General features: G+C 40.7%; 8 protein-coding genes across 11 annotated transcripts in view; 3 read left to right on the top strand and 5 right to left on the bottom strand.

The window, feature by feature from the left end:
• Nucleotides 1–8904: 8904 nt before the first annotated feature.
• On the top strand, nt 8905–20318 carry stra6 (signaling receptor and transporter of retinol STRA6). Its single transcript, XM_076089912.1, has 17 exons — nt 8905–9156; nt 10456–10522; nt 11364–11446; nt 12104–12237; nt 12819–12985; nt 13866–13991; nt 14776–14846; nt 15077–15156; nt 15253–15314; nt 15451–15613; nt 15812–15887; nt 16318–16451; nt 16895–17012; nt 17282–17383; nt 17500–17663; nt 18355–18492; nt 19474–20318. Exons 1-17 carry the CDS (start codon nt 9086–9088, stop codon nt 19710–19712), a joined length of 1995 nt encoding a protein of 664 aa, XP_075946027.1. The 5' UTR covers nt 8905–9085; the 3' UTR covers nt 19713–20318.
• Nucleotides 20319–20969: 651 nt separating this feature from the next.
• islr2 (immunoglobulin superfamily containing leucine-rich repeat 2) lies at nt 20970–25157 on the bottom strand. Its single transcript, XM_076089157.1, has 2 exons — nt 24956–25157; nt 20970–24257 (listed from the first exon to the last, which is right to left on the bottom strand). Exon 2 carries the CDS (start codon nt 24246–24248, stop codon nt 22113–22115), a length of 2136 nt encoding a protein of 711 aa, XP_075945272.1. The 5' UTR covers nt 24249–24257; nt 24956–25157; the 3' UTR covers nt 20970–22112.
• A 2610-nt stretch (nt 25158–27767) lies between these two features.
• Nucleotides 27768–30749, bottom strand: LOC142948031 (immunoglobulin superfamily containing leucine-rich repeat protein 2-like). The gene is made up of 2 exons (XM_076089911.1): nt 30356–30749; nt 27768–29468 (listed from the first exon to the last, which is right to left on the bottom strand). Exon 2 carries the CDS (start codon nt 29457–29459, stop codon nt 28512–28514), a length of 948 nt encoding a protein of 315 aa, XP_075946026.1. The 5' UTR covers nt 29460–29468; nt 30356–30749; the 3' UTR covers nt 27768–28511.
• Nucleotides 30750–33075: 2326 nt separating this feature from the next.
• On the bottom strand, nt 33076–41289 carry sema7a (semaphorin 7A (JohnMiltonHagen blood group)). The gene is made up of 14 exons (XM_076089910.1): nt 41156–41289; nt 40671–40810; nt 39886–39927; nt 39661–39756; nt 39283–39385; nt 38961–39071; nt 38546–38688; nt 37262–37449; nt 36662–36770; nt 35886–36081; nt 35572–35684; nt 35104–35258; nt 34803–34861; nt 33076–34708 (listed from the first exon to the last, which is right to left on the bottom strand). The coding sequence occupies exons 1-14, from the start codon at nt 41259–41261 to the stop codon at nt 34284–34286; spliced, it is 1986 nt and encodes a 661-aa protein (XP_075946025.1). The 5' UTR covers nt 41262–41289; the 3' UTR covers nt 33076–34283.
• Nucleotides 41290–42203: 914 nt separating this feature from the next.
• On the top strand, nt 42204–44938 carry commd4 (COMM domain containing 4). 2 transcript variants are annotated; one of them, XM_076089156.1, is made up of 8 exons: nt 42204–42290; nt 42596–42667; nt 42768–42833; nt 42926–42965; nt 43447–43566; nt 44135–44215; nt 44344–44408; nt 44638–44938. In XM_076089156.1, exons 1-8 carry the CDS (start codon nt 42288–42290, stop codon nt 44662–44664), a joined length of 474 nt encoding a protein of 157 aa, XP_075945271.1. In that variant the 5' UTR covers nt 42204–42287; the 3' UTR covers nt 44665–44938. The 2 variants fall into 2 exon arrangements, with proteins under 2 accessions (XP_075945271.1, XP_075945270.1); XM_076089155.1 differs by having other exon boundaries at nt 42206–42290; nt 44344–44520.
• Nucleotides 44939–45068: 130 nt separating this feature from the next.
• Nucleotides 45069–48732, top strand: neil1 (nei-like DNA glycosylase 1). Of its 3 annotated transcripts, none has more exons than XM_076089154.1 (9): nt 45069–45454; nt 45838–46316; nt 46399–46518; nt 47416–47524; nt 47631–47724; nt 47830–47951; nt 48039–48066; nt 48161–48231; nt 48311–48732. In XM_076089154.1, the coding sequence occupies exons 2-9, from the start codon at nt 45862–45864 to the stop codon at nt 48581–48583; spliced, it is 1272 nt and encodes a 423-aa protein (XP_075945269.1). In that variant the 5' UTR covers nt 45069–45454; nt 45838–45861; the 3' UTR covers nt 48584–48732. The 3 variants fall into 3 exon arrangements, with proteins under 3 accessions (XP_075945269.1, XP_075945268.1, XP_075945267.1); XM_076089153.1 differs by having other exon boundaries at nt 45085–46316; nt 48311–48512; nt 48607–48732; XM_076089152.1 differs by having other exon boundaries at nt 45085–46316.
• On the bottom strand, nt 48233–55320 carry man2c1 (mannosidase, alpha, class 2C, member 1). Its single transcript, XM_076089151.1, has 26 exons — nt 55166–55320; nt 54866–54991; nt 54650–54773; nt 54500–54570; nt 54244–54421; nt 53974–54163; nt 53503–53609; nt 53294–53404; nt 53059–53151; nt 52845–52961; nt 52665–52760; nt 52430–52575; nt 51970–52093; nt 51393–51514; nt 51220–51305; nt 50991–51137; nt 50823–50902; nt 50637–50731; nt 50446–50550; nt 50188–50344; nt 49948–50091; nt 49737–49846; nt 49572–49651; nt 49351–49493; nt 49159–49262; nt 48233–49054 (listed from the first exon to the last, which is right to left on the bottom strand). Exons 1-26 carry the CDS (start codon nt 55264–55266, stop codon nt 48943–48945), a joined length of 3069 nt encoding a protein of 1022 aa, XP_075945266.1. The 5' UTR covers nt 55267–55320; the 3' UTR covers nt 48233–48942.
• Nucleotides 55321–60962: 5642 nt separating this feature from the next.
• Nucleotides 60963–69313, bottom strand: part of ca12 (carbonic anhydrase XII) — an 8839-nt gene continuing 488 nt past the window's right edge. The window contains exons 3-9 of the mRNA XM_076089761.1: nt 66528–66707; nt 65280–65422; nt 62977–63072; nt 62835–62898; nt 62481–62638; nt 62263–62389; nt 60963–61609 (exon numbers count right to left, since the gene is read on the bottom strand). Of these exons, the coding sequence (XP_075945876.1) occupies nt 60963–61609; nt 62263–62389; nt 62481–62638; nt 62835–62898; nt 62977–63072; nt 65280–65422; nt 66528–66707 (1415 nt within the window). The remainder of the gene's footprint in view (nt 61610–62262; nt 62390–62480; nt 62639–62834; nt 62899–62976; nt 63073–65279; nt 65423–66527; nt 66708–69313) is intronic.

Genomic DNA, 69313 nt, shown 5'->3' with positions numbered 1-69313 from the left:
ACCGAAACCTTATTTATGGCTGCAAGCATTCCTGCTTTAATGTTGGATGAATACGTGTGTCTTTGTTCAAGTGGTGACATGTGGAGGGCAGCCTTTTGCTAATGGAGTCTGGCGTGAGTGATCTTTGCAGGAGACGTATGCGGTGTGACAGCTCCACGGTCTCTATGGGATTTACCGTCGGCTTCAGAGAACACCCAGAATGTCTGGCCATTTGTGCTGAACTGACTTTTACAAATCATCCCGCTGACCACTTCCCTGTCTTCAAAGAAATCACTTCAATCTATTAACGCCGACGAGAGTGATGGAATTAGTTTTTAAAAAAATCCAAACACAGCTCTTAACTGAAATCAATGTATAATGAACATACTGCATGTATAAAAACGATGTGCTCTTACATCAAACTGTAATAAAGATCCTTACATCAACAAGTGTAACATTTCCTTATCTCATTTCTGTCAGAATTTGTCAGACTTCTTCAGGATAACCGGGGTGTTCGTCTCTGTTCTCACAAAACAACCACTTCAGTAACACACCTCAAGACAGGAACGGTTTATGACTGCGGGTCAAAATCCCTACGCTGACAGGAGACCAGGTAGAAACCACCATTCCTACGCTACAAGCATTTCTGTTATGAAAGGAAAACAAGTCGGATTTATTTTGTGCCCAATGGAAGCAATTTCATTCTTAATATTGATCCAGTTCAGCTATAAACCACAAGTCTCAGACTCTATAATCATTTCTGTTGCAGGTATAAGACTCTCCCCTGATGAGCATATAGTATTAACATTTCACATCTCATAATTTCAGAATGGGCACACAAAAATATGCAAATCTAGCTATCAGCCGCAGTTCCACCAGTGTGGCCAAAGAGTGGGTGTTACAGTCACCATTATAAAGCCTCCTGGTGTAGCCTTAGAAAGATCATAACATACATTTTCTCTCTCCGTCTTTTGTACATAGCAGGATATTCCCCACAGCTGTTCATATCCCAGACAAGCTCTCGATTCAGCCTCATTCCAGCAGAGACGTGTGAAAGTCAAGCATCTCTGAACACACAGTGAGATGGGTCTGCAGCTTCAGACTATGAATACATTATTCATCAGAAAAATCGGACTCTCGCAGACTGGGGGGGGGGGGGGGGGGCATGCTCTCTTATGAAAACTGGTCAAATTCAGGCCCTGTGGCACAAATGATGTTCAGCCAGAGATTGGATTTACAAACAGCATGGAAGAGTCACTTAAGGATGGTTTGTTTCTATGGACAATACACAAAACCTTTAATACTTTGCATTTTTTTATCCAACGTTACCTCAATTAGCTCTTTTGGGACATTTTGGCAAATTTCTCAGTGTTGAGAGCAATTAGGTTAGGCATTCTGGGGTGAAATTTAATTTCATAATTTAAAAACTCTCAGATGTGAGAAATGCAAATCCTGCATCAGACTGACACAGGATATGTTGCTTTGACGGGGAAATTCATATTCATAGCATGTTTTCTGGGATAAATTTACATTCTTCCTGGTGCAAATTCACTGCAGCGCACGCACTGTTGTCTTTGTGTTGTTTTGTCATGTTTGACTTGTGTAGCAAATGGGCTACAACTGCATTTCGTTGTGCAACTCTGTGTTGCATAATGTAGATACATTATTCTTGAGTCCTTGAATTTGAGCGTAAACTGATGACAGTGCCCTTCTTTTTTCCTTTTTCCTATATTAAAAGCTACTGGCCTTTCCCCAACACCTACATAATGAAACACCATTCTTAAAGAGCAAAGTACAAAATAAACAAACAAAGCAAATCGTGCTCCTGATTCCAGGAAATAAAATAAAGGAAAACATATCAATGTGATTTAACTTTTAAACTCCTGTTTATAGGTGATGAGATAAAACTGCAACATCCGAAATTCAACAGCAAGCTAATAATTCACTGCACACATGACCCACATCTCCAAAGCCTTTAAATGTATGCTCACACAGACCACCCAAACAACACACACACACACACGCACACACAGAATGACAAAATAGAGGCCACGGCAAGGACATCATCTATCACGCTGACACGCACAACTAAAACAGATATCACACACACACACACACACACACACACGCACACACACACACGTATAACGTCTAAAAGAGCAATAAATACTTATCAATATCAATAACATCCTTTCTCTCATTTACAAACTGCTTCATCCTCTTTATCTCACTACAACACATAACACAGTTTTGGCCACACTGTGTTAGGAAAGTACTGATTCATTTGTAATTTCCTTGCATTATATTATAAGGAAATATTTAGAACAGCTCCATTTACACACAATAGAAACATTAAAGTTGTCAGCGTAAATATACACAACTATGATATCTAGAAATGTATTTCGACAGTAAAAACATTGAATGTTAACTGTCATTTAACATAAATAGATCATAAAAATCCAATCTAATTCTTGAGTGTGTGCGGCGTGTTTGCCAAGGCGTTTAACGGTTATATAAAGAGGATTATTACATAGCAACTCAGACACGACCCTGCCTCCACGCTATAAATTCAAGCCGCTTGTCAGGCAGTCGCAGCAGGAACGCGACAGACTGAGCGCTGCACACCGGCGTGTCTGCAGCAACGTGATCATGACCACTTTAATAACTATCAGGAAGATTTGTACTTGTCACAGGCTCCTTATATATAACATCCCATCCTCAGCACTCATAAGCTGGGAAATAAATCTTTCCCTCCCTGGCCTACCACAATAACAGCAATATATCACAACAGAAACGACCTGGAAGAGATTTTTTTTTTTTTCTTCGAGTTGTCGTTTAGGTTCAATCAACCTTACATGTCAAAATGCAATATGGAAGCTCATCTACCACAGATTATTAACATTATAGGGCCAGAAAATGCTCTGGATAAGTGTTCTAGATTTAATCACACTGATTGCTTTTGTCAAACTGAAATGAAGATAGCTCAGCTAAAAAAATCATCAGTATATAGTGTATATCCTTCGTGTTTATTTGGACTCGTTGTGTACTAATATAGCCAAAATTGTAATTATACCAAAAAGAAGAAACTTAAAAACGTAAAAATGTAGTAGATGCAGTATTGATGTATTTCCCCACACAAAAATTTAAAGGAATTAAAATTTCTATTCACCTTTAAAACAACAGCTTTTTGTAAATGTAAATATCATACTATGCCACATCAACCACACTGTATACAACAATGTGTATGGTACACAAGGACTCATTGTATTTTGGCAATGGGCCCAAGTGTAAATGATTAATTAAACATTATAATGTAAATCCAAGCTGTTTTTAACTAAGACAAATTTGAGGCATCTGGGTGGAGAGGAGTGACTGAATTATTATGAAATGTACAACTGGCCGGCCCAATTCAACTTCATTACAGCTGTCAACAGAGATAAGCACTTCTTTCATGTTCGCTCAAACGTACATGTTTTTCAGCCTCAAACACACACAAATCCAATTATGTTCTAATTGAGTGTTACAAGGCTCATTGATTATGACAGAGGCAGTGCAGCCGACTGAGCCGCAGAAAAATATCCCCAGTAATTAGCCCTCTGCACCCAGGAGGCCTTCAGGAGGCATGATTTAATATTGAGGCAATATTTCTCAATATTACTCAATTTGGATCGACTTTGCCAACAATGAAATGCTGGAATTTCAAGGCAGATACAACTGGATTTGTTTTATTCATTCGAGGCATCTTAAATCAAAAGTATAACTAAATAAAGTCGATCATAGAATCTAATTCATTCTCTTTATTAGGACAGCTGTGATGGCAGATTGCTAATTCAGTTGCGAAGTCAGCGAGTTAATAATTATGATGCTGTGCTTTTCCTCGTGGTGTGATTACTTTGCTTCCTCGAGAGTCATTTTGAGTCTGTGGACCGAATTACTGGGAAGCAGTCAGGGGAGGATGTACTCACTGGCTTTCACGTGACGGTCAAAGGAAGGTCATCTTTGGCTGGTGTGTAAGGGAACAAGTCAGGACTCTCAGGACGCATAAAGAACTTGCACTTGAGATTCCCACTTCAGTGCCGGAGGCAGGAAGCTAAGCAAGAGAAGAATAACAAACAGTTCTTGAATTCAAACTAATGGACACACATTCACTAGCTGTGTGAGCCCTGAAGGTAAAATCCTAAAATACAAATGATGTTGATCATATGAACATGAACAGAATATTGTTTCTGAGGTCAATAAAGACAATATCTCTTTCCCTGCACTGTTGTCACTAATGAGGCAGTGAAAAGACAGTGGAGCCCTGTGGCTAAAAATGCATTTGTGAATGGCATCTTTGTGCACAAAATCCTGATACAATGATGCCAAAACCACAAGAAGCTTATATTAGTAGTGACATTTTTTTTTATGTAACTGCTCCAGTTATATGCGGGGATGGATTTGGATGAAGTTCTGGTGTTTGCTGTAACCCCAAAACTGGTCTAGGATCCTGGATAGAGCCCCTAACCCATCAGGGTGTGACTACAGGAACACAGTGAACACCAGCTGCTCTCAGTGCATCAAGATAAAGTCGCAAAGAGGCCACAATGGGACTGTTGGGAGAAATTGATAAGTGGGGCAAAGAATCTCTTACTTCGACGTCAACCATTTGATCTAAGCCCCTCACAAGCGGAGCCTCTGCGTTCAGGTGAACGTCATGGTTCTGATTAAATGAATCTTGAAATAATAAATGGTGACAAAGGTAAAGACAAATCAGATTGTTGTGACGGTGTAAACCTTACCCATGCTGGTCTGCACAATAGTATTCATCAAGAATTGGTCTGAAGGAAGTCTCCAGCACCAGGTTGTCGGTGTGTACCAGAAATGAATGTCTTGGTTAAACTTCACAGTCACCGCCTCAGCTTCCTTCCCTGCATCGTTTTCACAGAACTTCTGGGAAATCAGAAATATGTGTCGGAATATACAGTAACCTTTTGTTATGCTGATGCAACTATGGCAGGAACCATCTCCTCTTTGGCCTGAAATGTCCACAGAGCAAACAGCTGTCACAAAGGTCATTGAGTACACTTAACATGGAGACACAGCTAAAACACAAATGCAAACTTATACTTTGGTTTATAAAGGCTAAAATATGATTTTCATTCAAAAAGGCACACCCAAATGACAAAGACTATAGCATTGTTCAATACATATGTTGCGAGATGTCTGCATTCTCATTCTTATCAAGAACTTGACCTTACTTGTCACCTTATTTGTCTCGTTTATGATGTTCTTACCACAACAAGATAAAAGGCCGGTCAAAGTCCCAACCACACATGGCATGTGAGGTGTCCAGAGAAAAGAAAAGTTGCTGTCTAGCTTGTTGTTTTGTTTATGTAATTATTAAACTTCTCCGAGGTGGATGCATGGGGGAAAGGGATGAAAACTCAAGTCATTTAAAGTCCCCCAAGCCAAGGGAGCGCAAGGTTAACACGAGGTAAGATCCTGATTTCAAACTGTGGAGCATTTTGTTGGCTATACGCCACAGTGTGGACATGTTTGAAGAAATTTAACTGTCAACTATGGCACAAAACGCAGCTTTTAAAAAAAATAAAAATAAAAATAAAAAAGTATACTTCTTTGGCGCTTGATAAAATGACCCGCTGGTACCAACACTGCTGCTTTGATATGAATCCACCTTCCACGCCCACCTGGTGCTGCAGCACACCTGCACGCGGTCGGTAAGTAACGTTAGCCTAAAAGTGATTAGCATGTTTGGGTCATAAAAAAAAAAAAACACCGACACTGAAACAGCAAGTCAGTATAACGCCGGTGGAATCATATATGCATAAAAAAAAAACATTTACTTCCTCATGTAAGTCGCAGATAAGTTAGTCCAGTGCACGTGAAACAGATGGCACAGGTGATTAAGTTACCTGTGGTGGCTCTCTGGATGAACGTCTCTTTGTTGTCGGAAGATCAGGCTCAACTTCAAAGGCATGAAATTTGTCCATGATTTTCTGTGTGAAACAAAATCCAGAGCACCGCCGGGCTGCAGCTGCCTTTCACCGAAAGCAGGGACACGCATGCTCTGCTGTGGGAAGTAGGACAACAATCTGTCAATAGTCCGCTTCATTGTGTGGTTAAATAAAATAAAGTCTCATTTAAATACATGCAAGTTTAACAAAGTTTGGGTGCATAAAAGTACCCAAATGATGAAATTGTGGATATGAAAGTCAGTATGAAAAGTTATGGAGAGCATCTTTACTAAGACAGGGCTTTGGCAGCAGTAATGGTCATGGAAGGGTGGGCAAATAACTTTTAAAGGTACCGTCAACCTTTTCTATATTCATGCATTATTATTTTGATTTAGTATCTTTTTTTAAGCACTGTAACCATTTGTTAACTGAGTCTCCCACATTTAATTCGTTTGTGGATGCCTGACTTATTGTCACAGTTGATGATGATGCTGTTTTGATTGTTAGAAATAGATTAGTAAATTTGTAATTCAATTATGATTATTTTGTGCTTAATATATTGCCAACCAAAGGGCTTTCGAGCCGACTTCCCTAAACCTGATACAACTGAACTGTCCTGCTCAATCAAACTGTGCCTCTCTGTGATGTAATTATAACTGTTCAAAGCATTCTTTGTTCAGTGACCCCTTTATTTGCTGGGCTGCTTATTCTTCTGGAGCACATTTGATTTAGTGCTTTACTATGCTTGAGAAACCGCGTTTTCTCAGGAGTGTTAGGAGGGACGTTTTGTTGCTTTTTAAAGTTGTGTGACTGTAATCCCGGCATAATGAGTGTATGCTGACATGGAGGCAGTGTTGCAAAACTGACTTAGTCTCAGTCGGCGGCAGCTGAATGCAGGATTGATCTCTGCAGACATATTGCAAAATATATATATTTAACCTTTTATGTATGTAACAAACTCCAGAAATGAATGTGAGTGAGTGTGAGTGAGTGAGTGCAACTTGTTGCAGGAAGAAAATCATTTGAGCTAGGGTGTTGCCATGACCGTTGACCTCGGCCTGTCTTTGTAGCACTCGCATGCTTGTGCTTTACTTACTTGGAGGGTCTGTGTGATCATTTTGCCTCTCTTTATACTGTCGCTGCTGTCATTCATTCTTTTGAATTCAATAGAAAACACCTGCGGTCCAAATCACCTTTTCTGCCACCTAAGACACAACTCGTATTCCTGTTTTGAGAAGAACAGGAAAGACAGCACAGGAAAAGAACATGTATATTTGGATGTCATTTGCAATGGGCTCGTTTTGAATCCTTTGTTTGGTTCCTTTTTTTTCTTAAAATCTATTTATTTGTTTTTGTGGGTATATTATGTGCTTTTGTACATTCCTGTTCTCTTTGACTCTCGTGGTGCTGTCGCCTAAATATAATCATATACTGGTACTATTGTAATGCAAGCTAAGACACAGTTATTATTATTACTATCTTTGTGTATACTCTCTTATCTTTTTATATAAAAACAACCAGCAGGGGATGGGGTGGGGAGGGGAGGGCCGGTGGATTGTAATAAAGTGTATTTTGAAATTTAAAATCTAATAAAACAACTTGGAAAGAAGAAACATGTGCAAATCATCACATTTGAGCAGCTGGGTTCATAGAACATTTGGCATTTTTGCTTTGCAGATGACCGAATGATAAATTAATGATCAAAACAGTTTGTGATCAATTTTCTGTTGCTCACCCTATCAATTAATAACTAACCTTTTTAGCACTAATGTTTGTTAACAGGAAAGTAGGAGAAACACAAGTGGTATGTAACTATCAACAGTGCCATAGATTTTGCTAGTGATTTTTTTTTTTTATATATTTTGATTGAGATGACTGATGATTTAAAAAAAAAAAAAAAAAAAAAGAAAGTGCATTGGTAAGTTGAATTTGTTCCCGAAGGCTGATATTATAAAGTCTACTCTCCTGTGTAAGTCCATACAATGGAGAGTTGTCCATGTTTATTGTTGGACATTATTTGTGCCTTATGAGCTGACAAAAGACATCACATGACAAAAAAAGCTTCCATGAGTTTCCTTTCCTCGGGCAGTGTGACTGTCCCTATTGTTCAATCCATTTCAGCATATCATGTACTCGTATCATGTTGAAAACGTAGATTCACCCCTCCCTCATTCTCATCTTTATCAGTTGTTTACAGGATGACCTTCGTTACTGTTTGGAAATCACCAGTTGTCACAGTTTTGGGAAAACCATGTTTTTCTTTTAAACAACATAACTGGATACCAGTTGGGAAAATTAAAGATGCAGGTATCTGGTTTAGAAAACTGTTTCCACATGAATATGCCCATGGAAATCTTTATTTGCATTCATCTGCAGAAGACAAAGTACTGGGTTAAATGAACCATTCCTTGATCCTTATCAAGCTGAAGGTGCAGAGTTATAATGTTTTGATCTGACTGGCCGTCCTGAAAACATGCAGTTCATCCATCCGGCTTTATTTGGTTCCACTAGGTAACATTTCACAAATGTAATTGATCCATGACTTAGGGGAACAACACTTGAATTTCCCTTTTATCAATGTGATACTCGGCTCTGATGGGAAAGACACATCGCTCCCAGCTACCCACACACTCCTACAGTAGCTGGAGTTTGCATATCTGACCTCTTCAACTATCGGCCACAGGTCCAATAACACAAGCCCAAAAGTAGATGTAATCCCTGTAAATCGCAGGTGGCCTTCCAGATTGGCTGCCCAGATCTCCACTTTTTCCCTCCTTTCACACACTGCCCCCCCCCCCCCCCTCTCTCTCACTCTCTCCCCAGGATCCCAGTGTGGTGGTAACCCTCAGCTGAAATAGGGCCTTTGCAGGGTGGAGGCAGCACGCTGCAGCCAGGACCTGTCACATTACTCTCAGCTCCACAGTGGGACGAGGGCACCTGAATACAGGCTGTGAGGGAGAGTAACGTGAGTGAGGGCTAGACCGAACACAGGGAAGCAAGGACGCCTCTGCAGCAGCAACTGAGTACAACTTGGAAGACACTTTTATCTCTTGAGTCAAGGCGATCGCAGCAGTGTGTCAGCACGGATTGTGGTTAAAAGTACTCCAGCCTTCTGTAAGACTTTGGACCTGTTGGAAAAAAGAGACAGCACAATGGATAAGGATGACATAGATGACTACGAGTACCCAGACCTGGATCCTTTGCCGTCCATAATTAAAGCAGAGTAAGTACATTCTAATCGTCTTATTGAAGATTTAAGACTAGTTATTTGAGGCTTAAATATCAACTTAGTTTAGTTTTGTATGTTTTATTTTTGTTTGTATAAAACTCAAAATGTCCAGTTTGTCCATTATTTAACTTGTGTTAATAGTTATTCAAACTTTTTAGTCTTAACAATTTTGCATTGAGATACAGCTCTCATTGAGATATTAGGTGACACTTGGCACATTTCCACGGTGTCGGTGTCAGTGTGTGGTCTTGTTTCTGTTCAGTGTTTCAGGAGAAGCTGGCTCATTTTCATGCATCGAGAACACAGGTTTTAAGTTTTGCCCCAGAAAAAGTACGACAGTTTTAGCAAAAGTGCATTCAACCCCAAAATAACTCTGTTTATACTGTAAATATTTTCAACCACAAAAAGAGATGTAGTGTACCATACAAAGTAGGATGTACGATTCAAAGCTGATACTGACGGTCTTATCGCATCATTCTTTGCTCCTGGCCCATCCCACAATGCAACAGGGCACATGCAATATTTCCAGTTCTTTTTGGGATGTTTCTTACACCTAAATTGCATTTTCATTTGTACATTGTCACCAACTGATTAATAGAATATGGGTATTTAATAATGGCGTCAGATGAACAGTAGGACAGCAATACGATGGAACAAGTGTCATTTATCACCATGTTAAGCTAATAAACTGTCTGGCTGTCGTGTAAACTGTGTTGAGTAGTGGTTGCCACTACTGTAGATCACTATATTTTAGCTAGCTGCTTTGTAAACACTAAAATGTCCTGCTGTGCCGCCTCCTCAGCCAGCTCTGAATGAGAATTTTGACATTGCCTTAAATTTACAAACGCTCTGCCATGTTACAAATTCACACATTGTTCGGACAGGTAAGAGACTGTTGTGGAAAAAAAGTCAAAACATTAATTCTGGAAGCTGCCATCTCTATGCTCACAGATCATACAGTGAGTGTAGCATTTTCCTAACCTAGAATATATGACGTATGAGGCTTTCTCTGAATATCAGAGTTGTAATAACTACCCCATGACCAGGCGTCCCTGCTCTTCTACTGTACAGGAACTTGAACATAGGCATTTGTTGTTTTCCTGCGTCACGCTGATACCAATCCGTTTAAATGCAAATCTCTGCTGTGGGATTTTAGCTACAAATGGTCCTGACAGTGACGTGTGAAAGGTTTATAGGTGTTGGTCTGCTCAGTGACTCAAATCCTTGAGTCTTAAGTTTGATTGTTTTGCTCATGTGTAGATGTTTTGTTCCTTTTTTTTTTTTTTTTTTTAGAGAAATCCTGCCATGTGACCCTACTGCTGATGACAGACTCTACCACATATGCATCACTGCAATATCTGTAAGTTCTTTTGGATTAATGTGACGCAACATTACGCTGTCATGATGTTCAAACTCACTGGGTGCCTGATATCACACCTTGTTTTCAGACATTTACCGTGTTTTATGGTGTGACATAGAGAGATGATGATTTTCTTTCCTGTGATAAAGTTATGCACGGTTTGGCTAAGTCAGCCCTGTCTAATGTTTTCATTCATTGTTTGGCAATTGGTTAACAGGATGTCTCAAAAAAGTTGGGAACAGGTTTTAATGCAATTTGGCACTAGTTCAAGGACCAGATGATCCGGATCCAGGTGTGGGCCACTCTGAATGCTTCACTAAATATGACTATATGCCTATCAATATGTTTTCTATGGAGATCCTGACCCCAAAATGGTGACTTAATATATATAATATATTTGCTCTCCAAGTGATTTCCATAGAATCAAATGAATCAAGTAATACAAATGAAAAATGAATCTAATATAATAATGAGTGCAGAAGATTCACCAATCTTGTCACTCAACTAATGTGAAATCCAGTAATGTTCACTAACATTAACATTTAGGTTGGTTTCTCTTCTTCTGATGTCTGCTTTAAAGACGCTACTTGGTCCAGACTGTCCCGAAGTAGAGCAAGGCCGTCATCCTCCTAAATGTGTCGCAGGTCATAACAGATCATTGAACTCTCTCTGGTCAGTGATCCTGACTGATGACAACTCTTTCAGACCACATCCATGGGGAGCACTAATGAGACACCGGGGTTTGGCAGGTTTGAAGCAGGGTCAGGCCTGAACCCTGGGGAATCCACAGCTGCATGCTACTGTGTAGATGAGGCTAACGGACGTTTCTCCTCCTCCATAGCTCGTTGTCATGCTGATCCTAGCAATCTTAGCCAGACGCACGAAGGTGGGCGACAGACAGAAAGGACTCTCAGGTTTACTCAGGTGAGGCTGAAGTTTATTTTCTATCTCTCCTTTCTTGAATGACGATAAACACCATGGTTAAATGTGAAATTAAAGACACTTGCTTTTATAGGACCATACTTGTAGCTTCGCTTGGTCTAGCCCAGTGAATTGCATGTAATTTACATTACTATTGATCTTTGTTCCAAGTTGTTTGTTGGATGTTGAGATAATAACCGTTAGTTTACCATTGTATAAAGGCAACTTTTAGCTAATTCTCAAGTTAAGGATGACTGGTGTTTCCCAAAACAAACACAAACGCGATTTTAAAGCAGTGTGTACTTGCAACTTAAATAAAATAATTAATAGTACAAATGTTCTCGGCACTAATTCAATCGTTTGACTTGCTGATGTCCCTTGAGCAATTAGCCCCGAATTCGGCTCCGTTGGAGTTGCACAGTGGCCAACAGATAAAGCTGTGGTCATACAGGGTAACTTCCAGGTGTAATTGTGGGGTTTGGTGCTGCTGAGAGCTTTCATGCTCAGTGAACCTTCCCTGGATGAATTGAGGTGGAAAACTGTGATGGACTTTTCAATCTCAACCCAGTTTTAAGGCTCAAAGTTGATTATACTACAGTGACATTCAAATGTGAGGCTGGTAACACGTGGGCTCTAAATACCTGCTGCTTGATTTCACAGTCCGGTCAACTTCCTGGATCATACGCAGCACAAGGGCCTTGCAGTGGCTGTGTTTGGAGTGCTGCTGTGCAAACTGTGGGGCCTGATCATATCACCAAACCCCCTCCCCTTCACAACAGACACAGAGAATAAACGTGAGAAAGTCATCTTGGTTCTTCCTGCACTAGCTTCAGCCTATTTGCATTCACGTTTTACACAGATTGTAATTCTTTTACGCTTTTTACTGTTTATATTGGTAGTTACGATGTGTCACTGCACCTCTATTGAACAAGTGGATGAAGGAAGATTAGGCAGCATCAAATGGACACACACACACATTATGTTTGTTAAATACCTGTGTTATGTAATTGGATTATTTTGTTTCCATGTGTCTTGTTATTTTCAACTAATCTTTACGAGAAGCTTTTTTTCTGAAATGAAATTACGTAAGAATTGACTCTAAGGAGTCGGTTCCCTGCTACTTTACACAATCCCCAAAAGTACAAGGTTCAGCAGAGTAGAAAATATAGTGGCTATGCAGCAGAATTGGACATTAGATCCCTCATAGTTTCCACACATTTTGAGAAAAGGTGTTTTAAGTGTAAAACTGAAGCAGAATTAGTTGTTTTTCAAAGTTTCAATTTTGTGTTGCTTCTCTAGTAAATCACAAAAAAAATCAGTGTTTATTGCTTTTGATGCTCTGCTTGGTCTTCACACAATTTAGTTGTATTTGCAGAGAACTGGGTGATTCTGGGACTCTTCTACTACCCCGCACTATACTACCCTCTCCTGGCATGTGGTACTTTACATAATAAAGTTGGCTATGTACTTGGTAGCCTCTTGTCTTGGACGCACTTTGGTGTTCTGGTCTGGCAGAAGATTGACTGTCCCAAAACACCTCTGGTAAGCAAAGACAGAAATAGATTCATGAGGATTAGAGTTATTTATATTGTCTAGATTGTCACTGGATTAACTTTCTTTGTAATGTGTCATTTGTCTAAATTTTAAGGATTATTTCAGAGAAAAAGCAGGTTTGTTCTGGTCTGGAAACCCATTAATTGCCAAACAAAGCTGGTCTGTAGTACATGTAAGAGATGTGATTTGAAAAGATGAATATCAGGCTTTTCAGATGGACACATGGTTGGAGTTTTCAACTTTACTTAATCCCAGATTTTGTCCACGTTGTTTTGGTTTTCTCTGAGATGAATGTTTAAGACTCAAAATAATTAGTTCCACTGTCTGTTAGTCTTAATCAAAAGCTTTGTCACAGTTAATCAGTTTAGTGTGTTTCAGTAAAGAGAGACACCCAGGCTTTGGTTGGTTTGCCTTTTTTTTTTCTTCTTTTTTTAATAGTGGTGATGATCCCACCATGAGCTGGCACACACCAAACGCTGCAGGGAACATTTGAGCTGATCTGCATGACCAAGCTTAACACGAAGACAACAGAATACATTTGACTAAATATTATATTTCGTATAGTATTTATTTCCAAACATGGCAAAAAGAAAAATCCCACACTATTATATGACGGCATTTGGTGTCAAAACTTAATGATAACAACTTTAAATATGTGAGCATTTTCTATGGCACTAAATCAATCTAATCTGGTTGATGAAGGTCTCAGTTGTTTGTGTTGTGGTGGGAATCCCATTTGGCCAAAATGCAGACTCCCACCACGTCACACAAAGCCATTTGTGTCCCCTTTTTGTGCCAAAATGATGTAGTTTTAACATGTATTTCTTTAGTTTTTAGGTGATATAAGTCTTTTTTTATTCTTTTGCAGATACACAAGCACTACTCCCTTTTCTCCAGCCTGCCCCAGATAGCTTGCTTGGCATTCCTTAGTTTCCAGTATCCCCTTTTTCTATTCAAGGGCTTTAATGGCACCGAACAGAACAATGCTTCAGAGGTAAGTCTTGATCTGAGTGCAGCTCCTTTGCATGTCTGCTCCAGGTTGCTTGCACAGTCCTCACAGCACTAATTGATTGGCCTGCTTACATAACAAACTGGATACAAGATTGGTTTTCTACGTTCACCTAAGCATGAACTATTAAAAAAATCTCTCTAAGACGCACATTTCTTCTGAATCTGTGCACGTGAGGAACCTTTATAAGCCACCTTCTAATCAAGGGGCTTATCAAGCTCATACAGTCTAGGCTGAGGGAAAATGTGAAGTCCAACGCAGCATGCCAGTCTAATCATTTTAAGTAGATTTGACGTTATTGGTTTACGTTATGTTCTTGAGCAGATTATGAAAAGGTTGCCTTGTTTTTTCACTGAGGAGACACAATGCTGTGTTTATGTGATGCTAATCTCAGTATGGGTGTGACAAAGCCGGGGCTGACGCGGTTGCCTGAAGTGTCACTCCCCCTCCCCCCTCCCCTCCCCTCCCCTCCCCTCCACCCCACGGGAACGTCCTGACACCATAAATCTGCACAGATACGGAAACTTATCTTAAGGAGGCTTATTTTGTGACCAAATATTTTTCCACATGTTAATAATAACAAAATAAAGTTAAACAGTACCTATAATACCACGTACCTACAAAGCAGTTCAGGAATATGAAGGCCAAACTCAAGCGTGACCCCAAAAAGCAATTAAATCGTACAATTTTGCAGCTCAATCTTAACCTATTTACTTTTTATAATATCCTTTGGTTCCTTTCATGATTGCTGTCCATTTCTTTCTATTAGGATCTCAGCAGCAGCTATTATAAAGATTATGTGAAGAATATCCTCCAGAAGAAGAAGCCCACCAAAATCAGGTGAGAATTGTAGCCTATTACCAGTAACACACCTGATTTGCTGCGTTGTCAGATGTTCTGTTCGTCTTTAGACGTGTCTTCAGCTAGAAAGTAATGCAAAATGACAAACGGCTTGAGCCAGCTGTTTAATTCTAAATTTATTTGATGTATTCGAGAATGATGGCAAAAATGTCTCGTGAATTCTTTGAAGTGAGGTGTAAATGTGTGCCTCTGTTTACCTTTCACCTCAGCACATCGAGCTCAGAGACGCCAAAGCTCCCTCAAAGAATAATCGATGCTGTGAAGTCATATATTTATACACCAGAGGAAGGTAAACATGTTGGTCTTGTGTTACGTCTGGTCATGCCATCAAGTGTTGTCTTGTCATTTCAATTTGTATAACTACTACATCTTATTTTTCAAACAGCTTTCCGTTTTCCACTGAAGTTGGCTATATCTGGTGTGGTTTCATCTATTACCCTGTATCAGGTTAGTACCATAGCTATTAGACTTTACAATCCAGTCAGTAGACTCTCAGTGCTGCACACTGTATTCACCTAACGGTAAGTTGATTGATGTTTTCTTTTCCAGTAATTCATTTTTTTTTTTATTTTTTTTTTTTTAGGTGGGTCTTCTACTGATCTCGGCAGTGGTGCCGCATCTCCAGCTTGCCCGTTTGGGAGTCGATGAAGACATCGCCAACGTTTTAAATGGCTTCAAGATCGTGCTGTCTTCAGACAAACATGAAGTGGTCAGAATAGTGGTTCATTACATGTGGTGTGTAGAAGGTGAGTGAGACCAGAAAGGAGTGATATGAGAGATGCATGATACATGTATTTATTCAGTTACATCACATTAGGGTCATAGAACATTAACATGGCCCTCCTCATAAGCTTGTTGCAGCATGTATTCGCCATGCTAATTGTCAATGAATGACACCCTCCCCCGGTGAACAACCTGCATGTGGTGTGCTCCTTTCCCTGCAGTGTGCTATATCTCAGCAATGACCCTGTCTGGTTTGGTCAACTTGGCCATGCTCATGCGGTCCATGGTTTTGCATCGGTAGGTGTTAAAAAGAAAGATGCAATAGCTGTATTTTCCTTATTTTTTTTTCTATTCTCTTCCCAAAGTTTCCAAGAATCATGAGCGTGCTTCTCATTCTGGTTCCTTCATTATAATGCGATGGTTCACAGAGGAGTTATTATAACATAATAGAGTACTAATCATCCAGACAGAATAGGATTTACTCTGCGTTTACTGCAGCTAGAATTGAAAATGTCTATTAAGATAAGAAATGAAATACTGAGCCATTACCATAAATTACGTCGTATTAAAATAAATGGGTTTCCATGTTGAATATTGAATTGCATTTCGGTCGTATCCCATGCTGAATTACCTCTTCAATTAACTAAGTAATTTGTACATTTATGGATGAATCAGTTTGTGTTTTGCATAGTGCTGCATTGTCTTGATAGTGTTTTTGCATCTGTAGGTCAAACCTGAAGGGGCTGTACAGAGGAGATGTCTATAATGTTTACAACTGCCAGAGAAGTATCAGGCCTTCGCGACCAGCACTGGTCTGCTGGATGGGATACACCAGCTTCACTGCAGCTCACATCTGCATCGGTACAGTTACATATTGAATACTTCACGTCAAGAATATAGATGATCCTGTTATCCATATCTCCAGTATGTTTCGATTTATTTAGTTTTTATTGCTTTAGAAATGCTGCTAAACCTCAGATATTGTGCGTCATATAGTAACTGTGCATACTGTACCCCAAGAAGAGGGGGATATGTTTGTACATCAGATAGTGGTAAAACAGTAATGGCAGATTTTTAAAAATATCATCAATTAGGCCAAATATTCTCAGCCAGGCATTACATTTTAACATGTCAAACCATATTAATAGCACTCTGTCTGTTCATAACTCCCTTTATGTTTGTTTTTGGATACATCTCATATTCTGTTCTCAAGGTTTCGCATAAGAAACAATTTCTATTGCCGTGTAGATTTGAAGGATGTTGGACAGGCTGTAATCTGTGAGGCTCTGATCTCTCCTCTGCAGGCATGATCGTCCAAACCTTGGTGTTCTTCCTCTGCCTTCTGGTCGCCGTCTTCCTCTTCATCATGCCTGTACTGCGCGGAGAGAATCTGATTCTCTTTCAGATCCTGTGGAGCATGTGGTGAGCATCACATCTCAATTCCCTGTTTTGGATAACTCAAAAATGCAAGTTGGTTAATATAGAATTGAGGCTGCTTTCTTACTTTCTGAAGACTTGACACCTGGAAAGGTTTTCAATCGACAGCAACATTATTCTCCATGTACTGTATGTTGCACAGTAATGGCTTGATTGTCATATATTGTTCTGTCAGTTGCATAAATGTTTTGTGTGCCTTCTGTCTTTCTTCTATCACTGCAGGAGATGTTTGATTGTTGATTTTGTCCCTTCAGGCCCTTCTGGCTGATGATTCTCTTGGCTGTGTTGATTCAACATATCACCGGCAGGTTTTGCTTCATCAAAAAAACAGCAGGCACACGGGACCTAGACAACAGGTGAGTCACTGTATTCAAAGCCATGTTTTATCTCATGTTCATTTATTTCATGTTTTTACTGTCAGATAATTGCAGCATTGTCCTCTATGTTTAATGCATCCTATGTTGACTTACAGGGGCAGTCTGTTCCTGCTGACGTACCTGCTGTTTCCAGTCAATGTTCTGATCGGGGTGCTACTGGCAGCGTGGCGCATGATCATCACAGCTCTGTTCAACATTGTCCACATGGGACGAATGGACATCAGTCTTCTTAACCGCAACGTGGAGGCGTTTGACCCAGGTGAGAGGGATATTCTGCTCCGAGTACAGATGGTGATCAGCAAACCAATAATGTCACTGTCTGGTATGCTGACCCGTCTAAAGCGGTAGGTCAAGTTCAATGTTGTCTGCATTCAAAATAAATCTTTGTACATAGCTTGTACCTTGGACTCTCTGGGTTCATTTTATATATGCTCAAATTAAAAAGCAAGGCATTGCTTGGGAAGTCAATGTCTTCGATGTATTTGACATTTTCCTACATTTTTTTTGCTTTTAGTCTCAGACACACAATGTTAACATATTCATTGCTATTAACATCATGCGTTTACCTTTGTATATGACACTGTGCTTTTTTCCACTTTCACTGTGGAGGCTTAAAAAGAAGCAATTTCCTGTGAGCAAATGCCCTTTTAATGATTCTACTTAAAGGCCAGAAATGCGTATCCTTTCCACTTTACCCAGCTAGCAGCTCGCTGCAGCTCCTATGATATCTGTATTCTGTGCAGTGGACTGTAATTGCACACCGATCTCTGAAATGGCTGCAGACTTAAGACATCTGTTGTCAGGAAAAAGCAGGTGGTTTAAAAAAAAGGAAGTGTGATTGTATGGCCCATTATGTGTGATTGCCTCAAAGCCAACATGGGGTGTAGTCCTATGTGTTTATTGCTTTTGCCCAGTCAGAGTGATCCCCCCCTCCCTGTGTCTGTCTGCAGCCTACCGCTGCTATGCTCATTATCTAAAGATTGAGGTGAGCCAGTCGCACCCTGTGATGAAGGCCTTCTGCGGGATGCTGCTGCAGTCCATGGGCCAGGAGAGCAATGCTGCACAGAGGTCACGGGATGCTGAAGAGGGTCTGTAGCACAAAACTCACATCTTTGTCTTTTCATGATAATAAGAAAAATATAGAATAAGCCAGTCTTGTCCTCTAATGTAGATATGAACGTTTATCTTTAAAGTCAGTGCAGCATCTTTAATTTCTCCAGAGAGGTTGAGAATTTCGTGGCAGGTCACTGTTTCACATAATCAGATCATAACACTGTGGAAGAAATGAAAGCTTAGCCGTTCTGATTTAATATGTCAGGAGAAAATTGAGTCACACAGTGGAATAATTTACAGTCCTGCTACTGGTCTCAATCAAATCTGTCATAAACTAATCAGCTGTCCATTATGGCGTGCCCACACTCGTCTGAGCCCTCAGCTTCTGTCACCAAGAGACAATGTAGTCCTATGTGTTGCCATTATACACATTATTCAACCAATGTATAATTTATGTAATTCATACAAAATACGAGAAGCTACTTTGAGGCTGGTTGCTGATCTGCAGTGATGGTTTTGCCTCAAACGGCAGGTGATAGTCGCCTACACGTGGGATGACAAGAGGACATTATAGTGACAAATTAGCAGGAAAATGCATCATTCAACTCTGCCTGGCTTCTTGTCACAGCTGAGTCCAATTACACATGTGCAGTGGAGATGTTGCTTGTTTGCATCCACAGAACAATGCATTATCAGAAATAATCTATTGTTTTACAAAGATTAGTTCTCCAGTATGCTGATTACACAGATGAGCTACGATAATTGCCTGTTTCGTATTCATGTAGCCCAAGGGGCTTAAGCTTTCAGTGTGTTAATGGCATGCCCAATATGCTGGCTCCATGCTTAGAGGATTAGAATATGATTGCTTTCTATTATTACTCTTTCTGAAGCTGGTCCTCGGAGGCCTTAAAGTTGTTTCCCATTTCAGTTAAGATTAAAAAAAAGGTTATTCTTGTGACAATAGGACTTATGTATGACATACCATTGGTGCTATCATGATTTCTGAATGTCCTCAGGGATCCAGCTGGTCAATCAGGAGAAGAAACAGCTAAAAGTGTCCAGTACAAAGAGGGCCCGCCGGCACTGGCAGCTCCTCTACACTCTGGTCAACAACCCCTCCCTGATCGGAACCAGGAAGCACTTCCAGCGTCAGGCCGCAGAGAGCTTTGTGAATGGAAGCCTCAACCGCAGCGCCAAGGAGGGGAGCAAAAAGGAGGCAGCAACCAAGGAGGCAGAGACCGCTGCCAGCAACTGAAAATGAATGTGACCCTGATTAAGGATTGGTACAAAGTCTCTTCTGGTTTTGGGCAAGTTCTAAAGTCAAATTATTTGTCCACAATAAGTGCACTTATAGTCCAGCGCCACATGTCGAGATATTCACCAAGCCTTTCCTGCCTGGAGATTGTGCCTCCTCTCTGTGCTCTTCATGTTAAACTGGTTGTTTGTATGAGGGCCACCGTCTCCTGTCTGATGTGAGAGCTTGTGTGGCACTGCTCTCCCAACTGAACACCCTCATTATGTGTCATTTTCTGTGCATTTATGTGCTTATTTTGAGATGGCACTCATTTTCTTTATGTTTCAACCTGTAGGTTAATCGCATTTGTTTTCCAATATGTATTTATCATATAGTGCAGGTAATGCAAATTAGTTGTCGCCCAATCTAAATGCATGCATTCCACTGAAGCATCCTGTTGAGGGTATTAATATGTCGATTATTTCACTATTTATGAATTTACATAATGAGGTGTTTTCATGGACAGGGTAATCATTTTTATTTTATTTTTTCAATTGTACACATTTTGTGTAATTAACAATAACCTGTGGAATAGGAACTACTACAAATTAAACTGTATTTTCTGTTTTATTTGTAGATCTAAGTCCCAAACCACTTGCTGCTTCCAGCGGTTTCTTATTTTCGCCTTTTCTCGTTTCTGATATTTCCAAATTTGACATCGATGTCTCTGCATTATCCTGTCGACTTTTAAGTAAAAATATGAACTCCCGAATTTTCCTTCTGATCACTTTGTAAATAAAACCTATACAATAGTTTTCTCCTTTACATAATATAAATTATTAAAAGGTTTAATTCTAGAGTGGGTTCATTTAAATGCATGGTGTGATGCTGTTGTGTTGAGCGAAATGAACTGTGCAGGGCCAAAATGAAAATGAAGACAAAGGGAGGCTTTGTGTTGATCATCGCTTTCAAACGCAGCAGTTTTCTTTACCTTCTGCATAAACACACACTCCAAAATCGCGGAGCCTGTCTACTTTTTCGTATTTTGTTATACAATATAATAGAAAAAATATGACAGACATCGAAACAAACCCCCATAATGAAAAAGGCATCAAAAGCAGAAAAAGATCCATTCATAATAATTAACTGGGCTGAAATCTGAATCGAAACTATAGTATCAAATTGTAAGCTATAGGTTTGATTACATATGTTTTATTATTTCAGATACATTTTGAAAATGTTAATTTTTTCCTGAAATAATTCAGACAAATCCAGAAGATTGGTATAGTTTCATGTTTTATTAATTCCACTTACATAAAATGATATCAAAAAATCTTAAAAGGTCACGGCTTTTGTTTTCCGTTTGATTTTACAACAGTTCACAAAAACTCACTATATGCATCCAATTACAAGACAGTGAAGCCGCCAGACACCCAGTGCGCCCTTTTGTTGAGGCTTCATAGAAACTGACCGTCGTAAAAAAATAATAATTTCAATTGACATGGCTTTACATCACAGGTTGACAGTATAACATCTAAAGTCCTCTATACTACACTAATAAAAACCACACAAGAAAATAGGCTACGTGACATGCCATGGACAGGTTCATTGTAAAAAGCGAGAGTAAGCAAGCACCCGTTAATTAAGAGGTCAAAGTCGCACATTTTTAAAGCCTTACATTACGTCAAACAACATTTTGTGGGTAAATTACCTGGGATTTCCCGTCAAGCACAACACAGTTGAAAGTGAAAATTCCCTTGTTTTGGTCTCACAGGACAGTGGGCAGGTCAGCACCGAAACCAAATATCTGCATCGAGTATCACTTAATCAAATACCACCATCCAAATTTGCGAGTGGAGGCGCAGTGTCGGCACCTGAGGACATGGCAATAGGCCGGCGAGAGAGTTGTTTTCTCATCCACAGACGCACACAGCTAAGACAGAGCAATTGGTCCCTGATGTCACTTTAATTAAAATGGCTTTTAAAACATATGGCACTTGTTGTTTTTTTTGCTCTCTAAAAACTCTTAACATCGTTTTTTTTTTTTTTTGCCCTCAGTTTCGTAAAACTCCGTTGAACTCCGCGCGCCACCGTTTGCGCCCATACCGAGAAAGGGAACATTTTGCTGCTTTCTTGTCAGTTTTGAGGTCTTACAAACTGTAGAAATCTCTGCTTGCATTGTAAATTGATGTTGCTTAATTTAACCTTACAGTAGACTACAAATGTCACATGAATTAATTCACAATCTCAAGTGATTGACGGACTACTTTCTGAGGTAAAGAAAAAATGTAAAAGATCCACCTTTTTTGTATGAGAAGCCATCGTTGTTCACGTGAAGTGATAGTGGTTACGTTACCGGCTTAAATGTAGGCTGCTTGAAAGTAAAATATTTTACAGTATACTCGCAGACGTCAGCGGAGCTCAGCGGCTTGGCTGCTTGTAGTTGCCGTTGATCTCCTCCGAGATGTTGACTGCCTCCGCTCCCAGCGGTAATCTGTCACTGTACTCCGAGCCCACTTCAAACTCCTCCTGGTTGGTTTTGGATGAGGATCCGGGGATGGACTGGGATGTCACCACGCTGCCCTCAGCCTCCCCGTCTCCTTCCTCATCATCGGCCTCCCCCTCGCCTAACTCGCTGGGGTCGAAGGTTTTCTCTGACTCCACAAAAGACGCCCTGGGATCAAAATCTCCTGTCATCTGTTTCTCCAGCTGATCTGGATTCCGAGCCTTCATGATCAGCTTGTAGGTCTTACCTTGGTACTTGTATAACAAATGGCAGCAGGTGGCCCCCAGCAAGGGAACAGTGGCCAGACCCAGTAGGAAAATGCTAACAACCACGATGATAAGCAGGGAGGGGATCTTCTTCCTGGTTGTGAAGACCACTTGGACTTGGCAGTCCTGCCCCCCATAGGTGAGACAAAGTGTATAATTGGTGCCAGGGTGTAAACCATGGAAGCGGTAGGCGTTAACCCCCTCCTCTATGTTGGACCACTGAACCATGGAGTGTCCATTGCCTGTATTTACACAGAGGTAGAGCATGTCCAAGGTGGCTTTACTGGATGAGGACTGGGACAGACCAAAGGCCACTTTATTCACTGTTTCTTGGTTTTCAGTGTGACTCACATGAAGGTTAGATTTGCTGCTGGGAAGCTGCAGCGGATTCAGCTGCACTTTGGCCTCCGTCTCTGACACTTCTAACGCAATAACACCAAAATCAAACGTGTACTGCTTCAGGTCATCCAAGCTCAGGTTGAAGGCGTGGTTGGAGATGTATTCACTGCTTTCTCTCACGCCGCATTTGCTCGCAAAGGCGGGGTCCTTTGAATCGCCGCCGCCCTGCCCCGGGCCGACACTTTTGTCTGATGAACCTTCAGGGCTGCCCTTTGTCTTTTCGTCAGGCTTGGTCCAGTTGATCACATTGTTTTTGGAGCTGTTGGGCTCTGCAGGCTTTTTACCAGATGGACGGATCTTGTCCAGCGCAGAATCGGGCTTTGAGTCGCTGCCATGTTTTTGGGTGACTGCCATAACCACTTTAACACTGCTTTCCGCCCTACCTAATTCATTCACCGCAGAGCAGCTGTAATTTCCATCTTCCTTTTTACTCATCCGAGAGACGATGAGAGAGCCGTTTCTAAAGACGAGGAATTGATTGTTGGTTGTTTTATCATTGATTGGCGCGTCATTAATCTCTCCAGTGGACGGCAAGGGGAACAAAAAATTCTGATTTCCTGCAGTCACCTCCCAGCTGACCTGTGGTGTGGGGCTCCCTTTTGTCTCACAATTTAAGATGACCATGAATCCCTCGTAGAGCTCTGTGTTCTCAATGTTGGGCTCGGAGGTTATTGTGACAGTAGGGGCCGTACAGTCCAGTTTGGGAATCAGTGTCACCATTGTACCCTTCAGGTGTTCAGGGGCCTCACATACAATTAATTTTGGCTCTGGGATGGGAATCTTAATTGTCGTGATCCAATCCCTCAGCCACTCCAGGCTGCAGGAACATGTGAAGGGGTTGTTAAAAATCTGTAGGTGAGACATGGAGGAGAGAGCACTGAAGGTACCCTGCACAATGGTGATAAACTTGTTGTTGTTGATGCGCAGCGACCGTAGGTCTTTGAGAGTGGAAAAGGCGTCCTTTGGAAGGTTCACCATCTCATTGTTGTTCATTTTCAGAAGCTGCAGGGCTGTGAGGTTGTGCAGATCCTCCCAGGGAAAGTTCACGATTTTGTTGTAGCTGATGTCCAGGTTGCGTAGCTGGATCAGGGGGGCCAAGGAGTCGGTTTCTATTGTAACTATCTCATTGTGGGCCAGCCAGAGAGAGGAGACCTGTGTGATATTGATGAAGCTTTTACTTTTCAGTAATTTGATCTTGTTGGCAGAAAGGCTCACAGTGGTAACATTGGTGGGGAGACCCACTGGTACCACCAGCAGGTCTTTGTAAGCACAGTCAGCAAACTGGTGGGCAAATTTATCCTGGCAGCTGCAGAGCTCTGGACAGCACTGCACATTGCCAACCACAGTTGTCCACAAGGCAAGGAGCTGCAGGAGCCGTCTCGCCATTTTCTGCACCTGCAAGCATTAATTGTCAGACATTAACGGAAGGTCAAATTTTAACCAGACAATAACATAACATCCATTACAGCAGCGGAAACGCAACTGTGGAAGCTTTTACATTCCATATCCACTCAAATGTTTTATTGAGTAGGTTGTTTTTTAAAGGGGAATCAAAGCAGGGAAATGCAGCTCAAAGTTGCATTACAAACTCGTAAAATGAAAGAAACAGAAAACAAAAACAACCTTATGAATACTGCTGTCATACAATATGATTCAACGCATAACATGCAAAGCTTCCTGGTACTTTAACCAATGCACTGCACTAAAAAGACGTGTGGAAGTCCGAGCACGTTAGAAAAGCATAAATGCACATTTGCTGAGTGTCATATTTGCAGCAATTTCAGGGTCATGTGGTCTCTCCTGCTCTGAGCGCGTCTCCATAATACTGTGCGGACAAACGCGCTTTTTTGGTGATAAAACCTTTGATTTTTACAGTTAATTAAACAAAAACATTTCACTTTTAGCAAGAGTTGAATGGCATAATTTCCAATGTCAGTTTACATAGAGGTAGATTTTGCGCATATATGCCCTTGTGATGTATCAGTTACAATTAACATACAGGGCGATGCTTTCCACATTAGCTGAGATCTGGATGCTTCTTTTTTCATCCTTTACCGACAGCAACTGCCCCATTAACTACTGAATCATCTTACCTTTCCAATTTTAACTTCAATTCCTGTGTCTTATCAATCACTTCCCGGAGTTTACAATCCTCTTAAACAAGTTTAATGGCCGAAAAAACTCGAGTCCTCATATGTAGTGGATCCTTTCACATGACTTTTGCAGACGTCGACAGCGTTGATGAAGGGCGGTTGAGGGAACATTTTTTTCCCGGTGAGTTGCTGTTGACGTCCGACGGCGCTTTTTTCCTCTCCAGCTAAGTGTGGGATTCACTGCGCGTTCCCGACGCCACGGAGCGAGAAAAGGAGCCGTGAACGCGCAGCCTCTCCCATCTCTGTCCTCACTATTAAAGATACAGATGCTCCGGGTCCTCCATCCTCAAAGAAAATTAATAATTTAGGATCCGATGTTTAATTTATTACCCCGACCCAAGCCTAATCTTTGACCTCATTCGGGTTGGCTGCAGCCTATTGTCTTTAATTGAAGCACAGACGAGAGTTTCCAAACACACCGACAGGTTTTAAGTCAAGTGGTACTGCGAGCACTATGGCTAAAGACACAATGTCCATCACTGCTGCATTAAATTAATTGTACTTTAATATTAAACGAAAACAACAACAAAGAAGTAAATAAACAGACAAATAAACAGACAGGAGGCTGAATTCAGAGGAGTCCAGTGAGATAAGACACATCATCTTGACCCACATCAGATGCAGATCATTTGATGGCTTTTCATCATGTTATGTGACGTGACGCCAAAATTGATTTGTAAAGTTTAGTAATTGTGTTACAACCGGAAGTGGCATAGAAAGCTAATAGATTAGAAACCTCTTTAAGGTAAATCACGAATGTGTAATTTTTTTTAATCGGAAATAGTTTTCAATCGTGCTGATTAATCCACTGGTTTGCTTTAGATGCGACTATGACTTTAAGTTTATTTTTTAAATGAACATTATAAGTCTTAATTGTTCCTTAAATGTTTGAGTCATATGGATTAGTGTTACAGTCTGAGGAGACTTATTTCCTGTTCAAATACTGCCATCGTCTGGTGTTCTGCAGTGTGAACTCGGTGTCAGTTCAAACAACAAACCACTTGGCCACAGCGCGCGTGTGTAATATACAATATCAAATTAGTGACGGATCTCAAGACTCAGCCTTCTGACATGGTTTTGTCCTTAACGTTTATTTTAATTTCATATGTTTGACTTACTACAGGCTGAAATTATTTTTATTTAATTAGATCAGTATATCTGATGTATTGATGTGGGCAAAGTTTCATGGGAAGTGTAACTTTGACTGCGTTCTGTGTTACAGTATGTTGTTGTTAATCATTGTGATACGTTTGTTGTTCTCTGATATTGTAGAAACCACACACGCCAAGTGTCTTGTGGTGACTTTGAAAGATACTCTCTTGATTTGTTTAACTGAAGCTCACATTAACTTCATGGACTCTGGAACAGAAAGGGAGAAATGATTATGGCAAGCTACAACAGTTTCAATGTATAAATAGGCTAGTGACTATTTTAAGACATATTTGGAAAAAGGGTTTAGGTTTAGGTTCAGTTTAGGGTAAGAAGGGTTTTTATAGTTAGTCAGACCTGTGAAACAACAGTGACCCCTCCTGTCAAAAGGCTGCAACTACAGGCAGAATCTGAATAACTCCTGTAAACATGCCACTCCTGTTTGACAACAGTCACCTCTAATGTCAGAATGTTGTAATTACAGACACAACCTGCATAATAATTGCACAAATAACAACCCTGTAAATAAATTGTACAGTTTATTCTTAGAAATAGTGATCATATTTTGGATAATGTTAATTTTCTGTGTTATTTTCAGTTCTAAACCAGCTTCCAGGTTCCAGTCATGAACCATTATTTTGGTGTCCTTGCTTAAAACAAAGTTTTGTTCTCTTTTGTTTCTGTTCCAAGATTTCCTTATCTTTGGCGGTCCATCAGTATACTTTCCTTTTCCTGAGGCACAGCAGGAAAACATGGGGATGTAAATTGTGGTCTAGGTCCTCTGGGGCTCAAGGTCTATTTGGGCTCATATCAGATCACAGCAGAAGCATTGAAGCTCACGGTCACCGTATCTCACAGTTGAGACTGCAGTGTGGCACAATCCAGACTCAGAGGGGCTGTTTACAGTTTAGAGTTCTTGATACTCTCAGTGCTTCTTAAAGTAGGCTTACATAAAAACACATCGGTGATGCTACAGTAAACCATGTTGCCTCCAGTTTGAGCAAAGAGGGTCTGGATTGAATAAAACAAGGTGGCTCAAACAATGACTCATGTAGACCACAGATACATGAAATCACATGTTACATCTCCACCTTATACGAGTAAGCTTCTCAGCAGCCTACAGGTTAGATAGACTCTGGCACTGAGCTGTCAGGTCAGGTGTCGGGTCAGCTCCGGCTTAAGACAGATACTCCCTGATCTTCATCAAAGTGACCTGCCAGCAAGACGCATGTACTGGGGGTGGGGGGGGGGGCATCTGTAGTCATGTTGTTACCTAATCTGAAAGAAAATCTTACAAGAATGCAGGATTTCCACTCGGATGGTTGTGGAGGAATGGCCAGAGAGATAACGTTTATTTGTGATTTTTTTAAACAAGATGTACTCACATCGTTGACGTCATTAGCAGGGTTGAGACCATGTTGAGGCTGTCGATCCAGGAATAAGGCCGTTTAAGCTGAAGATCCTTGGTTGTTGATACTGTGATCAGGCTGCCTGTGTTTTATTGCAGGGTGTCACGTCACGAAGGCATGACCTACTAGGGAAGAATAAACTATTCTCTCAAAACCACTTACGAGTGGAAGAGAAGTACAACTCCTGGTTAATGTCAGCTCCATTCTTTATTATTTCAATCAGCAGAAAATCAATAATAATCACTTACATTCTTCAGGTAGCCTTTTCAAGCTAACATTATGCAAAAATATACTTTCTGAAATTATAAGGACACATATTGCTTGCAAGTATAAAAATCTCCCAAAAGATCGTACCAAAATACTGTTAACATCATACATGATTTAGCTTAGTAGTTTTTAAACATATTAAAGAGTCATTTCTGGTTAAAATTCAGACTTTGTAACGGTTCAAAGGAGGATTTCCTTTTACAAATTGAATCCATAAGCAATGAAACACACCACTACTTCATGTATTACACTGGATTTGCTGCTACAGTCTTACTTGGTCTGATATGAGCTGTTGGTATAGCTTTTGGTTGCTAATGTTAGAAAACTTTAGCAAAATATTGCTCTACAGTATAATAGATTATTATTAAGCTGATTTTCTGACTTTGCTCTACTTTTGCTGATGTGTTAGCCAGCATTTATCTCATTATTAGCACTGGGGCAACAGTGGTTACAGATTGCCGAAAGTTACACAGTCTCTCTTTTATGTAAATAACGGAGTAGAAAAGCAGCTTCAATACAAGATATGTGCACACACTGTAGATGCAAAACGATCACCTTCAACCACCATCTCAAATCTGTTCCAGTGGACTGTGGGACTAATATGTCCATTGCTCACACTGCAGCTAATATCGATGTGTTTTTGCAAGTTTAAATAGTCATTTTTGCAAATCCTATCTGAAAATCCCCAACACTGCAAGTCCAAGGGTGATCCAAGCCTTCTGCGGCACGACAGCTGATGCATCATCTATTTGTGAAAGGGTGTTGATCGTCTCAGTGTTTTTATTTGTATCTGGAATCATTTGCTCTGTAAACTGGTACGTTTTCACCACTTTGGTGTCGTCTTTCTCTTTGGAAACACACTCGTAGCCGCCATAGTTCTCGTGTGCCAAGGCAGGAATGAGGTGCAGGCAGTTAGACTGCATACAGTCCAGTTTGGGAATCAGTGTCACCATTGTACCCTTCAGGTGTTCAGGGGCCTCACATACAATTGATTTTGGCTCTGGGATGGGAATCTTAGTTGTCGTGATCCAATCCCTCAGCCACTCCAGGCTGCAGGAACATGTGAAGGGGTTGTTAAAAATCTGTAGGTGAGACATGGAGGAGAGAGCACTGAAGGTACCCTGCACAATGGTGATAAACTTGTTGTTGTTGATGCGCAGCGACCGTAGGTCTTTGAGAGTGGAAAAGGCGTCCTTTGGAAGGTTCACCATCTCATTGTTGTTCATTTTCAGAAGCTGCAGGGCTGTGAGGTTGTGCAGATCCTCCCAGGGAAAGTTCACGATTTTGTTGTAGCTGATGTCCAGGTTGCGTAGCTGGATCAGGGGGGCCAAGGAGTCGGTTTCTATTGTAACTATCTCATTGTGGGCCAGCCAGAGAGAGGAGACCTGTGTGATATTGATGAAGCTTTTACTTTTCAGTAATTTGATCTTGTTGGCAGAAAGGCTCACAGTGGTAACATTGGTGGGGAGACCCACTGGTACCACCAGCAGGTCTTTGTAAGCACAGTCAGCAAACTGGTGGGCAAATTTATCCTGGCAGCTGCAGAGCTCTGGACAGCACTGCACATTGCCAACCACAGTTGTCCACAAGGCAAGGAGCTGCAGGAGCCGTCTCGCCATTTTCTGCACCTGCAAGCATCAATTGTCAGACATTAACGGAAGGTCAAATTGTATCCAGACAATAACGCACTGTGGAAGCTTTTACATTCCATATCCACTCAAATATGTTTTATTGAGTAGGTTGTTTTTTAAAGGGGAATCAAAGCACGGTAATGCAGCTCAAAGTTGCATTACAAACTCGTAAAATGAAAGAAAGAAAAGAAAAACAACCCTATGAATACTGCTGTCATGCAATATGATTCAACGCATAACATGCAAAGTTTCCTGTTGTTTCACATGGTACATTAACCAATGCACTGCACTAAAAAGACATTTGTGGAAGTCCGAGCACGTTAGAAAAGCATAAATGCACATTTGCTGAGTGTCATATTTGCAGCAATTTCAGGGTCATGTGGTCTCTCCTGCTCTGAGCGCGTCTCCACAATACTGTGCGGACAAACTGGCGCTTTTTTGGTGATACATTAGATTTTTACAGTTAACAAATATCCATTTTATATCTTAAAGCTACTGGGGGGCGAACGGGAGAACTTGTTCGGACGCGTGTTCCACAAACATTTCACTGTCCAGTGCGCTGTCTTTCTTTCGATCCGTTGATCCATTTATTCCGTTTGCACATTGACACCATAACAGAACACCACAGGATACTTGACAGGACAAAACAACACCTTGAAACTCCACGCTGACACGCCACATTGACACGGTCAAAAACCGTTAGCTTTCCGTCCACACACCTGATTCTCATTACCAGGCACTTACCTATATGCACTTTTATGTCAATGTGCCACCCTGTGTTCAATGTCCGAACTGCATATATAAACCCACCCCGTGTTTCCCTCAAAGACAAAAGAAAACAACAAAACCACATTATGGCTCCAACAACTACTGAATCATCTTACCTTTCCAATTTTAAAGTCAATTCCTGTGTCTTATCAATCACTTCCCGGAGTTTACAATCCTCTTAAACAAGTTTAATGGCCGAAAAAATTCGAGTCCTCATATGTAGTGGATCCTTTCACATGACTTTTGCAGACGTGGACAGCGTTGATGAAGGGAGGTGGGGGGGACATTTTTTCCTGGTGAGTCGCTGTTGACTTCCGACGGCGCTTTTTTCCTCTCCAGCTGGTGTGGGATTCCATCTCTGTCCTCACTATTAAAGATACAGATGCTCCGGGTCCTCAGTCCTCAAAGAAAATTAGTAATTTAGGATCCAATGTTTAATTTATTACCCCGACCCAAGCCTAATCTTTGACCTCATTCAGGTTGGCTGCAGCCTATTGTCTTTAAATGTTTGAGTCATATGGATTCGTGTTACAGTCTGAGGAGACTTATTTCCTGTTCAAATACTGCCATCGTCTGGTGTTCTGCAGTGTGAACTCGGTGTCAGTTCAAACAACAAACCACTTGGCCACAGCGCGCGTGTATAATATACAATATCAAATTAGTGACGGATCTCAAGACTCAGCCTCTGCCTTCTGATGTTTATTTTAATTTCATATGTTTGACTTACTACAGGCTGAAATTATTTTTATTTAATTAGATCAGTATATCTGATGTATTGATGTGGGCAAAGTTTCATGGGAAGTGTAACTTTGACTGCGTTCTGTGTTACAGTATGTTGTTGTTAATCATTGTGATACGTTTGTTGTTCTCTGATATTGTAGAAACCACACACGCCAAGTGTCTTGTGGTGACTTTGAAAGATACTCTCTTGATTTGTTTAACTGAAGCCTCACATTAACTTCATGGACTCTGGAACAGAAAGGGAGAAATGATTATGGCAAGCTACAACAGTTTCAATGTATAAATAGGCTAGTGACTATTTTAAGACATATTTGGAAAAAGGGTTTAGGTTTAGGTTCAGTTTAGGGTAAGAAGGGTTTTTATAGTTAGTCAGACCTGTGAAACAACAGTGACCCCTCCTGTCAAAAGGCTGCAACTACAGGCAGAATCTGAATAACTCCTGTAAACATGCCACTCCTGTTTGACAACAGTCACCTCTAATGTCAGAATGTTGTAATTACAGACAACCTGCATAATAATTGCACAAATAACAACCCTGTAAATAAATTGTACAGTTTATTCTTAGAAATAGTGATCATATTTTGGATAATGTTAATTTTCTGTGTTATTTTCAGTTCTAAACCAGCTTCCAGGTTCCAGTCATGAACCATTATTTTGGTGTCCTTGCTTAAAACAAAGTTTTGTTCTCTTTTGTTTCTGTTCCAAGATTTCCTTATCTTTGGCGGTCCATCAGTATACTTTCCTTTTCCTGAGGCACAGCAGGAAAACATGGGGATGTAAATTGTGGTCTAGGTCCTCTGGGGCTCAAGGTCTATTTGGGCTCATATCAGATCACAGCAGAAGCATTGAAGCTCACGGTCACCGTATCTCACAGTTGAGACTGCAGTGTGGCACAATCCAGACTCAGAGGGGCTGTTTACAGTTTAGAGTTCTTGATACTCTCAGTGCTTCTTAAAGTAGGCTTACATAAAAACACATCGGTGATGCTACAGTAAACCATGTTGCCTCCAGTTTGAGCAAAGAGGGTCTGGATTGAATAAAACAAGGTGGCTCAAACAATGACTCATGTAGACCACAGATACATGAAATCACATGTTACATCTCCACCTTATACGAGTAAGCTTCTCAGCAGCCTACAGGTTAGATAGACTCTGGCACTGAGCTGTCAGGTCAGGTGTCGGGTCAGCTCCGGCTTAAGACAGATACTCCCTGATCTTCATCAAAGTGACCTGCCAGCAAGACGCATGTACTGGGGGAGGGGGGGGGGGGGGGGGCATCTGTAGTTATGTTGCGTCCTACACCACTGGAAACAAAGCAACAGTCTCTTTCTCAACTGTCAAAAGTCTGTGTTGTAACCTCAGATGAAAACAACTGACACAATTTATGGTGTTGGTGGAGTCTAATCCCACACATTTTATTTCACTTCATATGTTCCATGTGAAGTCATTGTAGTGTTGAAAGAAAACATGTTTTTTTAAACTAAGGACAATTACCCAACATATTAACAGCAGGGTTTGGTCACATGAAAACTAACACGCCTAGATGAGTGTGCTCCCTCCTTTCTGTTCTTGCCTCAGTAACAGAAAAAACACAGAAGTTTATTTTTGTTTCAGGTGTGGCAGAGTTAAGAGGTATTCAATATCTGAAAATGGAAATCAGATTTGACTGTACCATGTAGATGTCTTAATTAGATTTATTCTAGATCTGAGATGAAAGAAATACAAACAGCAGGAGAATTCTACCGAAGCTTTAAAACTACAATTACCTAATCTCAAAGAAAATCTGACAAGAATGCAGGATTTCCACTCGGATGGTTGTGGAGGAATGGCCAGAGAGATAACGTTTATTTGTGATTTTTTTTAACAAGATGTACTCACATCGTTGACGTCATTAGCAGGGTTGAGACCATGTTGAGGCTGTCGATCCAGGAATAAGACCGTTTAAGCTGAAGATCCTTGGTTGTTGATACTGTGATCAGGCTGCCTGTGTTTTATTGCAGGGTGTCACGTCACGAAGGCATGACCTACTAGGGAAGAATAAATTATTCTCTCAAAACCACTTACGAGTGGAAGAGAAGTACAACTCCTGGTTAATGTCAGCTCCATTCTTTATTATTTCAATCAGCAGGAAATCAATAATAATCACTTACATTCTTCAGGTAGCCTTTTCAAGCTAACATTATGCAAAAATATACTATTTTTGAAATTATAAGGACACATATTGCTTGCAAGTATTAAAATCTCCAGTGTGAAACCCAAAAGACCGTACCAAAATAGTGTTAACGTCATAAATAATTTAGCTGAGTAGTTTTTAAACATATTAAAGAATAATTTATTTCGTTATTAGCACTGGGGCAACAGTGGTTACAGATTGCCAAAAGTTACACAGTCTCTTTTTTATGTAAATAACGGAGTAGAAAAGCAGCTTCAATACAAGATATGTGCACACACTGTAGATGCAAAACGATCACCTTCAACCACCATCTCAAATCTGTTCCAGTGGACAGTTTAACAAGATACCAAAGTCGGATATTTTCTGCTCTGCGGCAAAACAGTTCTCATTGCATTTTCCAAATGCCTCGCTGACCACATGACTGAACAAAACAGGGAAACTCAGGGAGGGTCCCTGGCTGCCTCCACCCTTCCATAAACACTCTGATATCAACATTTGTTTCTGACCTCAACGTGCACACACTACTACTACCACACACACTTGCTTGTACTGGGCTGTCTGTCGCTCTCTGAACAGAAGCTTTTGCACTCATGATCACAACTTTTTAAAGGTGTGCTTTGGTTTGGACTAAACCCTTGTTCAAATAAATTCCTTCAGATTACTTCTTACATTTTCCCTTTTTCCCCTCGTCTTAAAATAAATGAACAAAGTGCTCACTCAATGAAACATTGCAGTAGTTAATGAAGGATGTTGCGGTGACTAACTGATCATCAGCTGATCCAAAACAAACACTGTGAGCTTTGCTGTTTGCTTCTGACCAGTTAGGCTGCTTTCTTCCTCCATCACACCAACCACATCCTGTTCTGGTTTCACTTTGTAAAATAAACTTGGCTACAGCATGTTCCTGTAGGCTTGAAAATCTAACTGTTCTGCCAAACACAGCTACATGTCGGCTTGCACAAATAAGGTTTTGTGTTCACTAGGAAGTATTCCTGCTGCCTGCGTCCTGGCCTGAGAGCAACGGCAAGGACAAAGGTCTTGAGGATGTTTATGCCACATTTTCATACATGAGGTCTGGACCAACTGAAAATATTCTCAAAATGAAGGGAGTGTTTGTCATTTTTGCAAATCCTATGTGAAAATCCCCAACACTGCAAGTCCAAGGGTGATCCAAGCCTTCTGCGGCACGACAGCTGATGCATAATTTATTTTTGAAAGGTTGTTGATCGTCTCAGTGTTTTTATTTGTATTTGGAAACATTTGCTCTGTAAGCTGATACGTCTTCACCACTTTGGTGTAGTCTTTCTCTTTGGAAACACACTCGTAGTCGCCATAGTTCTCGTGTGCCATGGCAGGGATGAGGTGCAGGCAGTTAGACTGCATTTGGAGACAAGGGCTGCTCTGGCCTCCATGCTCCCAGGTGTAGACAGCATGGTAGGAGTCTATAGGACATGACAGATAGAAAGGGACACTAAGGGGGACCGAGTGAGTTGTCCCCAAATACACTGGTGATGGTGAAGCTGTCTCCCGTTTGGTCCGGTTTACTAGTTTTTCTTCTACAAGAATAAAAAGAAGAGAAAATAGAGATGTGACCAAAGGTTTTTGAGCCCTTATCAGGTTTATATGAATAACAGTCTCATCTTTAGTTACCTTCTTGTGATGCAGGACATAGATTTATGTTCCCATCAATGATATTTTGAATGCAGCCACTGAAAAAAAACAAAAAAAAAAACACATGTTCCAATGAGTGCATTTCGTTGTGAGAGATGAGTGACTTTGACGTTGCCCCGATGATCTGTTTTGTGTTGGAAAGAGGTTGATTTTTTTTCTCATCTTTGCATCAACATTTATTCTTATATTTGGCAGAAAGGTCATATTCAGATGAGCATGCAGAGAGCAGCTATGTCAGTGTTGTTAACTTGTTAGTTGTTGGTATGAACACTTTCCACACCTTACACACTCCACAGTCGGGGTGCATCCAGACTTTGTCCAGGCACAGTACGGGTCCCGGGCCAGAACACAATCTGCACAGGACTTGTTGTACTCCTGACACCTCTGGAGGTCCATGATAGAAATTCTCTCTGGAAAACCCACCACTAACTTTTTCTGTGCACAGGGAGACACACAAATAATTTCACTTTAAACCATTGATAGACCAAGCATTGATAGATTTTTGGGCCCTTTGGGTTGATGAGAGCCGGAAAACGGAACTAAAGCATTGAAGTTGCAGACCGGCAAACCAAAACAGTGAGCTTAAAGATATTGAAATGCTCTGTAGAGCTGAAGGAATGTGTAAAGTGAAACTATAATTATTATTCTGTATTACAAGCGATCCCTTCCATATTACACATAATCATTTAATCTATAATATTGATTAGTGCAGCATAAACAAAACATTTTAAAAAGGCATTATAAATACCTTTTTGGAGACAAGCTTCATTGATTTTATGGTTGAATAGCTGGGGAGTTGTGTTTCAGAGATGATGAAAGGTTCTGACCCGGACTCCAAGACTTTATGGATTGTCCCTGAATCTGTTGGAACGGCACACAAACAGCATTTTGTAGCGTTGTTATTTTGGGAGTGATGCTGTATTTTTAGCCCATTGTTCCTCGCAGAGATTACAGACGGTCCATGATTAGAACACAGATCAACAGGAAAACACACAAGGCACGAATAGCTAAACAAAGTACGGAAAACCAGGTACATCGTATTTCCTCCCAACCTGAACATACCAGTAGCCAGAAGCAGAACGTTATACATGTGCTGGTCTGCTGCCTGGACGCGGTCCACAGCTATCTTGGTGTAGTTGTTGCTGCTTATATAAAATGGAGCTGTATAATGCACGGAGTGAACCCAGTCAGTCATTTCTGGGTAATCCTTCACCATATTGACAGTGGCCAGTGGCAGGGTCCTGCTGTTTTTTACACACTAAAAAAAATAGATGGACACAAAGCTGTTGTTTCATTCATAAGTAGTTTGTATGCTGTAGGAAAGAGAGAACGTAAACCGAATGTCTGTAGGAGACTCGGGTAAAGCAACTCTTAACGTATACAATACAGAAGGCATCCGAAGTTGTATAAAAACAAGTAAGACAAACATTTGCTCAAGCTATAAACTGAATATGGCAACAAGTCAACCTCCTTTAAGGAACTCACTGGGTCAGAAAACTCTTTACTAACACGAGAGGAAATTCTGAAATGTATCCATGTTTGTGGGGCCTCTTTAGTTCCTCAGCTACAGGGTTGAACTTAAATAGACTTCATGTAAAAAAACTACAATGTCAATCTACAGATGGAAACACTGAAGCACATCTGCTGGAGATAAGTATTACAGACACACATTTTCCACGTCGCCACCCACTTATGTAACATGCTTGTGTGTTTTTTGTTTTTTTAACTACAGTCTGGAACATCTGATAGATAGGCCTATACGCCTATAACAAAAATAAAACCCTTAGAGGAAGTATTTTGTCTCTGCACATCAACTTAGCAACAAAACAAATGGTTACCGTTCCTGGCCTTGGTTTTGGGACATCTTTGTTGTAGCCCTTGAAAGTCGAGTTCTCAAATATTTCCTCAATCATTCCTATTGAATAGATGCACACTGCTGTGGAGTTCCTAGAAGAGCAATAAGATAACCGAAGTTAGGATGCAAATGACAGTTGTTATCTGTATTTCAGTGGTGGTGGTCAGGGTTATGATTTTGTCCCATTGCCTGATGCTGTTGGTTTTTTTGCAGAAGATATTTCATTAAAATTCATTCAAACCTTTATACAAGCCTCCATCAAGTTATTTTTTACCATCTTTTTAAAGTATATCTCTTTTGTGAGTCACCCTACTTTACAAAGTGCAATACCAAATTGCTGCTAATGTGAGACTAGACTGACCACTCATCTTATGGGACTAATCACGATGAATGGACCCTCGCATAAGGGGGTAGAAATATTAAATTAGGTTACCTATGGGGCAGTCTAATGTTTTTGATAAATAGACAGACAGACAGACAAAGAGACAGAGAGGCCAGGATTAGTTTTGTTGAAGTGACAGCTATTTTGTGTTGCCCTGTCAGCATGTTCCTGCTGATAATAAAGGAAGGGAAAGTGTCTAACCAGCTGCTTGTGAAGAGCGTGAAAAGGGCGTAGACTCGGGTGTCTCTCCAATCCTCAGCATGCATCACATAAATGTCTTGGAGACGGTTGAAATAGAGCGACTCTTCTGGAATCCCGCAGACAAGCCGAGCCTTGAGGAAAGATGTCCACATGTTCTGGAAGAATCGTTTTGATCCACCTTCATCTACCTGCAAAACGACACCAATAAATGACACCAGGAAGACGGTCTTTCACTTTTCTTACAGACTAAAATTCATCAACTAATTGTTATTTGATAGGACTGTCTTTACTTGGACCATGAACCCTGGAATGAAACACCTAACCGCTGTTAGGGCAAGTCTTGTTTTGCACAAATGTCAAATAACAAGGGTGTTGAAAAGTTTGTATTTCACCATAATAATAGCATGCCGCGTTAGTTAATTGAGATAGAAGAAGCCTGATTTGTTAGTGCAGGTATAGTGGAAATGAGACACGTACCGCAGGATATCACTCTGCTATCTCCCTTTGTTTTTTTTAAAGTAAATACTTAATTTCCTGCCAGGTTTTTGACAGCCTGCGCTTGTCAGTGTGGTCAGCGAATTGACAGCCTGCGCTTTCAATATGAGCATATCAGTACATCATACTCTCCTCATAAAACTACTGTAAATAGTGGCTGACCTTAACCGTTCAACATTAAACAAACTGATTTGACAGATGGTGGCCTTTCTACTCCTTTATTGGGCAAATTCAGGAGGGGTTACTGTGGGAGACACAGCAATAAAACTAAAACACTGACGTTAAACTCTGCTGAGGTCTCCAACAACTCAGTGTCTGTTTATTCTAATAGAAGCTAGAAGAAGAAATAGATTATGCTTGTGGGAATATCTTGCAAAATATAGATGTATGCACTACATTAAAACACACCATGTGAATGATCCTTTTCCATTCATATGTAAAGTCAAAGTTTATCCTCGAACTTGGGAACAACAATTGACAAAATAATCTTCTTGTGCTTTCGATCATATTACACGGCCTCATCAATATTTCATATTCTTAGCATCAAAGCCCTGCTAGCTCCCCCCAAAGGCCATGCTTGTCTTTTCATCCTAACTAGACCAAAGCAGGTTGAACTAAGGCTGGATGGACTGATACCTAATATTGACGCAATCAATACTCAGTCTTGTTTTGAATATAAATTCTAGCATAGATAGAACTGAAGACAATTTGGGTAATTTGCTGAAGCAGTCTAGTGAGAGATGAGAGCTTCACTGACGTAAGCGTTGTCCACTTCAGTGTCCAGCGTACCTTACAAACTCTGGCAACCCTCGATATCCAGGGGTCAGCTTCCGGATTCTGATCGGAGTTCTTTTCACGGAAAAATATGTAGATTTTTTCGTTGTCAGGGTCTTCCCTCTGCTTCACCCAGGAAGCAGAGATGAATGTGGGCTCTGTGAGAGGAGGACATGTTTACCAAACTGTTTACAGCAGGCCTAAAGTGCCGTGCCAGCAGATAATATCTGATGACAAAGCTTGGCATGTGAGACCAACACAAGAGACAATGAAAGGGCACTGAAGAGTGGGAATAAAGACTGAACAGTTTCAGGACAAAGTGATACTATTCAGGTGTAGTATGAAGGAATATTAATTCTTGCTGATTTTCCCTGTGTGTGGGATCTTATATTTATCCTCCGTTACAAATAAACTTCAGTCATTAACCCACCTGAGACCCAGTTGTCATACATCCAGACATTAGTTCTGCTGCCGGCTTTTCTTCTGAACTGTAACGAACTTCCATCAGTATCCAAAGGCGCCGCTGAATATAGCTCCCCCTCTAAAGATAGCGGAGAGAAATCATGTGAAAACGAGCAAAGATGTTCAATTATTGAGTGTAGTTACGGTAAGTGAAAGTGCACTGGTTCTCCAACTCTGCTACCACACATGACGTGATGCGGTTGCATAAGTCTGCAGCCCCCAGTCACATTTTTAAACCTTATAAAACATGGGCTACTATATGGGTGTGCATGTTGCTGTATTCAACATACCTGCTGTGAGGGATATAGAGTTATGTGTGTAAACAAATGGAGAGATGCCCGTCCCCTCATAACTCTCCACTATTTCATGAGACTGGTTGTTCACTGAAGAAAACTGTAGAACCACAGAAAGTCAAAAGAATGTTGTCATAGTTAGTTGTGATGGTGTAACATATCGAGACAACAGCCACCCAACACCCTACTGAAATCACAGACAGGGTGCTAATTAAAGTTGAATGAGAACCATAGACGTTCCACAAAAAAAGCTCCGTGCTTTAATTAGCTGGGCATTCATGTTGCCAGTAAAGTTAACCAGAAACTATAACTGGAGTATGACAAACAGAAGTGATATGAACTGGAACATATGCAGCGATTCATGCAAACACTCACAAACTTCCAACACTGCGGTCTGTGTCCATTTGTTCCACAGACAAACAGGCTGTCCTGAAACTTCTCAATCACAGTGATGACATTTTCACATTGGCCCTACAAGAACAGAAGCTATTATTACCAAGTCATCACACAGAACTAAATATGCTTTTCATTTCAAAAATCTATTATTTTGCAAATTTGTTAAGCAGTCATTTCTGATCACATGAATCTCTATTTACTGACCTCTTGGCACTGTTGATGCTCCAGGGTTTTCAAAGGAAATTTCTGCAGGGGGGGACGCATTGATGAACAAATTCACAAAGTTTTCACTTAAGGATAGTTTTAAATGAGACATTACAAAATGAAAATTTACATTTCAAACAATACCGTCTCACTTACTTATTATTAAAGCATGACAGTTGCACTCTGCCCAAAAACAGGTGTTTTGGGCGGGGACATGTTTGAAATAGCTGAACGATGGATATAAACGAAACATCGGAAACACATGTTATGTTTTCTTTCTTATGCTTTCTCAGGCAAAAAAAAATCACTCAAATTACTTATTTTGTAGCTTCAGCTGCTTCTGGCAAAAATCAATTAGTGTAAAATGGAGATATGTCTGTCTTATGGTCAGAAACAAACCATTTTTGCTTTAGTTTCTTGAAAAACATTCAACAACCATCAGCCCACTTTTATATGTCATCAGGGTCTGTTTGTGTCAACCAGCAGCAGCTCCTTCTGCCTTACAGCTGCATGTTATAGCTGGCTTTGAAAGGATATAATTCCCAGTGGGCCTGCCAGACAGACTCCTAACAATGCGTCTGTGACAACCATCTGCTAAAGAGTCTAAGTATGGCCTCAGCTGCATCACAGACGTCACCGTCACCAACCACACACACAGAGATCCGGCTCAGAACCCATCAATAAGATATTAGATGAAGAGTATACAGGAAGTAAATGTACTGCAGGTGATCAAATAAACCAAATAAACAGATCAATTCAAAATATAGAAGTTCAGACACACCCACCTCTATAACATGATAGTCATCCACATCAAGTTTCAGCACAAAATCTGTCCCTCCGACATACATCTGCTCAGAGTCTCCATGATAGAAGAACACGCTGTGATTCTGATATATTTGGTATTCAAATCCACCACTGTTTGTATCTGAGGGAGTAAAACATCACATTGTCATATTGTCATTGTCACATACAGCCTTTGACATGGAGGGATGTGAAGGTCAGACTGAACCATATTAATAATTGTATCGTCGTGCACTGGCATTAAAAGTTACCTCATCGCGTCTCATCTGGTTATTCCCTTTGGAGAGTAAAATAGGGTCATCTAAACTGAACTACATTTTACTCTTAGCGGGTTTAAGAGGGATTTGAGGATTAACTTTGTATCTGACTCTTCTAACCATCTACACTAATTTGGTGACTGACATTGAATTTCCTGATTACGTCTGAAACATTGCATTCGTAGCGGTGAAAAAGCGAAACGTGAACGTACCTTTGCTTAGAAGTCTGGGATTATTTTTGGATCCAAGAGTCGGTAAAGTAAGGACGAGTTGAAAATCCCCAGCAAGAAAAATATAACTGAAAACAAATCGCAACATTTTGCGCCTTAGATGGTTAACATACTTATTTGTGCATGAACCGTCCTCAATCCTTCTTCCGTCTAATGACGACCTGGGAAAAGACACAGGTGCCCTCTCGCTCACCAGCCGGGAAGCTGAAAGCCAATAACCTTAGTATCCGCCCACACTTCCCGAATAGCACAACTGCTATATGAGCGGCTGTGACATGCGGTGGTGGGCGGGGCGGGTCGGGTGTCGATTTGATGTGATGTCGGTTATATTGAGGGAGAAAGACAAACTAAAATGAAAATCAAACGAGAGACAAAGAACGCATTTTCCATCTAAATGCAAATCTGCAACAATAAGAACCACAGCCAAAAAAACAAAAACATATTGATGAGACTGAAATAATATCTGATTGCTCCCTTGACATAAAGAGCAGGTACAGTTGCAGACTGAGTAGTTTATGGTGGTCCAGCTCTGATGTAAGTGTCATTACCGTAACTATTTATTATCCAGATTGATTGTGTAAATGGAAGGGAACCCTCCCTGCCTTGGAAATCGGACTCTGTTTTCTGGATCTACTAACTCATCTGAAACATACCACACTGACACATACACACTTTTCCACTGTGCATAACATTCCTTCCCCAGGTTTCCCCTCAATAAGTATATATAAACATCAGCAAAGAGTTGCAGGTGCTATGCATCCTCTTTCGTTCACAGTACATATAAACTCCTGCAAGGGTATATGCACGGTGGAAAGGATCTGTCCAGAATTGTAAATCTAACTTGCTTTTGCCCAGGTTTGTCTTACAACAAATTCCTTTTTTTATTTAAAACTGTATCTGTGAGCTGAACCATGCAGGCACGCTCAACAACGCATATGGTACAATACAATTGGTGTTTGTAATGAAAAAGAACTGCCCGACATCCAACATCAGGACCATCAACTTGTGTGTCTGAAGGAGCCCACTGTCGTCCAATCAGATGTGAGGAAGCAGAACGTACTTCCGGTTCAGTTCTTCCGCGTACTGCTGCTCAGCTGACCGACCGCTGACAGCCATGGTAAACACGTCCAACAGTCGGATTCTTTAACACTAGTTAACTTATTTAGAAGCCGGTTTTTACAAGACATGTTAGTTGCGTGATTTATAAATGTTTTAGGTAACGTTGATCGTTAACTTCAACGCTATCGGTGTTTAGACCCGGCTTTTAGGAAGCTAACGTTAGCAGGCTAAGCTAGTTAGTAACTTTCAATGATGGATATCTAACGTCGATGTAACTGTTAAATGCTCTCGTTACAGTGTTTAAGGGCTGACTTTTGTTACAGAACAGTAAACAATGTGCATGTGATGTCTTGTCTGTTTTAGCGGTTTCGTTTCTGTGGAGATTTGGACTGTCCAGACTGGGTACTGGCCGAAATAAGCACATTAGCCAAGATTGTGAGTACTTATCAGGGTCAATATTGCGATTTTCAGGCTCAGTTTATGGTGTTTTTTTGTAATACTGATACTTGTGTCTTCTGCCTTTCTAACACAACAGTCAAGTGTCAAAATGAAACTACTCTGTGCTCAAGTGCTGAAGGATTTGCTCGGGGATGGCATTGATGTAAGCATTTTAACACATTTCCACATAATCATTTACCTCACATTATATTCACAATTCACTCACTGATACGAGCTATCTTCTCTCTTTTTCAGTATGATAAGGTTACAAAGCTTACTGCAGATGCAAAGTTTGGTAAGTCTCCCTCATACTGCAGATCTTTTACTAATTGAAGGGTAATGTACAAGCACTACAGTATAGAAATACTCCATTACAAATAAAGGGCCTACATTACAAATATGTCAAATAAGTATTTCTAGATAATTGAATAAACAGACTTTAAATACTGCTTGGGGGGCTAAATCTACAACAATGCATCATGTTTTACAAGCCCATCATATGTTTTGTGTGCAAAACCTTAATTGGCAGACTGATTAGTAGAATTTACAAGTAAAACAACGTGAATTATAATAGAGCATTAAATAATGTACCAGCACTGCAAAATTATTCCTGATCAGAGTACTTGAGTTAATGTACTTAATTATGTTCCTCTGCTGCTGGTACTGCATTTAAATATAACTCGTATACTTAAACACATAAGCCTATGAATCTGTCATACTTGCATTGCATTTCTTTGCTATTAAATGTTCATTCATGACATCAATCTGTCTTGCAGAGAGCGGAGACATCAAAGCTAGTGTGGCAGTGCTCCGCTTCATTTTCTCCAGTGCAGCGAAGCATGATGTTGACAGTGAGTCCCTGTCCAGTGAGCTGCAGCAGCTCGGTCTGCCTAAAGGTAAATCCACTGTGGTTCCCCATGTTTGCTATAAAAATGATGATTATATAATCTGTTGTCACACATGGACAGACTACTTTCCATACTTTATTTTTTGTGCCAAGAGTAAGGATGGACTGGTTGTTTTATTTCAGGGGTAATGTTTGCATTAAGTGGAGCCCTTTGGGCAGATACCCGGGGCTCCTACACAACCAAGGACTCCTGAATACAGAGTTAGATATTCGTAAGATGTGCAGATTTGCACTTCTACAAACAGACAGGTCCACGATCACAGCCTATAATGTCATTAGTGGAGCATATTGCATTGCATAATTGGATATTGTGGAACTAAATATGATAAAACACTGCAGTCAGCTATAAAACAATCACAATTGACTCTCCAGCTGCTTGAGATGGTGTTTTTTCAAATGTTGTGATCCAATTTATTTTAAAGATATTAACTGCTTTACTTTTCGCTGCAATGGATCGGTTACTTCTGTATTAATGTGTGAAAAGGCTTAAATGTGATTATGCATTATAAAATTAATCTTGACTTTACTATTCATTTCACACAAATTCATTATTTTAGAACACACGACGGGTCTCTGCAAATCATATGAAGACAAGCACTCCGCGCTGCAAGGCAAACTAAGAGAGACAAGTCTGAGATGTAAGTAATTCTGTCTGCCTCGTCCTCTTTTACAAGAGGAAGACAAAAATAACTGATGATGAGAGCTGTTCTCTGTGAGGCTGCTGACGGAGAGATTGGCTCTAATTCTGACCTGTAATGAATTTCAGTGGGCCGACTGGACGCTGTGTCCTGGCGCGTCGACTACACGCTGAGCTCCAGTGAACTGAGGGAGGTGAATGAACCAATTATTCAGCTTAAACTGCAGACACAAGGAGCAGAGTCAGGCTCAACAGAGACGACTGTTGTTTCGGTTTCTGCTGACAAGTTCAGAGTCTTGCTTGCAGGTTAGTTCTGCATCATGTCAAATTGCAGATATTTTCTCAAAGTACGTCCATTTTCAAACAGTTTTATTGGCCAGAATTGTTTTGTGATGAATCTTTTTCCTCTGTGTGTTTCTACAGAGCTCAAACAAGCCCAGACTAGGATGAATGCACTACAATGAAGAGTGGACAGTAAAGTCAGACCAGATGTAATAATGCTGTTAAAAAGTGCCATACCTATCTTTGATATGAATGTTGTCATTTGTATTGACTGATAATTAATTGTATTTTTCTACCACATTAGTTATAATAATTGGTTGAAATATGACCAGACTGAATGGACCATTTTTGTAAAATATTGTATATTGGTTCACACATTTTGATTTGAATTGTTTATAATTTGTGTTTTGTAAAAATAAAATGTGTCATATTTGTATCATTACCGGTTTCCGCAAAGCTGACATATCCCACCATGCATCGGGGCTGTACTGTTAGCTCTTATGTTTGCTTAAAAATGCATCCAATGAATTGAAAACAGCGAGAGAAAAAAACTGATTTGGATGAAAAACACGTGCGATGACTATAAATAACGAGCGTGCGTGAGAGCATGGAGATTACGCGATATTTACGGACAGTCTATGATTCTTGCTTGTGTTACACTTCTTATACAGTCTATGGTTGCACAACATGGTGGTAATTTGGGAAAAGAGGATAGTCTGGTCCACAATCCAGCATAGTAGGTGGCGGTAATGCACATGACGCTGGTTGCCAGCCGCCATGAAACCGAAGAAGAAGAAGAAGAAGAAGAAGAAGCATGTTTGATAACACGCATGTTGTGAACGCGTGCAGACATGCAGAGAGTAGAGGAACCCGACGAACTCCCTCGGTTATGTCACGGTAGTTTAAGTCTTTGAAAGAGACTAGTTTATTAACGGCTCTGTCTATTTCCTGTTTTGGGGTAAGTTGTTTTGCTCTTTGATGTTCCTCGCAGCTCAATAAAAACGCCCCTTTTTCAGAGCGTGTTTAGTTTATTTTTTTATTATGTGGCGGTGGAGTGATGTTCTTTGTGTAGTCCGTGTGCATAGAGGCCAAGACTTTAAATTGAGGTCACAAGTCCATCCAACACACACTCCTCCACTCTTTGACATTAAAGATTATAAACCAAGGTCTTTGGGGCTTTTTTTCAGAGGCACTTCGATTTTTTTATTTTCTATTCATTCAGTTAACTGTTCCTTTATGTCTGTATATTTTATTTCCCTACACACACACGTCCTCAATGTCCATTACAGGTAGCTACAGCTCTTGATGTTATGCTTTGTGGTGCCACGTTATTCTTTGCAGATCAGCTTCATTTGTTCGAGCAAAATGCCTGAGGGACCAGAGCTCCACCTGGCAAGCCTTTACGTGAACAACATGTGCGCAGGAGTGGTGTTCACTGGAGCAGTCAGAAAATCTGAAGTCAGCAAGAATCCTGATGTGCCCTTCACCTGTGAGGCCTATCGCATCACTGCCGCTTCCAGAGGGAAGGAAGTGAAGCTCACGCTGACGCCCATGAAGAGTGATGATTCAAAAAAGAGAGTGAAGGCAGGACAAGCAGACCAGCCCATGGACATAGTCTTTCGCTTTGGGATGTCGGGCTATTTCCGCTTCACCACAGAGGATGAGCTTCCCAAACATGCCCATCTGCGTTTTTATTCCAAAGAGGAGCCCTGCAGAGTGCTGAGCTATGTGGATGCACGCAGGTTTGGCAGCTGGCATCCCGATGGGAAGTGGCAGCCTGACAGAGGGCCTTGCATCATGTTTGAGTACGAAAGCTTCAGGTTGGTAATGCTGAGACTGTTACTCAAGTCACCTGCTCAATCAAAGTATCACTGTCACACTGACCAGTTAATATCTTTGCAGGGAGAATATAGTGTCACACCTGTCGGACCGTGCCTTTGACAGGCCCATCTGTGAAGTTCTGCTCAATCAGAAGTACTTCAACGGTATCGGGAACTACCTGAGGGCTGAAATCCTTTTCAGGTGATGAACCTCACACAGCCCTCAGAACTACTCAAATGACACATTATACAGTTACGTGTTAGGAAAGCACCGATACTGACCTCATTAAGTGGATTGGGTATCAGCCATGACATGACAATCCATTTTTAATATAGGCCTGTCAATTATTTTTATTCTGGAATCATTTCCCATGCAAATGTCATCCTCAAATAACTTCTTTGTCAATGTCATCAGTGTTTCCTCCAGCAGCTACATTTATTCAGACATAGAGATGTGAAATTTGTTAAAAAGGTATTTTGTAATTGACAGATAACCTGAGTTGAGTAATCAGAATAAGCATTAGAAGAGAAAATGTTGGATCGGTGCATCCCTAATCATGATAACAGTATTTACTAATTTACAGGGAGACATCAAATATTACTACAGATGTTCTCAAATGGCCAGTTTGCACCTGTAGTAACCTGCTAGGTGTGACTAGTGGCTACGAAGAACAGAAAGTGAGAGAAAGCAGGCACATAGAAAGCCTGGTACAGAGAGACATTGACTAACAGTCAGTTTAAAAAGAAACATAACAAGATTAGCAAGAAGGCAACAGGGAGTAGCTTTGCTTTAGTGCTTTAGTACAATGATTCACGAAGCAAGGTCACACTAGAAAGACTACGAAAAGGTTTCTTTTGTCTCTAGTGTTTTTCCTGTGAGGTTCTAGTTTGAAGAAAAAGTCAGATTCTATGTTTTGAATTGTTCACTGAAGCAGAACCGGCTCTCATGAGACTCAAGGTCTGTTTACTTGCAGATATGAAAAGAATGGCTTTCTTTCACTTTCTTGTATCCAGCATACTGATTCTGACGCACTTTGAAAACAAAGGAGCCTTTCTGTTTTACAACAGAATGGGTCTTAAGTGGTTCATCTTTTTTTAGGTTGAACATCCCACCCTTCGTGTCCGCCAGGACCGTGTTGGAAGGCCTGCAGTCAGAAGATGTATTTGAAAACAAGAAGCCTTTGAAAAATGAGATCAAAGACACAAAGGTGAAAGAGCCCCAGACAGTAACTCACTTTCTTCAGATCATTAAACACTCAACATTGACCGCTTTACATTTTCTAACAGTGCCTCTTTCTTTCTTCTGTACACAAGACCGCAGACGGCGATAAACAGAAACACGGGAAAGGGGAGACGGGTGACCTGCTCAGACTGTGTCATATGGTACCTCTAGAGGTGGTGAACCAAGGTTGGTCACTTTGTTTGAAAGACTAATTCATAATGATTTCATTCAGAGATTAACACATTGAATTTCCTGTGAAATTACTGTTTTTGACACATTTTGTTTTCTTAGGTGGGAAGGGCTACGATCCCCAGAAGGCGGACTACTCTGACTTTCAGGCATGGCTGCAGTGTTACTATGTGGATGGAATGACATCTATACGGGACCACAATGGCAGAACTATGTGGTTCAAAGTGAGTCAATAGGAAAACCCTGTATTTTAAACTCTGGCACGGAGTTTCACATGTCACTGACACTAATACGTACTCTTCTCATTTTAGGGAGATCCAGGCCCCATGGCACCTAAAGGTACTTTGAATGCATAAAACTGAGAACTTCAGCTGGAATGTATCTGAGAATAGTCGATGAATAAAGTGATTTGTATTTTTTTTTCACACAATAGATTCAAAGGCACCTAAGGCCAAAAAGAGAGCCAAGAAAGAAGATGACCACGATTACACAGAAGAGAAAAAGGTCATAAGTAAATTTTTTATTTTGCTTTAGGTAATGAACTCCACAGATGTAACTCTAAACACAAGTTTGATTTCATTAGGTGGCCAGCAACGCATCAAAGAAGAACGTGGTGAAACAGGAAGCTGTGACCAAAACACCAAAGAAAGAAAAGGATGCACGTTCAAAGGAAGCTGTATCCAAGAGAAGAAAGACCGAAAAGCCCCGAGAAGTAAACGCACCTCAACATGAAAAGAGACCAACTGCACGTAGGAAGAAAGACAGCAGTGCAGAACCAACTACAGGTGAGCTCATGAAATTCTCTCAAAATGATAAAAAAACAACCTACTGGAGAGAAACCTCAACAGAATTCTAATCTCATAGTCGTCCTTGTTGCAGGTCCACAGAGGCGGAGCGAGAGAGCGACCAGGCAGAACAGCAAATAAAAAGAAAGGAGGCACTACTGTATGGGATGTATGTTTTTACACTGACAAATAGTTTTTAATAAAACGTGTTTTTACATAAGTTCTGAAACGTTTTTATTGATTTGATGCAAAGTAATTACTTCATTTTTGTCACATTGTCATCCACAAGTAGCTCAAACTGATGCCTTCCATCTAAAGTATCCTAATAAACTGCATCACCAGAGGATACATTTTATAGAATTTAATTAGTTTCTACGCTTAGGATTTACAATTTGTGACGACCCTGAGGTTTGGTTACAAGCTGCATCTTTTACAAGATGAGGAGAAGTGACACAATTTGGAAGGGGCTGAAGTTCACAGTGACTCCCTCTGACGTAATGCGAGCTGGCTGGATGGGGTATTGTCTCTCCAGGAAATCACAACTGAAATGCAAACAATGAAGTTTTGTTCTTAGTAGACAATACAACAATAAAGATGCCAGAGTGAATGCTGTAAAAATATATGCTGTAAAAATATAAATACTCACTGCCAGGCTTCCCTGACTGGGAGGGTGGTGCAGAGAGTTGCAGTCACGCTGCTCCCATGTGACTCATAGAGTCGGACCACAAGTGCGCCTTTCCTGTCCTCAGCCTGTCACGGGAAACACCGTAAACCACCATTAGTGGGCTGAGTGGATTAAGTCAAGCCAGGTCAAGCATCTTAGCACCTAATGGGATACCTGTTTAATGGTCTCAAGGATGACTGCTGCAGTGCTGACGGAAAAGGCACTCCAGGGCTCGGTGTCAGCAGTGCACTGGATTGACTTTAAAGGGAAGTTGAGGTTGTACGCACACTGGATGACAGAGGCATCTTGGAAAGATCCTGTATTTAAACACAAACATTATATCACAAGGTCCACGGTGAGAGATTTAAGGTTTAATGAGAACAGTTCAATCCTACCTGTGTGTGGCATGACTGCATAGGTGAAATGATGAGTCCCCATGTCAGCATTGACATCTGGTGCCTTAGGTGCCCTCAGTCTATGACAGAGACGTATACTGTTAGATGCAGGGATTATTTAAATGAGGTGAAACTGAATTGTATATGAACAGTGGGAAACCTCACAGGGACAGCGTCATGGTGTTCTTGTGGACTGAATAGCCATATTTGCAGTCATTCAGCAGTGCAACCCCAAAGTTGTGCTCAGACAAATCGGCCCATTTGTGACCCCAAACCTGAGAAGGGAAGCCATGATGAAAAAACGACAGCATTGCTGACATCTTTTGTCTTTAAGTTGAACATCATCCTACTCATACAGTTCATTCCAGTGTTGTACCTCAAATCTGGCCCAGTCCCATGAAGTGTTCCTGTGTGTGGGTCTCTGCAGATGGCCAAACTGGATCTCATATGTAGCATTGGGGCTGCGTACTTGCACTGGGAATTCCACCTTAAGAAACTTGTGTGACTCAGCCCACTCCACCTGAAATTGGAGGATGCAACACTGGGTATCTCGTGGGTTTTGAGGAATCGGTCAACTGTTGGCTCAGTGATTCTCCCGATATCATAAACGTTATACCTCTGTGTTGAATGTGATGTAAGGACACATGGCGTCCATGACTATCTCCTGCTTTATAGTGCTCTTGTCACTGATCCTGAGTGTGAAGCTGACACTGCCTCGGAGCCCACCTGAGGACACCACATGAGGAGGCTGCACCACCTCCAGAACCGGCTTCCTATAGGGTCAATCCAGCAGTTAGGTTCTTGTTATTCATACACCTGCAAATACTGTAATGTGTATTCAGATGGCAAAAGATGTATGCAACAGGAATGACACCTCGTCTGCAGATGGTAGTCCATTACATCCCAAGCATCCCAGTACAGAGGGACATCATCAAACATGACAAACTGGTTCCCATGACAGCTGTCAGAGATGGCTTCTCTAAAAACCAACCAAGTGGTGAGACAGATGTTATTATTCAGTGTATAATCAGTAGTAGAAAATGTGGCCACGTGGTCCTACAGCACCTCTTAGCATTGATCAAATACAGCGACGCCAAAGTGCCATCTTTGTTTACGACAGTCTGTAAAATCCCGTTCTCCATGAGGATAGTGCCGTCGGCCTGTACATTACACACCTCAGTAAGCCAAATTAAATTACAACATAGCTAAAATAATTAAAGTCCTATATATATATATATATAAAGTACATACTTGAGAAGTGACAGAGACTGGAGCCACAGGCTGCGTGTCTTTGACGGGGGTCAAGCCGATGCTGGGAACTCTCACCAGAGCTGCAGTACAACAGATACCACAGAGCATCAAATATGCAGTTGTACTTTGTAAGGCAACAACATAAATATTGTAAATATATAAACGTACCCAGACCAGGTCTACCAGCGCCATCTTGAATCTGGATGACTTCATGGCGCTCCCATGGCAGAGAGTTGAACACACCAGTGGAGTTGCCTTTTGACCCCAGGGCTCCAAAGGCTTCATGCAGCAGTGCAGCGCCATCCCTGCGGATATCTGATACACAGCACGACATTCTTTTTACTTTGGAAAGCAATATATGAATATGGCTGTGGTTTCAATGGACATCAACCTGTACCTTCATAATACCTGAGTGCATCCTCCACCACCATCTCTATACAGCTGCCGGGAATCACGTCATGGAATTGATTTAGAAGAAGCAGCCTGAAAGGGAAACATCAAAGAAACTATTGTCACACTGCAACAACAGAGGCCATTCATTTATTAATCATCAAACTTCAATGTCTGGACCTCCAGAGCTCCTGCAGTTTTTCCACAGGATACTGAAAAGTCCTGTTCCGACACAGCGCCAAGCTGCTGGCTATCTCAATGTCATGAAGCAGCGCCTCACACTGCCGGTTCCCCCGTTTAATCTGGAAGAGAAAATAACAACACTTTATCAAACAGTACAAACATGATCTAATATTCCTTTTATTGCATTTATTAATTTATATTTCCTGGAAAAGTACAACCATTTTCCTCCCACTTGTGTGCGTCTCTCTTAAATTGTAAGGTGTTACAGGTAATCATGCCTCCATATATGCCTGTGTATCTGCCTTTACTTATTTATATATATTTATAAATTTACATTTATATTAAGCAATCATGACTATTAGTATGAATGGCTAGATGTAACAATCCAAGTAAATCCTGCATGTAAATAATCTATGCTATATCCCGCACCACCCAGTGAATATTTACATAATCTATAGTTGCATTATGCATATTGTTTTTGATATCGTTTTTCTTTTCTAGCCTATTTGTGTTCGGATATTTTTTCCTTTAGTTTAGTATTCGCAAAGTGTCCTTTTAAAAGCTCTCGTTCTACCTGAGCCTGTGTGGTGTAGGTGCCGTTGTGCAGCTCAAGGAAGAGCTCTCCGGTCCAAGTACAAAGCAGAGCGGAGTCGGCCTGAAGCTGAGAGAAGAGCTCGTCAGGACTAGAAGTCTGGACCCTGAGAAACACACAAGAATTAGACATGGAAGTGGCCAATGATGTCACTGGTTACACCTTTGTTATTCATTCTGACTAAAACATGATTGTAATGACTAATATTGTAGAACCACATCATAGTGACATCAGTAAATATCACTCATATCCTTTGACGTGTAACAAGCTTGGAGGAGTCCACTGCCTACGTGCCGGCAAACCCTATTACAGAAATCCCACAGTGCAGGAAAAGACATAAACTCATGACTAATTTACTCCTATGATGTTCTTCTGCCTAATTTTTGGGCTTGGTTGTTGTTACTGACGAGTGTTGAGTTTAAAGTGTGGGACAGGAACTGACTTGGGAAGTCCATCTGTGTCCTGGACCCGGTGCAGTCTGTCTAGCATCAACTGTGTGGGACCACCGCCTCCATCGCCAAAACCAAACAACACTGCACTGTGGTTAGCTCTTCCTTTGTCTTTGTTATTCTTCACTGTGTCCATCAGCTGTGGGCAGAAATGTAAGCTTTGTGAGGATTGTGAATATTCTCGTCACAGACTCAACATTCACCATGTTATGTGTACCAAAAACTCACTTCTTCAACCTTGCCCTTCATTATATAGGAATTTCCTGGTGGGAAGTGGGTTAAAACCTTGGAGCCATCCAGACCTTCCCAGAAAAATGTGTTGTGCTTAAGAAAAGAGAAATATAAACTGAAAATAAAAACTTAACAATCCAATATTTGTGTTTTTAAAATCAGCCAGTACCAACTTACGGGAAAGGTGTTGACCAGGTTCCAGCTGAGCTTCTGTGTCAAGAAATTGGAAATGCCAGAGCCCTGCATTATCTGAGGAAGCTGGGCAGAGTAGCCAAAGGTGTCCGGAAGCCAGAACTAAAGAACCGGAAAAGGTAATTATAGTATGCATATGTGATGAAAAAGTGGTCACAAACGTAGCAGGTTAAGAAAACATTTGTTTGTGAATCCCTACCTCTTTGCAATGGATCCCAAACTCGTGGTTAAAGAAGCGCTGGCCTTCCAGGAACTGCCGGACCATGGACTCACCTGAGGGCAGATTGCCATCCTGACAGGCAAACATGTAATTAATAAATCTTAACTTAGGATATGATGTTCATAAAAAAAATAGCAAAATGGCAGCAGCCCCTTTAATATAATTGAATTCATAACATACATGAAATGTGATTAATTTGCAAGATTAGGTTTACCATTTCCACCCATGTTCCTCCAACTGGAATGAATCGTCCTTTCTTAACGTAATGCTGGATCTGGGAGAAGAGTCCCGGGTACCAGCTCTTTACCCACTGGAACTGCTGGGCCTGAACAAAAAAAAAAAAAGAAGGTCAAAACTAAAGAGGGACGCTCATATTTGTAAAACCGTTATGGCTCATACAAAACTGTGTTAGTGGAGAAATACCTGAGAGCAAGTAAAAACAAAGTCTGGGTTCTTCTCCATCAAACGGATCACGGTCACCCAGCTTCGGCCACATTTGCGAATGGTCTCTTCGTAGGGCCATAGCCAAGCTGCAGATACAGAAATTTAGAAATATGAACCAACTTGACAAAAATATTGGAAGGTTTTATGCGCATTTTCTATTCGTTTCTACTCGGGCAGAGTATCGTGTGTCTTTACTATTGTTTGGAGACCACGGATACGGAATAAAAATATACTTTTCTACAAAACTTTTCCCTTTCAGCAAAATAAGCTAAACACAAGCTGCCAGAGAAAATATATAATGTAAAACATTGTCAAAATTATTATTTAAATCTGTAAATATCGAATCACTGTTAGTAAATTCAACTACAAATCTGACCAGGCATACGACGCCAGGTTTTCTTCATCGTTTTCCATTCTCATAAGGACACATTTTAGACATTAGACTGAGACCTGAGTCTATGTGACAGTGACCCATCGCATGAGCAGTGTGCTGGCTGTCCCCGTTCCGCTGGCTGAAGAAGGTGTGGGCCAGACTGTGAGCTTTGGAGAAAGAGCTGGGATCAGAGGGGTCGCAGAGGTTCACCATCTCATTGACAGTGAAGAGTGCCTGGTAGCCTCGTTGCTCTCCCTCTCCGAGTTCCTGTGAAGGAAGAGAAAAGTCAACGTTCATTAAACTTCCAACTAAAGTAAAGTAACGTGCATCGTTTTGTGTGACTTCACCTTCACGATGTCAATCAGCATCTCAAAATCAGTGAGCAGCTCCCGTACATCGCGGTTGAATACCACCAGCTCAGCCTTCTGGACAGAGAACTTCCTGTTTGGATCTGGGGCTGCAATCATGGACCCTTGACCGGCTCCAAAAAGCCCATTACAGGCCACCTCCACATAAAGGGTGACACTAAAGAACAAGAGAAAATATTGTTAGATATGAAGTTGGTTACAGAAGCAGCGATGAACTCATGTTTGAGTAACTGACCTGTGTGGCTCCTCATCTCTCAGACAGTCTGACAGGATGTAACTCGTCTTCTCACCCTCTTTGGTCAGGCCCTACACATGTCACAAGGAAATCTTGTCATGCGTTTGCACAGAATTTTGGCCCTTTGATCTAGCCTGACTGCTACATTACCTGAACTGGCTGTTCATCTCTCCAGACCATTGCTTCTCCATCGCTTTCCCACAGAAGATGAACCTCTTTCCCTCTCCATGACTCTGGGATTGTCAGGGTCACCTTAAACCAGCAAGTCCACCACCTACAGCAAGCATCATGCTTGGTTTATTGCCAAGATCAGGGGGAATAAAAAAAAAGATCTGCGGGTGATACAAATCTGAAAATTGTACTTACGTGGGTCCAAAGGTATCACCGACTTTATGAGGTGCAAAGGTCTGCTGAAAGGCCTCTGTGAATGTGATCCGTTTTGAGGACAAGAAGGAGGTGAGGGACTCCAGCGGGCAGGAGTCTCCATAGAGCCTGCACAGAATAATTATTCAAAAAGTCAAAATCACAACATGAATGAACGTGATATTATTAAACAATTCTCTGTCTACAACAGAAACAAAACAGAAACATGTTTGGTCTGCTGCACTCAAGCACTTCAGTCCATTGTAGTAGACGTCAATGCAGCTGCGTGTAACGATGCCTTACCGTCCTCTCAGGTTGCAGTCCGTGAAGTAAATATCAGAGATGAATTTCTCTGCTCTCTCGAGGAGAGTGCGCCTGTTTTTTAGCACAGGCTGGCGATACATCACGAAACCGACATGCAGCTTTACAGTCGACAGCGAGCACCCGAATCTAGAAGACCCGGAAGTAAAACGTAATGTTATTGTACTTCATATAACCAGCCACTAGATGGCACTCCTGTTTCTTCCTTTCATGGGTCAGGAAAAGGATGCAATTGTGCAAAGTGTCACCAATGGGCATCTTTTATTTGCTTTTAAAGGGTCAAATAGCTGGAATCATGTAAAACAGATCTTTATATTTTCAATTTGGGCTTTGTGAACAACCGAGTTATTTACACTTATACACAATGTAATAACTGAAGAACATCATGGCACAAACAAAATGTACAAAACAACAGTTGAACACAGGAGTGGCACATTGTTTTGAGATATGGCAACAGGATATCAACTGTGCAATGAGGCCACAAGCAGCAATGAACGGGCTAAATAATCTTCTGCTGGAGGACTGATAAATGTCACTTTATGTTCTTTTTTTAACCCTATATTGAGGAGAAACAGTCACTCTGTGCTTCTCTCTACCATGTAATGTACTGATTTTACCAGATAGCTTGTTTATTCAGTCTAAAGTGCAGTAACAGTGTCATCTACGTCATAAGCATGCAAATCGGCCTACTGCACACTGAACATCTAAAATGACCCGCAAGAAATGTATGACTATAATAAATGCAGAAGAGATGATAAAATGGCCAAGGGAAACCCTGTGAGAATAGCATGATGATGTAATAACTCCCCAGCGGTCCCGTGGTTTACTCTACAGGCTGCAGTGTAACTGAGAGGCTCTCAGGAGCGCTGGGGAGTTAGTCTTGTGATCACACAGGCGGACAGGGGTTAGGGGTCAGCCCACGTGCAGCCTGGAAACACAAAAGCCTTTTTTTCTCAGCATTATTCGCAGGGACAGAGCTGTGTTTCTGTGTTTGTATGGGCCCTTTTATTATAAAGTCCATAGAGCAGCCCTAAAGTACAGGGTTGGTGGAAGAATGTGGTATAGCCCATCCTTCTCAGGCCACCCTACCATCAGGGACGTCTGTCGACTCCTATCCCCCTATTGTTTGGACTGTGGTTAGGCTTTCCATGAGAACCAAAGGGAACGTGTTCCACGATCAAACCTGAGAGTCTCACCAGTTCAGCTCTGGCCTTACTGTGTTTGCCTGGAAGCATCTGTGTGGTGCTTTCCTCAACAACAACAAAAATACTCACCACGTCATGTCAGATAAATAAAAAGGGAGGACAGCTGTTCCTCTTGCTCTGAGGAAGCAGTCATGCACCATAAAACATCTGGACCTACTTTGTTCTGCTCGCCACAACACAGCAGAGGAAGTCCAGAATGTGGCTTGAGAAAAAAAGGAGTGCTTCCCAAAACCCCAGAGCTGCATGCAACCTTTATCGTGCATCTACTTAAACTTGTCATGCATCCGCAGCTGACCCATGGGCTACAAATACAGACAGAATGATGCAAAAGGGCAATGGTCTCATGGTCTCCTTTGAAGAGAGGTCCAGAACGACGGGCTATACTCTTGAGCCGTACTCATCTCTCTCTCCAATGTTGTATTCAAAATCTTTGCCTTTGTCCTGTTCAGCATCACAAGCTCTAAGGAATACAATAACCAAAATGCTTTCAGAATCTGATGTGTCACATTATATCGCTAAATACGTGCAATTTGTAGTCTTAAATGAAGTCTTCTCCCATACGCCGTTATTTCATCATGTATCTCTTGCTGAGGTTTGTTCTGCTGTCAAAATAATGTTTGTAATCTAGTTCCATGATATATGAGCAAGAGGTCAGCCATGTTTAAACAGAGAATTGCTCCTGAATGATTTTAGTGGTGTATGGGATTATACAGTAAGAAGCTGGAAAAAAAGAGACAGAAAAAGAGCATTTGAAGATAGGACAGTTTAATGCAGACAGCCTGCCACCAACCCATGATGAGGCTGTCACTCAGCCTTACACCTCCAAAAGCAGATTTTGCAACATTAGCATAATAAAATGAAAGCGGAGAAGAGACATCCAGTGATGAGGTGACAGCTTTCAAGCACATTTTTTTTAAGTGCCGCTTATTTACATATTTCATCTCAAATATATTTTCCCTTTCCCCAGATATATTTGGGAAAGCATGCAAGGACTCGTTTAAATGTATGATGCCTTCATATAAGTATGTATTTAACATAATTTGTATGAAATTTGGCCATTTTACCATTGACATCTTAACAACATAAGATTTAATTATGAAGACCTGAAGGGCGTTTTATTCTTCAAATAGCCAATCGCTTTGAAACATATTATTTTTTCAGGTTTCTTCCATATTTATATTTTCATCCTCTCCATATTTGTATCCTCCTGAATGTAAAAGTTAGTTGTTACACTAACACTGATGTTTTCTCCGAGGATTCAGTTCCCTGCATCGCAAAACCTGAAAAGATTAACAGGTGCATCGTCTTCTTTGTTCTGTTGTTTAACCGTCCTGTAAAAAGCAAAAAATTGATTTGTCTCATTTTTGCTGCTGTGAATAGCTACAGTTACTGTAACCATTACGCTTTCTTCCAAAGTTTTCTCCAATTTAAAAGTTAATTATCAAATACATTGTCAACTATGCATCACAAAAAAGATCTTTGGAAGTCACACAGTAGTGCAAAACCAAGAAAGCCCTCTCTAGGGTCTTTCACAGAAAACCACATTTATACCAAATAGGCTCATAATTTATGCGGTGAGGTCATCTAAGAGCGGCACGAGTGAGGTTACATTCCCAAAAATCTCAACTGATGAGGACACCACTCCTATAAAGCCTTTGATTCTTATTTTAAAATCCCTAGATGTTAAACGAGGTTAACTATCCTCTTGAAATACCATTTGCAATTGTCCAGTATATATATACATATATATATATATATATACATACACACATATATATATACATATATATATATATATATACATACACATATATATATATATATATATATATATATACATACACATATATATATATATATATATACATACACACATACATATATATAGTTGACCAGCTGTCTATAAAACAGCACTTTTACTACAGCATTATGTACAGGGCGGTTTTCTTTAATGTTTTTGCCCTTTGCTTACCTTTTTTGCCTTATTAGCAAGCACATTAAAGAGACAATGAGAACAAGTCCCAGTGCAGAGCCCACCAGTATGGGAACCAGTAAACCTGCAGAGCATGCAACACAAGCAGAAAAGATTGTGTGATAATTAGGATCACACTCCGTGTTTTCATTTGGTTAACTGCATGTGTGCATATGTGTGTTTGATTAAAGTGTAAATAAATTATTGTAAATTAAAACATCTGTAAATATCTAACCCAAACAGTTAAATGCTTTACTTGTTAAAGCAAGTGTTTTAGTGGTTTAAGAAATATGTGCAATGTTGTTATATTCTCCACTAATGTATCAATTGATGGTTTAGTTTGGTAATCCATTAGCTTTAAATTAGCGGCAATGATTTCTGAAAGCCTTTTCCGTTCACTAGTGTAAGGTTTTTGCAGAAAAGAAAGGGCTGGACCCAAATGCAGGGAGACTCGGGAAACGGAGGGTTGGATAATTGTGGGTTTAATTGTAACAAAAAAGTATTCAACACAAAAACGTGTGAATCACAAGTCCATGAAAATAACACATCCAAAGAAACGGGGAACATGGCAACGTGGAGCAGACACTAAACGTACCGAGAGGAAATGTCAGGCAGACCACCAAAGACTAACGAACACTGAGCCAAGGGACACACAGGGTTTAAATACACAGGGAAGGTGCAGGTGATTAGACACAGCAGGTTGCAATTAAGGGTGAGGCAGCCGATCACGAGAGGAACAGACAGGGGCAGAAAGTGAAGTGAAGCAGACTGAGGAGGTGCAGGTGATTGAACGCAGCAGTGTCTAATTAGGGGAAGGGCAGACCATCTTAGGGGTAAGACAGACAAAGGCAGGAAATAAAGTGCAAGACACAGAACATCTCAATAAAACAGAATAAATAACTAATTCAAACATAAATCGTGACAACTAGTTAAAGGTCCCTTTAACTCCAATGTTCTGTTATTTGTTAGTGGCCTACGAAGGGAGCGTTCCTCAATGTCGTGTATGAAATTCAACACATAAGGAGAGAAGCACAAAATATACAAAAGTAACATACCAGTGTTTATCCAAGAAAAGTCAGCTGAGTCACGGAGAAAAAGAGAGAAAAGAAGGTGAAAATGAAATTCATAGAGGATCTCAGATATGCTACCATCTGAGGAAAAAGAGTTTAAGTGTTAAAGATAAAACAAAGAATTTATAACTTTAATGTAATTTTTATAAGAAACAAGTATTTTCATGACACAGGCTGACAGTATAGAGACTAACTAAAAATCAGATATGATGCACTTGGTGCTGCAGACAAGTTTTAACCTCATTTAATCTCAACGTTCGGCTTTTTGAAATCTATCCGTCTGGTTTAACATCATGGTCTTAACCCTTGTCTCGAATGAGCTGAACACCAATCTTCTAAGTTGAAGACTCACTTAGATAGGCAGACATAAGGCTTAATGAATACAGTTGAAGCACAAATCATGTTATACATCAAACGAATGTAAATCACTGCGTGTGATGATGGCATAAGCACGGGGCCTTTATTGCTGAAAATGCAATATGGAGTCTTTCCTTCTGATTCACACAGGTTTGCTTTACACCTCAGGTTAGAGTTGAGTATTTTCTTCTAAACTGCACCAGGGTCCTGGACGTAGGCAGCTTCAGTATGAGAAACAACAATGTACGTTTCCCCCGTTTCCTCCATACAGGCTACAAAGGACAGAATGTAAACTGTGCTGCGACACCGGTACTGTTTTCACCACACACACACACACACACACACACACACACACACGCACGCGCACACACGCACACGGCTGAAGACCATATATGTGGTTGAAGACTATAGATATATATACAGTATGTATATATGTATATATATATATATATATATATATATAGACTGAACATGTACAAAGACTATGATGATGTTTTAACTTCCAGGCAGTTTGGCACAGTTTGTCCCAGTGTATGCTGGCAGAGACTCCAGCCTTGTGTGGTCCTGAAAAAGACTATATTCTAAATGAGAGTTCACAGTAAAGAAATTTGCCACGTATCACTTCATGTAAAATGCTTTTATTGAAATAGTTCCTTTCGTACAGCAGCTGTTTCATTCCTGGTTGTGAGTGGCATTTTGAAAGAAAAAACAAATTGTCACAGAAGTCAGGGATGTGACATAAAGCGCTTATGCTCTTGCAAATCATTTTGCTTAAGGTGCATCTCTATATTGTGCAAAACAGTAATTACTATTCTAGCTCCACAATTATCATACTATAGAACTGTACTTGGCGTACAGGAGAACAATATTCTTTGCCAGACATTTGATGTACCGTATGTAGCTTGATGCATATAGATTTCAAAGCTTGGAATATGTGCGTGCGCTGTTGTAGTTTATTTTAAAGCACTTCATGGCATGGCAAAATTATATGGACAGACCTAAAGCCCAAAGTAAGAATGTTGCTGATTTTATGACAAAAATCTACAATCTACACAAGACACTAAACAATAAGTATATTAACTCATACTACTATTTCTTATTACTAGTCTTTCATTTAGGGACACACAACTGATGACTGCTCCAGAAAGTGAGTCACAACTATGTCAGGAATCTCTTTAGTCTTCCCACTCCATTGGCAAAAGCCAAGGATGTGGATAACCCCGGCTGTGTGGTTTCCTGGGAACAGTAGCAGTGGAGAAACCGCCGTACTTTGTCACTGGCACACTTTGCTTGATTGCTGTGGTACTCTTTCTTTTACTGAAGGCTTTTTTCAGGGAGCTTTCTAACTCATTAGCTTCATCTGTTGGCCGTCCATGGAGAATGTGTCTGATAGTGGGGAGGGCTAGGTCCGACTTACAGTCCAGGTAGCTCTTGAGGTTGAGCTCAGGGAAAGCAGCATGTCTGAGAGCCTGAACCAGCTGGCCCCCAGCATGAGACTGTTTTTGCTGACGGGTAACTCTCTGCTCGAGTGAGACGAAGCACAGAGCGTCTTCAGCCAGCCCTAACTTTCCCACCGAGGGGTTGGTCTGACTCTTCTTCCAAAGGGATGAATTCAGCGTTTGTTGTTTGGATTTGTCCGGAGTCTCAGTCTCCTGGTTCTTGAGGTCTTTGTTCTTGCCATGGAGCTTCTCTGAGCCACTTGGTAGCAGCTGGTAGAGCCCTTCATCAGCCAGGTCTGCTAGGTCACCAACCAGCAGCTGCTGAACAATTCGCTTCCTCGCGAGTTGAGATGTGACTGTGAGAGTACCTTGCAGTCCACTGCCTGCATCGACACACAGCCAATCACAGCTTGTTAAAAATCCCAGCCTATGGGATATTTCTTGGAACGACTTCGGATTTTCACGGCCAGCATGCAACAGCACTGTCTGTAGTGCTAAACTAAAAGCACAACAATCGCCTGCTAAATGCCGCTCATTAAAGCTAAAAGCAGAGGATTCCACACTGCCATTTCAAAACACATGTGCCATTAGAAAAGCATAGCTCGGAGTGGGAAGCTTTGAAAATGCAGAAAACATGCACATTCTTACCACACTATATGGGCTAAATACCATACATTGTGGTAAACCAGTCAACCACATAAAAGTAAGACTTTAAAGAATAATTTAAGGGCTGCAGACTTTTTCAGTTTGTCACAGGAGACGGATGATTTGTCGGGTCTTGAAAGATGGCCTACTTTCGAACAAGCTCATCAAAGTCAATCAACTTTAAAGATGATTAAGAAAGACATTAGAGTGAAAGCTCAACAACAAGCAGGTGATAGCAAACAAGTGTGACAGCCCTGAAAAAAATGCACAAACATCATTCAAACCTGGCCTTTTGCTCTCATTCTTAAAGCTTTGCAGGGGCTACGTCATTCATGTGACTTTTGCATTACTGCTCAAACATTAAAGCAAGCATTTTTAAGACCATACTTACCCTCCTTAAAAGAAACCAGCACAACTCGGCTGTCAGGTGGCTGTGTTCTCCTGTAGTTGTCAGTCAGAGACACAGGGGCTAAGTCTTGGGCAACAGAGGAGTAGAGGGATGTTGCCAGGGCCAGAAACTAAGGAGATACAACAAAACAAGTTCTCCACCAATTAAGGTCAAAACAATAAAACCATATTAAAATGTCTGAAAAAACTATTTAGGAGCACCTGTTTGTGAGATATTGTGACATGATTTCGGAACACTGTCCACAGGACACTGGGATAGCACGGGGGAGTCGTCAGCGACCCGTCGTAGCGGTAATACTCATCCAAACATTCAGGCAGCAGTTCTCTGATGTCGAATCCGGGCACCCGCACTTTCTGGTCTGCCAGAGAGAAGTCATTTGTAACCATTTAACAACTGTTTACGTCAGAGTAACATCCAGAATGGCCACATGAATGACCTGATGAAGACTTTGAAGGTTCTGATCCCAAAACCGAGAAATAAAACGACATCACCAAGGTAGCTTTGTCACTAATCATACTCAAAACTATGCAAGAAAATCATCACTTTAGACTCACCTTTAAATTTGACACTGTCAATGAACCTCAGAATCTGTTCAAAGGCCGGATTGAAATCGCCAACCTGTATGACAAACATAGTTAGATGGTTCTGCTCCACAAGAAAATCACACATTGCCATCCCTCTCCCTTAGCATCTCACCTCAATCAGGACACCCAGCACAGCCAGGCCGTCAGATTTGTCTATGGCCATGGCTAAAGTGGAATACTTGTCTGAATTGAAGTGTACAACATGCATCTGTGACAGAAAAGAGAAATGAGTCAAGACCCTGTGGAAGAAACAAATAATGCAATCTACATATGTAGGCAAAACCTCAGTGTGATTATTCTGTGTTTCATTTGTGCTTTTCTTATTCTCTTGAGAATTAAAAATTGCAAAACAGATAAACTTTTACAAGAAACAAGAAGTAATAATGTTGCCCTGGATACAGCGAGTTAGACTGTGGGAAGCAACGTGAGCCCTGTTTTATATTTGTTTACATATAAAGGAAAGCAACATATATTTGGTAAAAATACAATTGAAAGTTAAAAAGCATATTAGGGGAAACATGCCCTCGACACAGGACCAATGGCTGGTAATTGTTGAAGAAATCAATAATAAAGACAGATTTAAGTGAGTAAAATTTTATTGAATAACGTATCTTGCAGCTGTTTTTATTTTAAAACTAATTATTTTTCTACATTTTCTTTGCACGCAGAGGAGATTACACATTACAACTTCGTGCCATCTTACCGTCTTACATTTCCTTTAGATTTTATTTTCATGAAAACAAATTTGCAGCCAACAGCTGTCACTAATTATCACACTTGTTCCATGCATGGTAGGTGTATTGGATTGGATTGAAAATAGCAGGTGATGTTCAGGGGTTGTAATAGTTGTGGAACATATATGACAAAAGCACACAAGAGCAGGTGGTCTATTACAGCACATAAATAAATACAAGACTGTCGGTTCTTTTTGTGACAGGATTGTGTTGTAAATCCGGTGCAACACAAAGGCATGGTATTGTCATTCTGGTCAAATATGACAAAATTGTCTGGGGAAAAAAAAGTTGGACATTGCATTATTTCCGGGAAATGTAAAATTTTCCATCATTCCATCCCTACAAACAACATGTCATCAAGAAACTGTGGTTCTGGAGTCTGGAGAGACTTGAAAAGATGCATGTTCTCAACGTGTCCACTCAGAACTTCAGGTCAAACCACAGCACCTTACATGTGGCTGTGAAGCCTGCAGCTCGGGCATGGCCACATAAAAGCACACAGGTTGTAACCATTTCTGTTTCTACCCACTGTAATTCAAATTACTCCAAATCATGTAAGAAAAATAGTCTCCTATTTTGGTTTATATCATAAAAGAGACTCTTATGTTAAGACTTTATTGTCTGCTTTACTTTGAGTTCCAAAGTAAATGGAGCAAACCCTGCTTACAGGGCTTGGCACATTAAATAGCACAGACAGCCACTTCTTCCAGAAGTGGTTGAAAAGCAAAGCATATAATAGTCTGGTACTTTAATCTCTTTAAACCCTGCAGAAATAAATCATGCTGTCATTCTGTACATACTGAGGCTGACTGGAATTATGTCTTTGCCTTTTAGCGTGTGCTATAATGAAATATGCTAATTCTATAGGTATGATTTATTTTGAAAAAAACAGCTATGACCTAAACTGTCCCCTCTTTATAATCTCAGAAGTCTAGGTTTTAAAGAATCCCAACTTGTTTACTGTTGAAAATTTCTGTGTCTCTGAAGTTAAAATGTGTTTTATACAAGCATTCAATTGTACTTGACAGTAAATCACATAAGATGCACGATAAGCGATTTCAGACTGTCAAGTAGATGTCGACTCAAGGTCTGACACAGTGTCAAGTAACTAGAACAGTAATATATGTAACATGCAGATGTGGAGCTTTTGAGCTTGAGCGGCAGATAAGTGAAAGACCTGTTTAATTGCTGATAGCTAACCATATATTGACCTTTAACTTTTACTGAAATAAATGTTGCAGCACTACAGTATAAAGCGCACTATTATAAGTAAATATACAGTAGGTCAAGTATTATTAGCAAAATGTACTTCAAGTATCAAAAGTAAAAGTACTCACTCAAAATGACACCATTTAGTGTTGCATGTACCATATATCTGCTATAGATATAGTATTACTTATATTGTTGGATGGTATATTCTATAATATTGCATTATATTGTACAAACCGTTTTACATGTGAAATCTGAATCTGCAAAGTAACTATGAACTATTAGTGTCTGATAAATGTAGTGCAGTCAAAAGTTCAGTATTTGCCTCTCAAATATAGTGGAGTAGCATTAGTATAAAGTAACAAAAAATGGAAATACTCCAAAGAACTCGAAATTGTACTAGAGTAAATGTACGTTGTGAGTTTTCGACCTGCACCTTTTCCATCAATAGTGAGTAGTAAGAAGTGTTTACCTCGGCTGCATACTGCTTACTGTTCACCATGTGTTCAGAGCCCGCAAGTCTACCGGAGGAGCCCCAGTGCAAATGAAGTTGAGCTGCAGTGTAACGATGAGGCAGGCTGGAGATGTGCATCTTAGAGGGCAGTGATAATTTCACTGTGGATCAAGAGACACCCCACCACACATAACAGAGCAGGGGAGAGGGTTTCTTCAGTTAACATCAGGGGATCAAGACACATCAACTTGATCTAAAGTGAGGGAGTCAGTGTGGCCCCCTCTGTGCTGACCTTTTGCAAAAGCTGTGTAGCCACGTTTAATTTATGGTACAGTGACGCAGGGCGCTTTCCACATGTTCGTCTGTGTGTGATGAATGTTTACAAGTGAAACAGCTTATTTCAGAAACACCTCACGCTTATGATGCCACTCAGCTTGTGGCGTTGAGGCCAATTACCCATGCATACATAAGCATTTGTCTGGTAGTCTTTACACCAGCATTGCAGCAACACAAGGCAGACATTACAAGCGTGTTTGGCTATACAGAGCTAACCACAGACATTTCACATATGCAGCTACATAAAAGTAACATGTAAGAAGAAAACACAAGTTCTGCAGCATACTGTTTAGTGCCACAGGTCGAACAACCTCACTTTTCTCTGTGTTTCTTTTCTTCAAACAAAACACAGTCATTCATCAACTACAATTTAGTGGAATAATCTTATTCATCTGCCAAAGTCATCTATACATTTACTTTTTTTTTATGGCACATGGGCATGGTTGTCTATGTTGGGATTTCTATGCGTTATGTATAGAAATTGGACATTAAACCTGGAACTGGTTTCTGTTGTTAAGATGCATCAGACTCAGTCGAGGCCGAACAGATGACTGATCTCTGTTCATATTTTCCCAGACAAAACATGAAGCGCCTTCTTTGCCTGGAAGGGCAGCTAAGATAATAAGGGGGTGCTTATGGAAAATTGCTGTGGCAGATGTACAAAGAAGATCCTCCTATCATTTTCTTTAGGTTGACCCAGAAATTAGGCCTTAACAGCGAGAACAGACTCCTCAACGTTTATGTAGGACCATTTCCATTGAATACATCAGATCCCAATACGAACAAAACATAGTGTGCACTTGAACTTAAATATTTGCTTAGTTAATACATAGTTTTGTTACTTGTGATGAAATTAGTTTCTAATAATTTATCTTGACGTACTGTACCTTATTGTGTATTTTGTTGATAACACTGATGACTTATACTCACCAGTATGTCCGTCATTTCCCAGTATAAGCTGCTCATTGGGCAACAGGTTGTAGTTTTGGATCTCAATTGGGCGTAAAGTTGGGTCGAACCTCAGCAGCCCTGGCTTGAGATCTATTGGGGACTGGAAAGCTCCACCACAGTATGGATAGTGCTTTGGCCAGTAGTCTTGTCCTTCTGGCCCTGCAACAGCATCAATAAAACACCTTTGGGAAATGTCTGGACCTTAATGTAACCCAAATGTAATTTTACTTTTTGAATATGCTGTCCGGTGATATTCTAATCCTTCATCCAAAAAGTGTATTTCACCTCCGAATGCTAGCATTGTGCAAAGCATGCCCCAGTGTGAAGTTAAATATGGGATGGCTCCAAGGTGGACCAGGACTTGTCCTTGGCCTACTGAACATTGTATCTGTCATCAAAGTGAAGTATTATTATCTAAACACAAGGCGGCATGGGAGAGGCCCATGGCTTCGCTCTTGGCCCTTTCTACAGCAGAGTGAGAAGCAGGCTGTTGTTTGTGGAGAGTCTCTCTTCAAATGAAAGGTTTCCATAAAGCACAGGACACCAGAAACTGCCACATTTGCAGATGGAGTCATGCAGTTTACAAAGTGACCTCAGCTGCACGAGGGTTTCTCACACAAGGCACACTTGCCATGGGGATGATACAAGACAGAAAAAAAATGTTAATGACAAATGATGCAGAAAACATTAAGCGCTTAATTTCTCATATTTCATTCAGTGTATTGACTGAAGTGTGCTGGGCTTTTCATAAATGCTGTCAGTGTAAAGTGAGGCTAATAGTTTGCAATGAATGGACCCGATCAAATCCGAAATAACATAATTGTAGCGGAATATAAGATGGCACGAAAGACCTTGAATGTACCAGAGCTCACATCACTTCTGCATATTTGCCACTGATTCATTATTTATCCAGAATTCATCAAAAACGCACCATTCACCATATGCCAGCTGACCGTGGTTAAATATGAATGATGCAGCATGAGGCCTGCCCCCACCCAGACTGTCCCTTCCCAGACAAATGTGGATTGATTGTACAAGACATGCCAAAAGGCATCAAGTGAAGCTATGAAATCACTGAATACTTGTTTGAAGCAAAGTTCAATCTAGGCAAACCCACCCTATAAGGAAGAACGTTACTCTTATGGCTATAATTACTCAGTGTCCACTTCATTTGCTGTTCTAATTAGACTCAGTCTGCCCGTTAATAATGGCCTTCAGTGGCCTTCGGTGGCCTTTGGTGGCCCCTTGGAGATCCTTGGTAGAACATACATGAGTGTGGGTATTTAAAAGAAAATGGGATTGTTCCTATGAGGAAGGAATGTTAAATAAAAAGTCAATGGTTTGACATTACATCAGTGGTCAGACTAAAAAAAAAACAAGAGCAGGGTGAGAAAAACTACAGTCACCATCAACATCATATATTTTACACCAATGTTATAGTTCACTGTCTTGTCCTCTGCCACAGGGTGGAGTGTTGAGGTGGAGATAAATCGTATGACTCAGCTGTACCCCCATCAACAGAAAGTGCCACTAGTCCTAAAGACTACTGACTACGATGACTATAGGCCTCTTGAGGGTTTTACTGTAACCAGGGAAGAAATCCACCATGCCGCACTTCAAATAAGGATGTATATTTATATATGTACAGCTTTCCTCAGTAGTCATCACCAAACTTTCCATTTTGACTTCTTGTCAATTTGTTTTCATTCAAATTGCAGATTTTTCTAAATGTTGATGATTTTGTATTCTATTAAGTATCATGCACTGTATTCATTTTTGGAAGGATCCAAGTGTTAACATTTAAACGTGTAAATGGTTTTGGCCAAGTACAGCAGGGTGAATCATCATTTATTTTGCCACATTGTTATGGTGTTCCCCTGTACTGACACATACATTTCAAATTTCCCATTCTAATTTTCTATTGCTTATTTAGGTGGGTTTTCTGTCAATTTACCAAATTTTCACAAAGAGGAGACGGACAGCTGTGTCCGTAGAATCCACAAAGGGCCATTTTCTGGATCAGCCTCTCTCAGATGTCTGAATTAAACAAGTATAATTTCCTCTAACTATAATTATTTGAACATAAATTACTGTGCAGAGAAGTAGCTATTTTCTTATTCACCCCTTCTGTGCCTGTGAAACAGTTTGCACACTATCAAGTTATCTTTATAAGACGACGGTGGATTTGACCAATGATTGTAGTCAAAAGTGTGTTTAATATCTGTCCAAAGAATTAGTTAGGACAAATGCATTGAATTGCTTCACCTGCTAACTTGTTGGTTTTAACATTTATTCCTGGAGAGCAACAGACTTTCAAGAGGCACTGTGACACAATGACACGAGGTCTCTGAGGACAGTTTATGGAAGCCATAGTCATGGTTGCCCACAGACCTTAAGGCATGAGACAAAGGCACTTATGAAATGTTGCAGAGTCTGTACTTAACATTACAGTTACACGAGGTGACAGGAAGGATGTCACTACAGGTTGTCTTTGGAGGTCAAAGACAGGTCACTGAGGTTTATTTCCACTTGATCAGAAAGCTATAGATTTATAGCTCTTTTGTCTTTCTGTGTGGCGTTGTCAGCTCAAAGCAAAAGTAACATCCTTTCTGACTCTGAGGTATTGACTCTCGGAGAGTTGCATCAAATTTAATTCTAACACTTGATTGTTTATGGTAAAGGATAGAATACTACCACATCATAACTTCTATGTCTTCAACTTGATACAAGTGCACATGGACTGGTATTGCAAATGCACCGAATGT

The sequence above is a fragment of the Anarhichas minor genome, unplaced genomic scaffold, assembly GCF_050575085.1.
Source record: "Anarhichas minor isolate MPS153535 unplaced genomic scaffold, ASM5057508v1 ptg000011l, whole genome shotgun sequence".
Classification (NCBI taxonomy): Eukaryota; Metazoa; Chordata; class Actinopteri; order Perciformes; family Anarhichadidae; genus Anarhichas; species Anarhichas minor.
This window is presented reverse-complemented; position numbering and strand designations above follow the sequence as displayed.

Excerpts from the sequence above, each read along its gene's own strand:
- commd4 (XM_076089155.1), top strand. Across the intron at positions 43,567-44,134 it reads GCAGCTCGGTCTGCCTAAAG|AACACACGACGGGTCTCTGC; the intron begins GTAAATCCACTG and ends TCATTATTTTAG. Across the intron at positions 44,216-44,343 it reads AAGAGAGACAAGTCTGAGAT|TGGGCCGACTGGACGCTGTG; the intron begins GTAAGTAATTCT and ends AATGAATTTCAG.
- neil1 (XM_076089152.1), top strand. The coding sequence starts at position 45,802 with ATGTTATGCTTTGTGGTGCCACGTTATTCTTTGCAGATCAGCTTCATT. Across the intron at positions 46,519-47,415 it reads AGGGCTGAAATCCTTTTCAG|GTTGAACATCCCACCCTTCG; the intron begins GTGATGAACCTC and ends ATCTTTTTTTAG. Across the intron at positions 48,067-48,160 it reads AGGCCCCATGGCACCTAAAG|ATTCAAAGGCACCTAAGGCC; the intron begins GTACTTTGAATG and ends TTCACACAATAG.
- stra6 (XM_076089912.1), top strand. The coding sequence starts at position 9,086 with ATGGATAAGGATGACATAGATGACTACGAGTACCCAGACCTGGATCCT. Across the intron at positions 12,238-12,818 it reads AACAGACACAGAGAATAAAC|AGAACTGGGTGATTCTGGGA; the intron begins GTGAGAAAGTCA and ends TTGTATTTGCAG. Across the intron at positions 13,992-14,775 it reads AACAGAACAATGCTTCAGAG|GATCTCAGCAGCAGCTATTA; the intron begins GTAAGTCTTGAT and ends TCTTTCTATTAG.
- LOC142948031 (XM_076089911.1), bottom strand. The coding sequence starts at position 29,459 with ATGGCGAGACGGCTCCTGCAGCTCCTTGCCTTGTGGACAACTGTGGTT.
- islr2 (XM_076089157.1), bottom strand. The coding sequence starts at position 24,248 with ATGGCGAGACGGCTCCTGCAGCTCCTTGCCTTGTGGACAACTGTGGTT.
- man2c1 (XM_076089151.1), bottom strand. The coding sequence starts at position 55,266 with ATGTATCGCCAGCCTGTGCTAAAAAACAGGCGCACTCTCCTCGAGAGA. Across the intron at positions 52,576-52,664 it reads TGAAGGGCAAGGTTGAAGAA|CTGATGGACACAGTGAAGAA; the intron begins GTGAGTTTTTGG and ends TTCTGCCCACAG. Across the intron at positions 49,847-49,947 it reads GGGACTGGGCCAGATTTGAG|GTTTGGGGTCACAAATGGGC; the intron begins GTACAACACTGG and ends TTCCCTTCTCAG.
- sema7a (XM_076089910.1), bottom strand. The coding sequence starts at position 41,261 with ATGTTGCGATTTGTTTTCAGTTATATTTTTCTTGCTGGGGATTTTCAA. Across the intron at positions 39,928-40,670 it reads ATGACTATCATGTTATAGAG|AAATTTCCTTTGAAAACCCT; the intron begins GTGGGTGTGTCT and ends CCCCCCCTGCAG. Across the intron at positions 36,082-36,661 it reads CAAAACCAAGGCCAGGAACG|TGTGTAAAAAACAGCAGGAC; the intron begins GTAACCATTTGT and ends TATTTTTTTTAG.